At 35.6% G+C, this 72,089-nt stretch overlaps 1 non-coding gene and 3 pseudogenes across 1 annotated transcript; 1 reads left to right on the top strand and 3 right to left on the bottom strand.

Moving 5' to 3' along the window:
• Positions 28,254-29,204, top strand: OR2T118P (olfactory receptor family 2 subfamily T member 118, pseudogene; annotated as a pseudogene).
• OR2L51P (olfactory receptor family 2 subfamily L member 51, pseudogene) lies at positions 32,770-33,669 on the bottom strand (annotated as a pseudogene).
• LOC138921467 (small nucleolar RNA SNORA18) lies at positions 58,297-58,426 on the bottom strand. Its single transcript, XR_011434066.1, has one exon. It is a non-coding gene; the product is annotated as a small nucleolar RNA SNORA18 (small nucleolar RNA).
• Positions 60,606-61,535, bottom strand: OR4C256P (olfactory receptor family 4 subfamily C member 256, pseudogene; annotated as a pseudogene).

Below are 72,089 nucleotides of genomic sequence, written 5' to 3'. Positions count from 1 at the left end.
TAAGGATTGCTAATGGACTAGATGTGGGCTAATGAAATCAAGAGAAGAATCAGGGGCCTGCCCAGTGGTGGAGTGGTTAAGTTCTCATGTTCTGCTTCAGCGGCCCGGGGTTTGCCAGCCATATCCTGGGTGTGGACATGGCACCATTTGGCAAGCCATGCTGTGGTAGGCGTCCCACATATAAAGTATAGGAAGATGGGCATGGATGTTAGCTCAGGGCCAGTCTTCCTTAGAAAAAAGAGGATGATTGACAGATGTTAGCTCAGGGCTAATCTTCCTCAAAAAAAAAAAGAGAGGAATCAACCAGATTTTTGACATGAGTAACTGAATAAATAGAGTTACTATCCATTGAGATGGAGAAGTCTGTGTGTGCACATACTTACGTGTGTGTGTGTGTGTGTGTTGGTTAGCAGAAAGTTAGGGCTAAGTTTAGATATGTTGAGCTTAAAATGTATATTTTGATGTCAAGTGGACAGTTGAATATAGAAGTCTAGCATTCAGGAGAAAAGGTAAGGAAGAAAGTAAAGGGGAAGTCAGAGAATAGGTGTGGATTTGGAGGATTTTGCTGTCAGAGAAACAAAATTCCAGAAAGAATAGTAGACCCTTTTTAAGAATTGGGAAGGGGGAAAAAACAGATCATAATAGGAGGTGCACAAAGTTCTGTGAATCTTGGAATGAAAAGGATGCAGAAATACTCAAGTTGGTTTAATGACCGACTTAAATCATGATAAAATGCACAATAAGATGACTGAATCCAAAGGAGCCAGAGGAGACCAAAATGTTAGCTTTCTACATAGAAAGGAGGCATTCCTTGGACTCCCTGTTCACCTCTTGAGGAGAGTTGAAGGTTTGAGCCTGTGTGGTGGTCTCTTTTCACCAAGTGGGTGTCCTTGTCCTGGTAAAAGGGTTGATCCACCTCGGGATGCATGATCAAGTACCAGTGACTCTGTCCCTCCTGATCTTCATGGAGAAGGGGCTCTGCTGCTCTGAGTGTATGTCCTATGTCATGACTTCTGTCACAGCATGCTGGCCTCGCAGTGACACAAACACTCAGGTGTCACACTGAGTTTCCAGCCCCCACTTAGCCTCTCAGGATAGGGAGTCATGAGCTGAGGTCCACAGCATGAACATCTTCCCTACACAGATCATGCATGGAAGAGTCCTAGAGCCTGACTGTTCTGTAAGACATCAAAAAGAGAGATGGGAGGATACTTTACCATTACTTCTGTTTGTAAGTGAGAGATGGAAGGGGAATTCTTTGCTTATGAGCAAGGATAAATGTATCAAACATGAATATATAGAAATCTTCCTTTAATATCTGGAGTTATCAATAAGATAGATGGACCCATCTGGGAATAGAGTTTGAAATTGTTCCATTTCCAAATTGTTGTATTCCATAATTCTCCTTCTAATGCAAAAAGTCTGGAAAGAAAAATGTTTAAAAATCTAGAAAGAAAGAGACATCAAAAATATTATTGGAAAGTGAGTGAAAGATTTCAGTCAAAGAAATCTCCCTAGAAGAGTAAAATACCTCAAAATTCAAGGTAGAGGTAAAGAAGAAGATTAAAGATATGCCAGTTTATTAGCAGGATGATATTAACTAAATTTGTGGTGAATTAATAATCGTTTAGCATTTAAGCATTTTAGCATTTGGCTACCAATTCCTTATTAGATGAAGATAAAGATTAAGCTGGCAGAAAAATTAGCCTTGAATGACAAGAATTTTATTGGGAAAGTACAGAGTATACTTTAAAAATAAGGCAAATATTATTACTGTTTTGTCATCATCCTCTACATCTTTATGTTGTATTTAAGTAGTAAAGTTGAATTTAAACCAATAATACCAATCAGGACCTTACATATTTACCATATCATTGTAGGAGGATATCATTATTCCATAGATAGTAACCATATTAAGCAGCTGAGAATGACAGAGAGAGAGGCTATCTGTTTAAAGTTTTACAAGTAAATGGCTAGGTCAAAGAATTAGTTGAATCAGAATTCTGAGAAACTTCTACTCTTAAACAAAAATGTATCCAAAGAGAAGGAAAATGTTACAACTCCAGAGGGGTATTGTGTTGGCATCAGTGAATTTCATAACCCTTCTAAATCAGATTGCTCAATTTCTAAAATTATTATACTCCACTATCCTCCTCCAAATGCAAATATTTCTTATTTTCACTTTTTTTACCTATGGGAAAGTTTCCATAGCAAGAAAGATTAAAGTTCTGATTTGTTGAGGCTTCAAACTCTCAGGAAGAGAATATTAAGAATAATTCCTAACATTAGAATCAGAGTCAAGATGATCCATGGATGTCCATTTTCTTGATCCACTTCTGTCTTGGCTGGCAAGATAAAAAGAATCATGTCACAAATGAAGAAATAAGGTCAGAGAAGACCAGAGAACAGTTGGGTGCATGTATAGATTCACTTTTGATGCTATAAAAGATTTCATCTGCTTCATAGTCCAAGAAAATCCCAACACAGCAAGGCCATCCAAGGTGGAGGAGAGCTCCTGATGGGCAGGCAAGGACCATGTACTCCCTCCATTTCCAGAGCCACATGGCCCATACCCCATTCTCGGGAGACAGTATGGTTTCTCCCTTTCTTGATTTAGGTCTTGACAGAGATGTAAACCCTACCCGGCTCTTTCTGCCACCATGACTTCCCAGGAATGCCTCTCTGATAAGACTTTCTAGAAACCCAGGATACAGGGCCATGTATCAAATCACTTGGGGTTGCTGGGGACATTACTTCACAGTTCTCCATCCTGCACATTGTGCAGTTCAGCAGAAATAGGAGGCTATGATGTGCTGTGGCAGGGACCAGCTTTACATCAACTATGGAAAGAATTTTGTGGGACACCTGAAAGCACAGAAAATACTGGTAAAAACTTAGGAAGCCATCATATCGAGGAGAATAGTCACACTGTTCCTCATTTTTCTCTAATAATTCCTGGAGAAAACAAAATAAATATTTCACCTTAAAAGTCATTGAATATATTCTTCACTATTTCTGCGTGTATTTCACTGCTACCTCTGCATAATTCAGGACTCATTATCACGCCAATAAAAACATAACCATTGATGGTATGACAAACTGAGTACGTAACCATTTAGGTTCCTTTCATTTACATTCAGAACACTTGAGTGCTCTTAGGAAGGTGTTTTGCAGTTAAAATAAAATTTACACCTCCCTCGGGATGTAATTTTTCTTCTCAAATTCTATAGGGAAATTTCGTTAATGTGAAATTTACCATTTTCAAAGGTGGGTAACTGTGGTAGACAGAATTCTATGATGGACCCCATGATCTTCAGACTCGAGTTACTCTCATGGTTGTGTAATATTTTATGACAAGAGGGAGGTTGTCTGGGTGGTTCTAACATAATCACATGGGTCCTTTAGAATCAGAAAGTTTTTTCTGGCTATTGGGCTGGTGGCAGAAGGGAAAGTCAGAGAGATTCGGATTTTATGCGTCATTGTTGGCTTTGACGGTGAAGTGGGTCACATGAGGAGAAAGGCGAATGAACTTTAATGGATAGCCAGGAAGGAAATGGGGATTTCAATCCTACAAGCACAAGGATGTGCATTATTCCAGCAAACTGAATAAGTTCGGAATTGGATTCCTCCCCAGACCCTTAAGAGGAGACCAGCCTGGCCAACATCTTGATTGTGATCTTGTGAAACCCTAAGCAGAGAAGCCAGCTGATCCCACCTAGACATATAATCAGCAGAATTATGATTTAATAAGTAGGTGTGGTATTAAGTAGCTAAATATGTGGTAAGTTGCTACACAGCAATAGAAACTTAATACTGATACTGATACAATCTCCCTCCTAGGGAGATTGATGTGAAATTGTACTTGTACACATAATTAATAGATGTCTAAATCTCCCCAGTAAAGAATGGAGGATGTAAAATATTCAGTGTCTTTTCTTCAGTAATATTTAAAAATAGTAAATTTCATTAACATAGTTTTATTGCTAATATTATAAAAACAAATACTACTACTACAATTGTTATTATTTGTCTTTAAAGCACTTCTACTGATGTTTTATTGATATTCAAACCTGGCTGAGTCACATAAGTAGTACATCATCTATGTTAACCTGTGTAGCTACAGTCAAGATGGTCATTATGATTCCCACATACTGGATGAGTAGATTCTGGGTAAAGGAGTTTATGTGATTTCACAAAACTCTAGAAATTTTAAGTAACACGGATTGAAAGGGGTGTCTCCATGGAATAGTCAGGGATATTTAACATATGTTATGTCTTTACACATCATTCTTGCTCCAGCACACTTCTTTATTTCATTTATAAGAAATCTGTGAAGTGGCTTTTAATAAGGTCTATCTCCAGTTCCTCTACTTACACCTTCTCTCTTAAACTCAATTGCTTACCATGATAGAACAATACCTTAACCAAACTGCTCATGCCTATATTCCAAGTGACCTCCACACTGAAGAATGGACAGTCATTTGAGTTCACATTGAAAGGTTTTTCTGTAGCATTTGATGCCACTGAGAACCTCCCTTCTCTTTCCTGAAGAAACCAGTCATCATGTTTTCCCTCCCTGTCTACTTGCCACCCTGTTTGGACTCTTCTGCTGTTTTCTCCTCTTCTCCACCACTCCCATTGGAGAAATCAATGGTCCCAGGACTTGGAACTATTCCCTCTTACTCAGCTCACTTCCAATGTGTTCTTGGGCTGGCTGGCTGATTTCTGTAATTAAATTACATTCCTTTGCTTTGATTCCAAATGCATATCTCTAGCCTCCACTTTTCTCCCGAAACTCCATATTTGTAAATTAATCTATCAAATATCAACATTCTGATATTTAACATTCATCACAACATTGATTTGTCCAGAACCCAACTCATTACATTCTTCCCCACCTGCAGGTTTGCCCCTGAATATAAATTGGAATTTCATTATGCCAATTCTTGAGATTTAAACCTTGGAATCATTTATGACTTCTCTCTTTCTGTGACACCTGATATCTAATCCAACAGCAAATCTTTCCAGGACTACTTTCAAAACGTACTAAGAGCCTGTCCATTTCTCAGCACCTTTAGTACTATCACAATCATCCCTGACTGAATTATTGGAAACTCTCTTATCTGCTCCCTACTTCAAGGCTTGGCCATCTCTAGGTTGTTCTCAATAAAACATACAAATTTTTTTATCCCCACAAAACCTTAATCCAATCATGTTATTCCTCCATTTACAACTTTTTTGTTTTCCCATTTCACTGAGAAGTAAATAATCACACTCACAGTGGCATGCGTGTAGGCTTCTGCACTATTGACTTTCTTCTCACTCTGCTGCAGCTGCACAGTCCTCCTCATAGCTCCTAGAACACATCTTCCATCCTTCCATCTCAGGCCTTGGTACTCATCCTTTCTGTTGCCTAGAATGCAGTCCTCCAGATCAGATATTTGCTGGCTCCTCCTCTACTGTGTGAGCTCTCCCTTGATCATCAATTGAAAATTAGATGCCCTACCATTGAAATTTCTAGTCATGCTTAATGTTCTTTTTTCAATGTTCTGCATCATCTAGTATTCTGTGTATTTTGTATAATTTAATATTTGCCAAATAAAGTTATAGATTTGTAGGAATTTTTTCTTGTTGCTCAGTGACATATTCCAGCACTTAGAAAAGTGACTGGCATAAAATAGAAAATATTTCTTGAATTGATTAATTAACTATTTAATTCAGTGAAATGAAATGGAAATATGAGGACAGTGATTCTTAGAATGAATGACTTGCAACAATTCACGCAGCTGGTATACTTTCATCTGCCCTTCAGAACATGGATTAAATCATTGAACAGGACAGCTAATATGGGTTTGCTCATTATTGGACACAGCTATTTCCCTGTAAGTAGTGAAACCATTATTAGCCACATTCTGTTTTAAGTTCCTGGTATAAATTGCATTAAAGACATTTTAAAAATGTTGAGAATATGCCATCATAAAGAACAATAAAATCAGACCAAAGTAACTTATGACACTACATTAATTCCTGTATAAAAGTAATTGATTCAGTATTTTTGGCTTTAGTGATTCTCCAATTTAAGAAACTCATCAAATTAACATATGATAAAGTAAACCAAACCCATTATAATTTGATGCTCTATAATTCTTTGATATAGATGATTGTTTTCTGTTTTCAAAAATGGTTCAACAATATGTTTTTAAGCATTTTATAAAAAAGGAAATGGAGATTTAATGAAAATAGTGTTATTTGTCTCACAGCTAAGACGAGATGAATTGTACTTTCAAGCCCTCTGTTCTAGCGAAATGTAGCTTATGTGGGTGTCAGTGATTCTGCTATTCTATAAGACTGTTCACAAATATCACAATCCTAAATATCTGCTGAGTTTTATCCCAGGAGTTTTATGGTTTCAGGTCTTACATTCAAGCCTTTAATCCATTTAGTGTTCATTTTTGTGTATGATGTAAGATAATGGTCTACTTTCATTCTTTCGTATGCACTTGTCCATTTTCCCCAAGACTATTTATTGACTAGATTTTCCTTTCTCCATTGCATGTTCTTGGCTCTTTGATGAAAGATGAGCTGTCCAAACACGTGTGTGTGTTTTTTTCTTCTGGACTCTCAATTCTGTTCCATATATCTGTGTGTCTGTTTTTCTGCCAGTACCATGTTGTTTTGACTGCTATAGTTTGCAGTATATTTTGAATTCAGCAAATGTGATACCTCCACCTTTCTTTTTTTTCTCAGGATTGCTTTGTCTATTCCAGGTCTTTTGACATTCCATATACATTTTAACATTTTTTTGTCTATTTCCATGAAGAATATTATTGGGATTCTGACTGGGATTGCATTGAAACTGTAGATTGCTTTAGGTAATATGGACATTTTAACTATATTTATTCTTCCAATTCATGAGCATGGAGTATCTTTTCACTTATTTATGTCTTCTTTGGTTTCTTTCAATAATATCTTATAGAGGCCAGCCCCATGGCTGAGTGGTTAAGTTCATGTGTTCCCCTCTGGGGGCCTAGGTTTTTGCTGGTTGGGAACCTGGGCATGGATATGGCACCAGTTATCAAGCCATGCTGAGTCAGTGTTCCACATAGCACAGAGGCACTCACAGCTAGAATATACAACTATGTACTGGGAGGTTTGGGGGAAAGGAAGAAGGAAAAAGAAAAGATTGGCAACAGATGTTAGCTTAGGTGTCACTCTTTTAAAAAAAATTGATGTCTTATGTCTTTCTTATAGTTTTCAGAGTATAAGTCTTTCACCTCCTTGGTTATATTTATTTGAAGGTATTTTATACTTTGTGGGGGTATTGTATTCCTTGTTTCTCTTTCTTCTAGTTTGTTATTAGTATATAGAAATGAAACCGATTTTTGTATGTTGATTTTGCATGCTGCAAATATATGATATTGATTATTTCTAATAGTTTTTTGATGGATTCTTTAGGATTTTGCGTATATAGAATCATATCATCAGCAAATAATAGCAGTTTTACTTCTTCCTTTCCAAATTGGATCCCTTTTATTTCTTTTTCTTGACTAATTTCTCTGGCTAAAACTTCCAGTACTATGTAGAATAAGAGTTTTGAGAGGGGGGATCCTTGTCTTGTTCCTGTTCTCAGAGCAATAGCTATCAATTTTTCAACATTGAGTATGTTATTGGCTGTGAGTTTCTCCAATATTGTCTTTATTATGTTGATGTACTTTGCTTCTATACTCATTTTAGTGAGAAATTTAATCATAAATTTATGTTGTTTCTTGTCAAATGTTTTCTCTGCATCTACTGAGACCTAAAACCATAAAACTTCTGGAAGAGAATATAGGCAGTAGGCTCTTTGACATCAATCTTAAGAGTATCTTTTTGAAGACTGTGTCTACTCAAGCAAGGAAATAAAAGAAAAAATAAATAAATGGGACTGCATCACAATAAGAAGCTTCTGTATGTCAAAGGAAACCATGAATAAACAGAAAAGACAACCATGACTGACGTCAGTTACATGGCAGAGTGCGCTAACCCAGGACTCTCTCCCCTCCAAATTAAAACTAAGGGGAGCAACTGCATTCCAACCAAAGAAATCCCAATAACACAGACATCATTAAAGACCCACAGCAGCCAAACGATGGAAAGAAGAGAGGCTTGAGCTGCCCTTGGAAGAGCTGGGACAGTGTAAGAAAGAGAGAACTTTGCTCCCTCCCCTAGAGACTGGCATCACTGCTACAGGAGGCTCCATGAGGGAAGGAGCAGGGGAGGGCCCATGCATCCGTAGGATCATCCAGGACTCCCACAGACCCATGCAGTGGAAACCCTCTAATGGGGGAAATCTTTCACGTGGGGGGACCCCATCAAGCCAAGGCCCCAGGAAACCAGAGAGCGAAAGTTGAGCAGAGTCCAGGTCTGCACATGGGAGAAGGTGCCCATCCTCCCCCAACCTGTGCTGTGTGCCGTCATGGCAGCTGAAGACAGAGAGCTCAGAAATCACTGCTCTCAACCCCTTTCTATTGGCAACAGGCTGTAACTGCAACCAAATAATAGAATTATGTTAAAAAACTGCTCCTCTACCATCCAGCAATTTATACAAGCTCCAGACCAAAAGGAAAACAATAAAAACACAGAAGTATGTCCTGAGGACTTGGAAATAGGTAAACTAAGTGAAAATCAATTGAGAACAGCTATCATCAAAAAACTTAATGATGTAAAGGGAAATATAGAGAAACAAATCAATTAGTTCTGGAGTTACTTCACAAAAGAGATCAAAACTATAAAGAAGAATCAATAAGAAATACTAGAGATGAAAAATACCATGGGTGAGGTAAAACAGAATATGGACTCCCTGAATGCCCGCATAGACAACGTAGAGGAGAAAATTAGCATAATCAAAGATAGACAGGTTGACTGGCTCCAGACAGAAGAAGAAAGAGAACTAAGAATTTTAAAAACTGAAGAAAATCTCAAAGAAATACCTGAATCAATGAAAAAATGCAAGTTAAGAATCATCGGAACTCCTGAGGGTGTGGAAAAGGAAAATGGAGCAGAAACTGTGCTCAGTGACATGAGAAATGTGTGTGGAGGAAGCTTTCAGATCTCCTAAATTTGTCAATGTAAAAAGACCTACTCCAAGGCATACACTAGTAAAAATAGCAAAAATGAATGACAAAGAATTTATACTCAGGGCAGCAAGGCAGAAGAAAATAACCTACAATGGAAGCCCTATCAGACTTTCAGCAGATTCCTCTACAGAAACCTTACAAGCCAGGAGAGATTGGAATGACATATTCGAAACTTTAAAGGATAAAAATCTTCAGCCAAGAATACTATATTCAGCAACAATATCCTACGGATATGAGGGAGAAATTAAATCTGTTGCAGACAACAAAAGCCTAGGGACTTCATAGCCACAAGACCACCCATACAAGAAATTCTCAAGAAGGACCTCAGACCTGAAAAAAGAAAAAAAGGGGAAAGGGGTCACAAAATACGGAGTAGGGAGACAAATAGGTAGAGCCAGAATATGATAGCAAATATTCAACTATAGCATTAGGCTAAAGGGTAGGAAATCACCAAAGTAAAGACAATCTTATCACTCTAACCACAGCCTTACAACACAAGTTGGAATAAGTGATGAAAATAATTTAGGAGGGTAGGAAGAAAGGGACTGAATCAGTTTAGGCTAAGAAAGTAACAGGCCACCATAAAATGGACTATGTTATGCAGGATATTCTCAATACAAACTGCAGGGTAGCCACTAAACTAAAAGAAAGAACAGAGACACAAAACATAAATAAGGAAAAAGATAAAAACCCAGCATAAGAAATTGCAGAGGTCAAAACACAATGGAAGAGAAACAAAGGAACCACCAGAAAACCAGAAAATGAGTGACAGAATGACAGCAGTAAGCCCTCATGCATCAATAATCACCCTCAATGTAAACAGATTGAACTCTGCAATGAAAAGAAACAGAGTGGCAAGATGGATTAAAGAACAAGATCCAATAATTTATTGCCTCCAGGAAACACACCTCAGCTCCAAGGACAAACACAGACTCAGAGAAAAGGGGTGGAAGGCAATAGCAAACAAATGAAAGCAGGTGTTGCAATACTTATATCAGACAAAACAGATTTCAATATAAGGCAGAAAAAGAGAGACATAGAGGGCCAATACATAATGATCAAATGGACACTTCATCAAGTAGATATAACGCTTATAAGTATCTATGCACTCAACACCGAGCACCAAATTTCATAAAGCAACTATTAACAAACCTCAAAGTAGATATTAAAAATAACACAATAATAATAGGGGACCTCAACATCCCACTCACATCAATGGACAGACCATCCAGACAGAAAATCAACAAGGAAAGAGTGGAGCTAGACAAAAAGCTAAAACAGTTGAACTTAATAGACGTATATAGAACACTTCACCCAAAAACAGCAGAATACACATTCTTTTCAAGTGCACATGGAACATTCTCAAGGATAGATCATATGTTGGGAAACAAGGCAAGCCACTACAAATTTTAAAAAAATTGAAATAATAACAAGCATCTTCTCCGATCATAATGCTACAAAGCTAGAAATTAAGCACAAGAAAAAAGCTGAGAAAGGCACAAAGATGTGGAGACTAAACAGTATGCTATTGAACAAGCAATGGCTCATTGAAGAAATTAAATAAGACATCAAAAAATATCTGGAGATAACTGCAAATGGTAAATCACCATACCAGCTCATATGGGATACAGCAAAAGCTAATTTAAGAGGGAAATTCATTGCAATACAGGCACATCTTCACAAAAAGGAATAATCCCAAAAAAGCAATCTAAAACCACACCTAACTGTATTAGAGATAGAAGAACAAACAAAGCCCAAAGTGAGCAGAAGGAGAGAAATAATAAAAATCAGAGCAGAAATAAATGAGATTGAAACAAAAAAGGCACTAGAAAGGATCAATGAAAGAAAGATCCGGTTCTTTGAGAAGATAAATAAAATTGACAAACCTCTAGCCAGAATTACAAAGAAAAAACAAGAGAAAGCTCAAATAAACAAAAACAGAAATGAAACAGGAGAAATAAGAACAGACTGCACAGAAATACAATAGAGTTTAAGAGAATACTATGAAAAACTATATGCCAACAAAATGGATAACCTAGAGGAAATGGATAAATTCTTGGATTCCTACAATCTCCCAAAGCTTACTCAAGAATCAGACAATTTGAACAGACCAATCACAAGGAAAGAGATTGAAACAAAAATCAAAAGTATCCCAAAGAATAAAACCCCAGGACCAGATGGCTTTCCTGGGGAATTCTACCAAACTTTCAGAAAGGATTTAATACGTATCCTTTTCAAGCTATTACAAAAATTTAGGGAGGATGGAACACTTCCTAACACATTCTAAGAGGTCAAGATCACTCTGATAGTAAAGCCTGACAAGGACAGCATGAAAAAAGAGATCTACAGGCCAATATCACTGATGAACGTAGATGCAAAAATTCTCAACAAAATTTTGGCAACCAAAATTCAGCAATTCATCAAAAGGATCATACATCATGATCAAGTGGGATTCATACCAGGGACACAGGGATGGTTCAACATCAGCAAATCAATCAACGTGATACACCACATCAAAAAATTGAGGAATAAAACCCACATGATCATCTCAATAGATGCAGAGAAAGCATTTGACAAGATCCAACAGCCATTTATGATACGAACTCTGAACAAAATGGAGATAGAAGGGAACTACCTCAACATAATAAAGGCCATATATGACAAAGTCACAGCCAAAATCATACTCAATGGGCAAAAACTGAGCACCGTCCCACTGAAATCAGGAATGAGAAAAGGATGCCTTCTATCACCACTCTTACTTAACATAGTACTGGAGGTTTTGGCCAGAGCAATCAGGCAAGAAAAAGGAATAAAAGGAATCCAAATAGGGAGGGAAGAAGTGAAACTCTCACTGTTTGCAGATGACATGATCTTATATATAGAAAACCCCAAAGAATCGATTGGAAAACTTTTAAAAATAATCAACAACTACAGCAAAGTTGCAGGGTATAGGATCAATTTGCATAAATCAGTAGCATTTCTATACTCTAATAATGAACTAACAGAAAAAGAACTCAAGAACACAATACCATTCACAATTGCAACAAAAGGTATACAATACCTCAGGGCGAATTTAACTAAGGAAGTTAAAGACTTATATGACAAAAACTACAAGGCTTTTCTGAAACAAATGGGTGAGGACACAAAGATGGAAAGACATTCCATGTACATGGACTGGAAGAATAAACATAGTTAAAATGTCCATTCTACCTAAAGCAATCTACAGATTCAAGGCAATCCCAATCAGAATCCCAATGACATTCTTTACAGAAATAGAGCAAAGAATCCTAAAACTCATATGGGTCAACAAAAGACCCCAAATTGCTAAGGCGATCCTGAGAAAAAAAGAACAAAGCTGGAGGCATCACAATCCCTGACTTCAGAACATACTACAAAGCTACAGTAATAAATACAGCATGGTACTGGTACAAAACAGGTGCACAGATCAATGGAACAGAATTGAAATCCATGAAATAAAAGCACACATCTACAGACAGCTAATCTTTGACAAAGGAGCTGAGGACATACAATGGAGAAAAGAAAGTCTTTTCAACAAATGGTGCTTGGAATACTGGAAAGCCACATGTAAAAGAATGAAAATTGATCATTCTTTTTCACCATTCACAACAATAAATTCTAAATGGATCCAAGACCTAAAGGTAAGACCTGAAACCATAAAGCTTCTAGAGGAAAATGTAGGCAGTACACTCGTTGACATCAGTATTAAATGGATCTTTTTGGACACCATGTCTTCTCAGTCAAGGGAACCAATGGAAAGAATAACCAATTGGGACTTCATCAGACTAAAGAGCTTCTTCAAGGCAAAGGGAAACAAGATTTAAACAAAAAAACAACCCACTAACTTGGAAAATGTATTTGCAAGTCATACATCCAAGAAAGAGCTAATATCCATAATATATAAAGAACTCATACAACTCAACAACCAAAAATCAAACAACCTGATTTAAAAAAATGGGTAGGAGACATGAACAGGCATTTCTCCAAAGAAGATATATGGATGGCCAATAGGCACATGAATACATGCTCATCATCTCTGATCATCAGGGAAATGTAAATCAAAACCCCACTAACATATCTCCTTACACCCATTAGAATGACAAAAATAACCAAAACAAATGGTAACAAATGTTAGAAAGGTTATGGAGAAAAGGGAACCCTCATACACAGTTAGTGGGAATGCAAACTGGTGCAGCCACTATAGAAAACAGTATTGAGATTCCTCAAAAAATTAAAACTAGAACTACCATATGATCCAGCTATCCCACTACAGGGTATCTATACAAAGAGCTTGAAATCAGCAATTCCAAAAGTCCTATGCACCCAAATGTTCATTGCAGCATTATTTACAATAGCCAAGACGTGGAAGCAACCTAATGCCCATCAACTGGTGATTGGGTAAAGAAGATGTGGTGTATATATACACAATGGAATACTACTCAGCCATAAAAAATAACAAAGTGTCCCATTTGCAACAACATGGATGGACATTGAGGGGATTATGTTTAGTGAAATAAGCCAGATATAGAAAGACAATCTCTGCATGACTCCACTCATATGAGGAATTTAAAAATGCAGTCAAAGAGAACAGGTTAGTGGCTACCAGGGGAAACGTGGGGTGGGGACTGGGCACAAATGGTAAAGGGGTCTACCTACAACACGACTGACAAACAATAAGGTACACCTGAAATTTCACAAGATTGTCACCTGTCATTAACTCAATAAAAATTAAATTAAAAAAAAGAAAAGACAAGCCACCAACTGAGAGAAAATATTTACAAATCATATACCCAAGAAGAGGTTAATATCCAAAATATATAAATAACTCATACAACTCAATAACAATAAAAACGAACAACTCAATCAATAGTGGGCAGAGGATACAAACAGACATTTTTCCAAAGAATATATACACATAGACAAGGGGTACATGAAAAGATGTTTAACTTTCCTAATTATTAGGGAAATGGAAATCAAAACTGCCATGAGATATCACCTCACATTTGTCATAATGGCTATATTTAATGAAAAGAAATAATTGTGGGAGACTATGTCGAGAAAAGTAAACTGTCATATACTGTTGATGAGAATACAAAATGGAGCAGCCACTATGGAAAACAGTATGGAGATTTCTCAAAAATTAAAAACATAAATGCTGTATGATCCAGCTATTCCACTACTGGTTATTTATCCAAAGAACATAAAGTCAATAATTCACAAAGACTTCTGCAGCACTATGTTTATTGCAGCATTATTTACAATAGCCAAGACATGGAAACAACCCAAATGTCCAGAAAAGATGAATGAATAAAGGAGATGTAGTATATATATACAATAGAATATTAGTTAGCCATAAAAAAAGATATAATTGTGCCATTCGCAACAACATGGATGAACCTTGAGGGTCTTATCGTAAGTGAAATTTCAGACAGAGAAAGTCAAATACTGTATGAGTTCACTCGTGTGGAAGATAAACAAGTACATAGATGGGAGAAGAGATTAGTGCTTATCAGTGGAGAAGGTAGTGGGGGAGGGCAAAAGTGGTAAGGGGGCACATATGTATGGTGAAGTATAAAAACTAGACTATTGGTGATGAACATGAGGTATTCAATACAGAAACTGAAATATGATAATGTACACCTGAAATTTACACAATGTTATAAGCCAATATGACTTCAATAAAATAATTTTTAAAAAAGGAAAATAAAAATAATCTGCTAAATTTATTTGAAAAACAGTGGAACGTACAGATATAAAATATTACTCTAAATGTCCCTAAGAAAAACCAAACTTCTTCATTCTTTGAGCCAACAGGCCATAGCTCTGGACACATATATGAGTAGGTTACCTAAGTGGATAAACATGAAAGGTATTAATATCTGGCAACATTTTATCTCAGAGTAGATTATTAAATTAATCATCTGTATTATACATCCCCTCTCACTCTAAAAATAGCCACTTGTCAAATTATTTTTTAAAAAGTAGGTAAATGATTAGTTTCAGTTTTTATAGAAATGGCAGGGTTTAGTCTTGGCTATTGTGGGTAAAATGTATCTTATTGGTACTGGGGAAAAAAGGAAAAAGTGGGTATAAAAATTAAAATAAATTTTTTGAGAATATATTCTCCAAAGTATTTGTATTATAACTCATTTTAAAGTTGCTTTTGTGCTAATAAATGCTCATTATTATTATTATTTTTATTGCTTTTGGTGAGGAAGATTGACTTTGAGCTAACATCTGTGCCAATCTTCCTCTATTTTTTCTATGTGGGTCACCACCACAGCATGGCTTGATAAGTGGTGTAGGTCCACACTGGCAATTCAAACTGGTGAACCCTGGGCTGCTGAAGTGGGGTGCACGTACTTAACCACCATGCCACCGAGCCAGCCCCTAAATGCCCACTTTAAATATGCTTTGAGTTATGGTAAGATAAGATGATCACACTTATTACTGAAAGTGCAAAGGTTTTGTGTATTTACTGTGTGAAATTTAGAAAATTAGTTTCTTTCTGACCCTTAGTTTGTTCACAAGCAAATAAGCATAGCAATAATAATAATAATAAATAGTTTATTTTGAAATAGATATAATAAGGACAAAATGGGACAAATTAAACACAAATACTTTGTAAATTCCTTCACTTAGTGACCCCCACTATGTGTCCAGGGCTGTTTAGTCACTCTACTTGTATGAGGCTGTGAATTATTTAGCTCAGAAATCCCTGAATAATTCATTAGGAATGAGATAGATTAAACTGTGCCTAGAAAATTTCTATTGCAATGGGTTCTATTGTGACAACAGAAGCCCATCGATAATGACTTTCCCAATTCACTTGGGATTTAGTATATTCTTGGAGGATTAAAAGCTAATATTTCCTTTTCCCTGTTATTTGTTTGCTCTGTAGTCTCAAGTGGATTGTGAGCATGCTGCATGGAGCCCTTGTAATTCCTTGCCCCTGTGTCTGGAATAGGCAAGTGACATGGGGAAGGAAATTAGCATTTGCCTTAAAATTTAACATGAAAATTCTAAGCTGAACAATTGAAAGCAATATTTATATGATTGGTTATTGAGTCAAATGAGTTACTAATGCTTTTTTTTGATTGGCTGTCACTGAATACACCAATCTAGTCATTTAAAAATTGACTGTGAGGTTTTAAGTGTTTTTCAGCCAGCATAGAGTATGTTGTTCTTTTTCTCTTTAAATTTATGTAAGCCAGCAAATTAACTTTAATTTTTTAAAAAAGTGTTTGTTTTTGCCATTAATGTGACTATTTTTTATGATTCTCTGGTGTCTCTTCTGATTCTAATTCTAGGATTTAAAATTAACAGGCTTCCCATGTAAGTTCTAGGGCACCCTTTTTCCTAGAGAGCATAAATATCAAAGTAGTTTTTCTCTGAAAGCCACTGTCTGTCACTTTGGTCGCATATTCACCACTCCCTTCCCCACGAGGCACCCAGCCTTGCCTCCAGAAGACCCAGGGCTAGGCATAGGCACCTCCCCTTCAGTCCCTAGGGCAGCTCCTTTAGGGCCCTGCTCTGCTGTAATACCCTCATCTCCAGCAGGCTCTTCCCAGTGGTTCACTTGCCCTCCTCCAGCCACCTCAGCTGCAATTGTTCCTTTTGGGTCAGGAAGCCATGATACTTCTCAAATCTAACATAAACTTTCCACTTTCTCCCTGAGTGACACAGTAAATCAAATTATCAATGATGGGGGCACAGTGTCTGGTCTGGCTTCTGCCTTCATGTGTGGGACAGTGAAGATGGAGAAGGCAATGTCCTGAGTGATCTCCACTCTGAAAAGATGGGGTGCATTTTAACAACATGCAGAAATAAGAGGCCACTCATATGAGAAGCAGCCTGGTAGAATTTTCGAACTCAGAGTTTGAGAGAGCCTGGTGGATTTGGGTTCTCATTTTTCCATGGACTTGCAGGCAAGGCATATCAACTTAAAAAGCAAATTCACTAACTATTTTACCGTCAAAATGAGTTTATTCAGGGATAGCTAAAAGAATTGAAATTCAGAATGCACATGCTATGGTTAGCCACAGGCAAATCCAGAAAGCAAAGGAGAGGCACTTACTTTTAAAGAGAAAAATGTGGATCAGGGAGGGCTGTTCTAAACAAAAGTCCATAGGGGGAAAGTAACAGTTCAGGGCAGCAATGGCTTCTCATTGACTGAGCTGAAGCATTTCTCATTGGCTTGGCTGTTGCCTGAAGGGGAGAGAAATCTTCCTTCAAGAATAATGTAGTTTTATTTCCTGTCAAAGATGCAGGTAATATCTCTTCCTGTTTAGTTTAATTGACAATGCATGATAGGGCATGAGAGCTCCCCCTGCAGGCCTTCCAAACTCTAATTTCATTAAGGTTTCTTTTATTAATTGGCATATTTTCCTCTTTTGATCAAGATCTTTCTCCAAAAGCATTGCTGATCAATAGTCAGGTTCTCTGCAGGTAGTGATCTTGTCCCTCAGTTCCAAGAGGGACCTTTCCTGGTTGTCATGTCCAACACTGGAGGGAAAGTGCATAGTATTCAGAAAATATTTAGTTTACATCTGAGTAACAAGGGAGAGGGAGAACTCTCTGGCATTTCCCATATAAAGTCTACATTTCTCCAAGGCTTTGCAGATCATCTCGAAGTGCTGAGCCAGCATCACCTTATTGGACATGTCATTTTTCAGAGGTTCAACAGGCAATAAGTAAAGAACTTTACAATAAGTATACATAGTAAGATTAAGAGCAATACTATAAACCCAATTTACAAGATGGTTCTAAACCAGGGCTCAGACTTAAGTGTAACCAGCTGAATAAATCAAAAGACAATGGGTAATGTGGTGAAATTTGTTGTAGCAAATGTTCTCGCTCTCTAATATTACGTAATTGTGTTTCTACATCCCTGAAGGCATTTACCCATTTGCAACAAGAGGTGTTTGCTACCACACAGATGCCTCTTTGCTCAGCAAGTAGATAATCAAGGGATATATGATTATCTAAATGTACCTTTTCCAATGAGTTAAGTGACCATTGCTGAGATAAAATAGATTTGGCTGTGGAGTCAATAACCACAAGTTAATATTAACTTATGGAGAACTGACATCTTCCTGATGTTGAATTATCCTTCCTGAGAATAAAATAAATTATGTTAACTTGCTATGGATTCCATAACCAAGTACCACTAACTGGGTGACTTAGAACAACATAAATTTCCTGTCTCACAATTCTGGAAGCTGCAAGTCTGAGATCAAGGTGTCAATAGGACCATGCTCCCTGTGAAGGAGCAAGACAAAGTTCCATCCCAGGCCTCTCTCCTACGTGTGGTAATTCCTTGGCTTATGGAGCAACACTCCAATCTTCACATGGTGTTCTCTCTGTGTGTGTCTGTGCCCAAATTTCCCCTCTTTGTAGGGACAATAGCCATATTGGATTAGAAGCCCAGCCTACGCCAGTGTGACTTCATCTTACCTAATTGCATCTGCAACAAACCTACCTCCAAATAAGATCACTTCTGAGACACTGAGGGATAGGATTTTAACACAGCAATTTGGGGGTGATGTAGTTTGGCCCGTAAAATTTTCTCTCTGGTGCCCCCAATTGATGCCCTTCTAATAAGCAAAATATGTTAGTCTCTTCTCAATACCCCTGAAAATCTTAATCCCTTCTAGAATCAACCGTAAGTTCAAAGTCTCATCCAAGTATCCAGCTCTGAGAGAGTTTCCAGGTATAATTCATCCTGGGGAAAAATTCCTCTCTCTCTATGAACCTCTGAAACCAGATAAAACATTATCTACATCTAAAACATAATAATGAGACATATGTAGGATAGGCAGTCCCATTCTAAAAGTAATAAATCAGAAATAAAATAGGAGTCATGAGACTGAAGTTAGTCAGAAACCTCACCATGTAAATTCCATTAGGTTTTCAGACAAGAACAATACTCTTTGACTCAATTTTTTGTCCACCAATATGACGGCTCCACTCCTGAGCCCTGGGCAGGTAACTTTCCATTTCTTCATATCTGTGCTTGTATCTTTCAGGATTATTTTCAACTTTTCCTCATATAAGTCTTACACATTTCTTATTGAGTTTAGTTCCTAAATGTCTTATCATTTTTGTTCTTTTTATAAATGAGATTTTTCTCACCATTATATGTTCTACTGCACTATTTCTTGTGTATGTGAAGATAGTGATTTTAGTATCTTTATTTTATATCCTGTTACCTTATTATATTTTTTGTTGTTTTACATTTTTAAAGACAAAACATGGTAAATCAATACCCTGTATCTTTCTAGAAAGTGAAACATAAAATGATGTAAAACACTAAAAATTGGAACAGAGGGTTGTTCTTTATTGTCAATGTTAAATACGGATTTCACAGTATAGTACATTTCATTAATAATGAGACTGAACTAAAATGTGTAATGAAAATATTCAAATGAAATATTGGAATCAGTAGCAGATTTTAAAAATGCAGAGCCATGCAGTTACATAAAGATCAATAGCTATTCTGTCACTATTAATGCTTATTGAGTATTTACAAATGGGAAAATATTCTTTTCAAACTGCTAATAAAACAAACATCTTGAAATAATCTGGAATAATCTCAACAATTACTATGGAAGAATTTCAGGAAAAAAATTTTAAAAAGTCAGGTTTAGCATCTAGCCATTTGAATAACCTGTGAAGACAACCATATTTCTAGATGAAAATCCTCAACAGTTTAAAAATATTAATCCTTCTTAAGTATTTATTTTAATTAGATTCTAATAAAAGTTCTATTAGATCTTTGGGGTCGGCCCAGTGGTGCAGTCATTAAGTTTGCACGTCCCACTTTGGTGGCCTGGGGTTTGCCTGTTCGGATCCCACGTGTAGACCTATGCATTGCTTATCAGACCATTCTGTGGCAGGCAGCCCACATATAAGATGGAGGCAGAGGACCACAGAAGTTAGCTCAGGGCCAACATTCCCCAGCAGAAAAGAGAAGGATAGGTGGCAGATGTTAGCTCAGGACTAGACTTCCTCAAAAAAAAAAAAGGAAAAAAAATATATTCTATTACATCTTCTGAACTTGACCGAGAGATTTAAAAGATCAACTTAAAGAAGAAACAAACAGGCAAGAAATTGCCAATTTTGAATGTGAATATAGGGATCACTAGGAGAATTGTCCCACTAGATGTTAAAAATTCTCATGAACAGCATCAATGAAACACGATATTTTAAAGGCATTTGGAATGAGGTGATTGGAAAAGAAGAGGTGAGATGGAAATTTAACCTCATCTACACTGGTTTCTGGTGTAAGACACCCATTCTCCCTTCTCATGCAATCCCATTGCTTCTTACACACATTGCTCATCACCTAAACCATGACCCCAGGTCTGTCCTCTCCTTTGAACTCCTGACTCAGGCACCCAGTGGCCTTGCCTCATCACCATGCACATGTCTATTGGGAAATTTGAGTCTCAAACTCAGTTCTAAGTTTCCTCTCCAATCTGCCCAGCCCCAGTGTCCTGAGTGCATCGATGGCACTTCAACCTAACATCACCATCCCCTCACTCAACTACCACGTCTCTCACCAGGACTCACTCAAACCACTCTCTGCATTCTTGCTCCCTGGACTTTTTTCTCCATCAAGCCTCCAGTGACGCTTGTGCACCTAAGTCCTATCATGTCCTTCCTCTCTCTCAATCCTGCAGTCACATCTCAGAGTGGGATTTACCAAGAGGCAGGAGAATCAAAGTTCTGAGGCCCTGTACTCTGTGAGGCTTTGTGAGTGCTGGCAGTTGCTGGGAGTTGTAGCATGTTATGGTGGGGAGGACAAGCCAGGCTGTAGTCAGGACAAAACACAGTGTGAGCATGTCTAGTAAACTGTGCTAAGAGATAATAGAAGAAAGAGACCATTGATTGGTTGTGATTTTCTTTCCTTTTCTAAATGCACATTCACTCTTTTGAGTTTTATACATGTCTTTTTTTAACCATTTCGCTAAACAAATCTTCATCATCTCTGGTCCTTCTGAGGCTCCTCACAATCCTGGAGGACCTGCCTCTTGGCTCCATGTGTAACCTGATTTTCTATGTTTCTCTAACTTTCTCAACATAACCTGTGGTAATGGATCTTCTTGTTGCTCATCACACATGGCAAATGAGATTCTGTGTCAGGGTCTTTATCCTTCCTGTTCCCTCTGCTTAAACATCCCTGCCCAGAATTTTTATGGCTGACTCCGTTGTTTCATTGATGGATCTGATGAAATTTCACATTCTGCATAAAACAAATTCCCTCATGATTCTCACCCTGCTTTTAACTTTATTCATTGTAGTTATTAATTCCTGATGTAATATTATGTATACAGTAGTTTATTGTCTTCTTTTATGACTAGAATATGAGCTGTATGAGGGGAGAATCATTGTTTTCACCATCATGAACCTAGAAGAGTGGTTGGAACATAACTGGTACTAATAAATATTTTTGGAATGAATGAATGAAAAAAAGGATAATTTAGCACTTTAAGTTAGTCTCTGCTTGCAAACAATCATGTTAGAAATCTATTTCATATCACACCCCCAATAAATTATTGCTGCATTAGAAGTTAAATTTTAAAAAATCTGCTCAAGCTCATTCTTAAAAATATGTAAAGGTGAAAATATTAATGATCTAAAAATGTGTGAGGACTTTCTAAACACAAAGTTGCTAAAAGAAATCATTAAAATTAATATATTGAACTAAATATTTTTTAAATTCTTATGGAATAAAATATCAAAATTAAGACTGAAATAAAAATATTATAGTCCATACAACTCACAGAGTCACTATTATTAATGTGTAAACACTTTTATATTTATAAAGAAAAGCTTTCGATAGAAAAAATGTACAAAAGATATAAACGTATTTCACATAAGTAGTTACAAGTGTAAACATATGAAAATCATATAAACATTAGTAATCAAGAAAGGTAGGTTTAACAAGGATTTTCTTTTCATATCGACTGAGACGAAAAGGCACATACGATTTAATGCTAGTGCAGGTGAATTTTGAGGTCAAAGCATAATTTGAAGAAGGTTTTGGAAAAGCAATTCAGTTTTGTGTATGAAAAAACTTGAAACTTTATATACCCTCCGGTAAATTGTCTTAGGAGAAGTTACTTTCAGAGAATGTTTTCTGTATAAGCACTTTTATTTTAGCAAAACTTATAATTTAGAAATCTGAATGTAATGTAATTATTCAATATTAGAGGGGATTGTAACTGAGCTATAATTAATTTCATAGAACATTAACATCATTATTTAGTGTCCAATCATATGCAAACACTTTACGCATTTCAAACTGAAGAGGTTTAATGCAGGAGTTTGGTTGCAGAGGTAGCAAAAGACTGGAGAGAAGGCTGGGGAAGGAGGAAGGGGAGGGTTGTCACCCAAGGACCAGGAGTCCTCACCAACCTTGGAGCCCCACATCCCCCTCACTGCTGAGCTGATGAGACTCCCTCTTCAGGCTACTTCTGGGACCCTCCCCTGCTGCAACCCAGATGCCTGCATCCCACCAATGCCACTGAAACTGCCTTTGGGGTGCTGGATCCCACAGCTGCTGCACAGTCCTCAGCTGCCTACAGCTGTTGCAGCAGCCAGAGACCATCACCAGAAGCAGGAAAAAAGATGCAATTTCTTTCTTCCTCCCACTGTTCAGTGCTCCCAAGGGACTGCACATTCAGAGACTTATGGGAAACCAAGTGATAAAGGAGTCTGGTTGAACCATCTGCAGCTGAAACCCAGGAGGGCACAGCTGGCTCCAGACCGCAAGTGTGGGCCTTAAAAACAGAAGTCACAATCTGGACTAAGGATGTCATGAACAAAGGATGGCGTGGGAAAATTATCAACATAGTTCCACAACACACATACAAAACAGGCTCTGAAATTTGACTCCAAGTTTCCTGAGGGTGGGTTTGCTTCTATCTTGTTACCTGGTTTATCTCCACTGCCTGATGCATGGTATATACTCCATAAATATTTGTAGTTTGAAGGCAAGATATAACATTTAAGGCATGATTTTTGCCTGGGTGATTGCATTATGGTTTAATTTTGAGGGGATAATCTTTTGTGCTTTTATATTTTTCTATAATTAGCATTCAACATTTAAATTAAAAAAAAAGTGCCCTAAAATGCAATGCAATGTTAGGACAACATAGATTGCAACTGAGTGACAGAAGAAAGAGGGCAATAAGTAACCTAATGAAGAGTGATCCAGACAAAGGTGTAAAGCAGACCACCTCAGTTTTAGTCTCAGCCACAGTACTGATTAGTGGTGTTGTCGTTGATACACCAATTAGACTAAGAGTTTTAGAATCTGTATCTGTGAAAGATAAGAAGAGTAATATCAATACTTCACAGAATAATTTTGAAGGTTAAATGAGGACATATACATGCATACAAGCAAACTATGTTGTAAAGTGAAAAAGGCTAAGGCTATATATAAAATAAGACAATTCATAGATAATATTTTATTGGTGAGCTGTGATTTGAGATTATTGCTAATACTGGTTAAGATTTCTAGTGTACAATAAAAGGAGATGAGAAAAAAGACATGAGAAGAAAACCACAAAAGTGCAACAGACATGTTTATTAGCTTTTTGAACTGTCTTAATAGCACTCTTTTTGAAGTCCCATATGGGATTTATCAACAGAAAACTTTCATTCACTCCTTTAATGGGCATAATAAAGCCAGAGATGACATCACTCTACTCTCTCTCTTTATAGAGTTAAGAACAGCCACACTCCAAAAGCCCATCTAGTTGAGGATTGTGGCATCACTTGATGCTGGGTTCAATCAGGTAGGATGACAGAACCACAGGAAGAAAAGGGTAATGATTGTTTTTCACCTGTTCTGCTTCTGACACATTCTGTTAATTCTTGACCATATTTCCCTCATGTTTTCCCTATCATCTATTTTTATGGAGAAAAACAAATATGCATTTTTTACACTTTTATATATCACTTATTTTCTGCAACTTACTCATAAATCAGTTTTTGATTTCCAATTATCTATGAGTAAAAGAATATACATTGCTCTTATATTATTGGACAATAACTTTGTTTTATTGTGACTGAAATTTTACAGGAAAAGAGGGTCTTATTTTATTTTGAGTGGGGATTATTTCTGGGAGTCAGAACACTGAAATAAATGTATCAATCATAATTGTGTTTTCCAGATGAAACAGAGAGTGAGTGGTTAATACCCACAGAGTAGACTGCAGGGAGGACTGTGTTCCTGGAGAGCTAAGGCAGCATTCCCGGCTCTGGGACCCACACTTGAGCTGAGACATGGGTTCTCCATCAGCCTAGTTGTGTGATAGTAGGCAGATACCCTGGAAAACCAATTTTCTTTGCTTTTATCTGTAAAGGCACACAATAAGATGAGGAAGTACCTCATAGGCTCTTGGGGAAGATAAATGGTGCTAAAGCAATAGCACAATTGCTGAGATGCTATCAGCTTCAAATAAAGATTCAATATTCTTCTACCATCACTATTAATATTTCCTCAAGTTAAGTATGCACTAACCTGTTTACATTAAACTCAAGGAATTGGATAGAGCAGATTAAGAATGAGCAGGGAGGCCAGTTGCCTTGTAGACAGTATTCCTTTGTCTGTCTGGTGTCCTACGTGGGCTGTTTGGTGTGGCTTGATCACAGTCACTGCCATTTATGAAAATGCAACAAAGGTTTGCCCAGAACCCCCATCGGCCCTCCCGCTCTCCCTCCATTCACTCGCAAAACAGCTTTGAGGTCTACACATGTGCCAGTCACTGTGCTGTCCCTTGCTTCACTATGACAACAAATATAGACCCAGTCAGCAAGTGTGTTTTGTGTTTATTAGACTGGTTTTAAAATTTGCACAGAGCTCAGCTTTCATCTGCCAGTGGGGTGGAATTTGACAAGCTTATATTTTTTTAATGCTATGTGTCCCAGATTTGTTGGATATTTATATTGATATCAAATTCATTTTTAGTGCTGTCTAATGTTTCAGCACCCCAGAACATGGGACTGTTACTAAGTTGAATATTGTAATTGGTCTTTGGAATTATTGCAAGAGTAGAAAATGTATTTGAAACTTGGAAATTGAAATACGCCTGTATCCTAATCACTTCTAAACTCTTCTCAGAAAGAAATGTCAAATATTCTTCTTGTTCGTAACGACTTTTACAATTTAGCATTTAACACGTCAGAAATTGAAAAATTGCAAAGGTTTAATCTCCATGAGAGAAAAGTTAGAAAAAGCTATTACTGATTTTCTTCAGAAAGGCCAAACATATTTTGCTTCTATTGTTCTTTTTTATTTATTTTTGTAGCTCTTTTAAGACTACTTTAAATCATATTTATATAATATTTCTCCCTGAAAAGACTGACGTGACCTCCTTATCTGTAACTAGGTTTAATTCTTTTCTTTGATTCATCTCCATACACATACATCTAACACATACATAGGCTGTGAGCAGACAAATAGAAGAGGAAACAGTGAACTGGAGTCAGAGACATCTCAGTCTTGTTCAATTTTGCTTTCTACATTTCATTTTCCATTAAAAGTTGATTTCTATAGACAATATAACAGATTATATTTGCAAAAACAGCTGAAGCCCTCTTCTGTAAACGGCAATGACCTTCTAAACACTAGTCCTTCTCCCTGAAATTTAGAACAAATGGTACAAGCTTTAAGGAGATGAAGTTGGAGAAGCGTGTACTAGACAGAACTGAGATGAGATTCTTCATAAACTTCTCCTTAATCAGGGTTAAAATAAGAAATATGTATATATATTTATTTATGTTTCATATTTATATATATTTATACAGATATACATATTTACGTAGAGTTTATATGTATTTATATAAAGTCTTCTGTGCATATATATAGTCTGGGACTACAGAAATTATTAAAATTAAATTCTTTTTTTGAGTTAGGTTTTCTTTTTTTATGCCTTATTCTAAAAATTTGTTTAACATTCATTTAACATATTCAAGCTCGGTGATAGTATTGTGGCTGCAAATATGACTAACAAGGAATTTTAAAAAATGAATGTATATATTTTTATTAGTGTAACTGAAACAGCTAGCCTTAAAATGAGGAAATTTCACATCAAATTTGCAACTTCCAAATACACAATATAGTGTTACTAACTATTATTAACAATAGTGGCGATGCTGTATATTACATCCCCATGACTTATTTATTTTATAACTGTAAGTTTGTACTTTTTTGACTCCCTTCACCCATTTTTCCCACCTCCACCCTTTGCCTCTAGTAACCACCAATCTATTCTCTGTATCTATGAGCTTGCTTTTCTTTTTTAAGATTCCACACATAAATGAGATCATGTGGTATTTGCCTTTTTCTATCCTACTTATTTCACTTACATAATGCCCTTAGGTTCTATCCATGTTGTCACAAATATAAAGATTTCATTATTTTTATGCTTGAATAATATTGTATTGTATATATAGGTGTGTGTGTTATATGGATATATACACACACATAAATATATATGTGTACCACATTTTGTTCATCCATTCATCCATCAATGGACATTTAATTTGTTTTCATATATTGACTATTGAAAATAATGCTTCAATGAACAAGGGGGTGCATATGCATTTTTTCAAGTTACTGTTTCTGTTTTCTTCTGATAAATTACCTAAAAGCAGAATTGCTGGAATCTATGATGGTTCTGCTTTGAATTTTTTTTGAGAAACCTCCATACTGTTTTCAATAATGGCTGAACTAATTTACATCATCACCAATAGTGCACAGGGGTTCTCTTTCTCCACATCCTCACCAGCATTTGTTATCTCTTGTCTTTTTGGTGATGGCCATTCTAACAGGTGTGAAGTGATATCTCATTGTGGGTTTTATTTGCATTTCCTTGATGATTAGTGATGTTGAGCATCTTTTCACCTACCTGTTGGCCATCTGTATGTCTTCTTTAGAAAAATATCTATTCATATCTTTTGCCCATCTTTTAATCAGAATAGTTATTTTTTTTATATTGAGTTGTATGACTTTTTTATATATTTTGGCTATTAATGCCTTATCAGATATATGATGTGCAGATATTTTCTCCCATTCAGTTGATTTCTTTTTCATTTTCCAAATTCTTATATGTATAAATAGATACTAAGATTGGTGAACCAGAGTAACAATCTCATAAGTCAATAATAGTAACAGCCATCTGTTACATAGATTCTGCTCAGTAAGTACTGTAGATATCAATTCTTTAAGCTTATGGTATATACACTTATTCATCTGCGACTAGTAATGTTCCTAGCACTTTCATCATTTTACCTCATTTAACCCTCTCCATATCTGAGGTCAAACATTATTATCTTCTTTTTTCATTGAGTAGACAGAGAGATGTCGGGTAGAGGATGAAGTGGACCCACAGCCACAGTCCAGCCTCAGAGTTTGGGCTCCTTACTTGGTGCCCCTAGAATATCTAAGAGGTTGGCTATTGGTGAGAAGCCAGATTTGTTCCTGTGATTTCACACAACCACAGTCCCTCACAGCATAGTTTGATCCTACAGGCAAAGGGTGTTTAAACATTCAGAATGGTATTTCCCCACATTATGTTTCAGTTACTTTCTAAATCTTTCTTATATGGAACATACCTTCCCAAGTTTTTAGGATCCCAGTTGGATCCTTAAACCAGAGATGTTGATTCTACTCTGACTTCTACAACAAAATTTTCTAGAAATAAGAGGTGTGATTTATCTTTTTTTAATGATTTACTTTTTGTTTTTGCATGAGGAAGTGATTTTGCAAATTTCCATACTTGATAATAAACAATGTTATCTATCATCAGAAAATCTCATGACCTTGAACTATGGCAATCTTGCTATGAGTGAAGGATTCTTTTCACCTACAGTTGCAAATTCTTAATTTTCTGGTAATACTGTTGAGTTACAGGTACCTTACAATTGCCAAATATACAGACCCCTGGACCCACCTCCTGTTAGCACAATTGGGTTGGCATGTACTCTCACCCACACACACAGACACAGAAACACAAGCTCACAAATCATTAATTTCTGTTGATCATAACCCATGGACAATCTATTAATCCCAAAGCTCTCCTTGGTGATCTAGGTGAAATCTCATGGACAACAACACGTTGGTGGCCAATAACACCAAATCGTCAGATTTCATTCTGATGGGATTCTTCAGTGAATCCAAGCACCCAGTTCTGCTTTGTGTGGTCATTTTTGTGGTTTTCCTGGTGACCTTGTTTGGAAACACCATCCTGATCCTTCTGGTACACTCTCAAGCCCACCTCCACACCCCCATGTACTTTTTCGTCAGTCAACTGTCTCTCATGGTCGTGATGTACATTTCTGTCACCATGCCCAAGATGCTGATGGACCAGGTCATGGGTGTGAATAAGATCTCAGCCCCTGAATGTGGGATACAAATGTTTCTCTATCTGTCACTAGTAGGGTCAGAATGTTTCCTTCTAGCTGCCATGGCCTATGATCGCTATGTGGCCATCTGCCATCCACTCCATTATCCTATTCTCATGAACCACAGGGTATGACTCCTCTTGGTGTCTGGCTGCTGGTTCCTAGGGGCAGTGGATGGCTTCATGCTCACACCTGTCACCATGACCTTCCCCTTCTGCAGATCCCGGGAGATCCATCATTTCTTCTGTGAGGTCCCTGGTTTAATGAAGCTCTCCTGCTCAGATACCTCTCTCTCTGAGATGCTCATGTACCTGTGCTGTGTACTCATACTCCTCATCCCAGTGATAGTCATTTCAAGCTCCTATACTTTTATCCTCCTCACCATCCACAGGATGAACTCAGCAGAGGGGTGGAAGAAGGCCTTAACCACTTGTCCTTCACATATGATGGTGGTCACCCTCTTTTATGGGGCTTCCATCTACACCTACATGTTCCCCAGCTCCTACCACACACCTGAGAAGGATATGGTTGTATCTGTATTTCACACCATAATCACTGATGTTCTAAATCCTTTAATCTATAGTATTAGGAATAAGGATGTCACAGGGGCTCTAAAGATAATGTTGAATGTGGGATCTGTCTTTCAAGAAACTATCGAGTAGGAAATTTTGGTACTAATGGTTTATTTTCCTTCTCTTTACACATCAGAAGTTTAGGACCTTATGCCAACTTTGTTCCTCAGATTCTCACACAATGATGTGTTGTCCTATATTCATCCCTTTTGAAGGTGTTTTCTTGTACTGGAAAGCTCTTCATTTTTATACTCCTGCATTGAAAATATTTATACAATCACATCAATATTACATTTTCTGAAGTTGATAACTGCACTGCGACTCTATGGGAGAATATTCATATTCTTAGGAAATATATAATGAAAATATTTAGAGAAAAAATCGTAAGGTGTGCAACTGATGAGTTAAAGGGAGAAAAAGTGATGAAGTCAAAGGGTTATGATGTTAATAGGCGAATATAGCTAAAGGGTATATGAATGTTAATTGCACCATTATTATTCATGTTACTTTTCTGTAAATTTGAAATTACTGAAAAATAAAGAGTAACGAACAGACTTTCTCAGTTTCTTTGAGTTCCTACTTTCTTCTTGGTGGCAATTTAAATGATGTATCCTAGAAATTATGCTCATTTTAATGTGGTTGATCATTACTGTGACAATCCTGTCATCTGCCTACATTTACTGAAGGCTGTGTTGTTCTTCATGGTCCAATCTTGAAGGCCTCTAGTGAGTGTTTTACCTCTCTGAGATTGTTAGTAACTTGTGGTAGACTGAGTATCTAAGATCATATAAGGTACTGTGGGAAAAATATTAACATTTATTCATTTAGCTGGATTTAGGGATGTTTCCCTTCATGAGGTGGTATCTGAGATGATATTTCAAACATGTAACTTATTAAACAAATAAGCAGAGGAAGAACATCAAACATTCAATTCTTTATTTCTTCAGCCAACGTTTCTTATGCTATGTTATAATAAAAATAATAGCTCCTAGCTAAATGAGTTTAAACTCATAATAAAGCATGGCTACTGTCCCTAAGGAACTTGAATTGTAGGCATAGTTTGTACAAATTGTTGTAGTAAAATACATAGATTGTTTTGATGCTCATGTGGAAAGGGCACAGCTCATTAGGACACATCACCTCTACCTTTGACATGCAAATTCAGCCAAACAAGGGGGCTGAGAGAAGACTCTGGAGATGAGTTTTGAATGGTGACAAATGTTGTTGTCAGATGAGTACACTAAGCTGGGCAGGGGGGTTGTGCTCAGAGAAATGATGCCATGGAAAAGGTAGAGTATGAGCAAAGGTGAGATGTTTGACAAGCAAGAGATGTAAGTGTTCCAATAGCACTTATATCCTGCTTCAACTTATAGCCTAGTTTCCTGTCCTTTTGTGACCCAAGGTTTTACAAACAATAGTAAAATGTTCAGACTTGCATTTGAGAAATGTTAAATTGTGGTAATCAATTGGAAAAGTCCAATACTGGAGATAAGGAGACCAGGTGAGTGAGGACAATAAACTGAAAGGTGTTGATCTAAGTGGAAAGGACCATGGCTTAACACCAGGAGGGACATGTGGTGGTACTTGTGGTCAGCAGTGCCTTGTTGAACCTGTTACATAAAACCACATGCTTCTGCACGTCTACAAATCTCCAATTGGCTCTGTCAAGTTATGAATTATCAGGTGGTTTCAACAGTACAAATTCCCTTTACCTCTTGACATACTCAATTACTTCATGACTGTAAAATAAGGATTTTTCAGTATTTGGGGAAACAATTTTGGAAAACCAGTTTACATTAATTTTGTTGCAATCAGAATGAATAAAATTTGCACTCTCTAACGTTTAAAAGAAATGAGAAGTATCCATCGATTTGCTGAACTATGATGATACACACATTTGATGATTCCACTTACAACACCCTAGACATGGGGAACAAAACAACAAAATGTGATCTGGAACGATATTCTTCCAAAGATGACATTTTTGCTCTCTCAAGCAAAGAAAAAAAAAAAAGATAAAAATGTTTTCAGAAGGATGACTTTTTTAAATAAAGTGTTCAAAATACAATTTATTGAGACTTACATTTTTTTCCAACGTACAGAGTATCTTCCATAACCTCTACTAATAAGAATTTAAAAAACTGTGCAGCTTGGAAATTCTTATTGAAATTATATATAGTATATAATACTCAGAATTCCTAGACATGGAAGTACAGCTTCCCAGTTGCACAAAGAAAAGAATAAGAGGAAGTATTTCTGGAACTCAAGTGTGCTTGCTGACAGTGCCAAACAAGGAGCTGTGCACTGAAGTAGTTTACAATTTTCACATTTCAGAATGTGTTCATGTTTGTGCTCATAATGCCACCAATATTTGGCCAGAGATCACTTACACCTCATAAAAAGAGGCTCTCAGGGTTTTTAGATTCTCTAAAGGACATTAAGAACTGTGATTGGACTTCTTCCCAATTTTAGAAGTAAAGCAGCAAAGATTAGGTAGAGAAGCTTGCACTGTTTTTCACAAACATTCTGCTTTTTAAAATTTGTTCAAATGTTTGAAAAAATAGGAGACTCAAATTAATTTTTCTATGCATGACTCAGGAAATGAGGCTTAATAAAATTAGATGCATGTAAAATCACATTTAACATAATTTTGATTGCCTGTTTTTCTTCTTTCCACACTCTGTCAGAATATTTAAATTGACAACAACTGACACAAACAGCAGATATTGTCATCATTTTCCTGGTTTGCATGACACTATTCCCTTCCTACTCATTTACTTTACTCTTCTCAGGGCTGACCTCATGGGCATGTGGCCTGTGTGCTTGCATGGGGCCTCACACTCAGAAAGACACTTTGCTTGGTTTAATACTCTGTTGTTGAAATCTCAAAATTCTCAATAATTTTATCTCTGAGTATGCATGTGAGCAGGGGATCTAGACTAGATGGCAGCATTAGAATGCAATTTTGGCCCAGCAATAGCATCTGCACTTGTGGGCTCAGGAAGCATGTACATGGAGCAATTGACCTGGCCTCCCATTGTGCACACACACATCTGTGTTCAAAGCATGAAAGGATCCAAAGGGATTGTCTGGGTTGGGACATGGAACTAAATGGGTGGTAGTGATGTCAACAGCAGCTGCAGTTGAAGCATCAATGGTAGAAGTGGCCACTGCACAGAAGGGAGGAGGATCTCTGCCTGCTAGGAACAATGACCCATGATGGGAGCAAGGTCTGACTTGTCCATCCATCCCAGAGACCATCCTTATGTCATTAGCAAAATTATTAAAACCGTTTCCTGTTTCTTATACAAAGTCCACAAATTACCATAAATTTGAGAGGAATCATTAAAATGCCATATATTAAATTTACATTTAAAATTAAACTCAGATTTGCAAGAAATTGATTTATATTGAAATTGATAGGTTGAAATCTACTCATAATAGAAATCTTTTCAGAAAAAACTTCTCCTTGAATTATCAGTTTTACATATATTTACAAGGTAGTTTTGTCCAGATATGAGTGGTTTTCCTCTGGTCTAGATTAATTTTACTACTTGAACACTATGCATAACATATTTTTACTTACTATATATGATTAGTGAACTTATAACCAGGTCCTGGGTACATAAGCAAAAAATCCTGTCTACATTTTCACAGTGCATATTCTTTGAATCACTCTTCTTTGGGCCTCCATCTCCTCTTTGTTTCTCAGGCTGTAGATGATGGGGTTGAGCATTGGGGTCACGATGGTATAGAAGACAGCCAGAATCTTGTCCTCCGTTGGAGATTGGAGGGACCTTGGGCATAGATAATTGTAAACAAAGGGAGCATAATAGAAAGTCACCACAGTCATGTGGGTGTTTCAGGTGGAATAGACATTCTTCCTCCTTTCTGCTGAGTGCATGAGGTGGACAACAAGGAGAACGTGGCCATAGGAACATGCAATGCCAATAAAAGGAAACACAAGAAAGTGGGTGGTGCTCATAAACACTGTGTACTCATAAATCCAGGCATCCATGCATAGCAGAGTCAACATGGCTGGGACATCACAGAAGAAATGGTCAATGGCCCTGAATAGACAATAGGGGATATGGAAGACATATGCGGTGTGTGCACAGGCGTTGATAGAGCCCATTATCCAAGATTCTGTTATCATCATCACACACACTCTTTAGCTTATATGAATGGAATAGTGGAGAGGAAAGCAAATAGCCACATAATGGTTATAGGCCATAGATGTCAAGAGCAGTGCTTCTGCAATTGCTAAAGTCAAGAAGAGGAAGCTATGAATCCCACATCCAATGAAGGAGATAGACTTGTTTCCAAACAGAAAATTGGAAGCCACTTTGGGGACAATGGTGGAGATGTAGTTCAGGTCCATGAGGGAGAGCTGACTAATTAGGAAATACATAGGAGTGTGGAGATGACTGTCTAGGAGGATGAGAAGGATCACAGACAAGTTGCCAAGCAGAACCATTAGGAAAATGAGAACAATGAGAATGAAGAGGACCAGGCCAATTCTTGTTGGTGGAAACAACCCCAATGAGTGAAATCAGTGGATGTTTGATTATAATTTTCCATGGGGCATTGACATGTTTTTTCCTAGAGGGAAACACAAGAGTAAGTTATGAGTAAAACTATAAGCTATTAACTTTCTAAGCTTAAAAAAGTATAATTTTTAACTTATTATTGTAGTCAGACAGTGTATTATTTAAAATTTTACATCTCTTAAATGAAGAATAGAACTTATCTATTTTGGAAGAAAGAATACTTGTTTTCTAACCCAGAGATTAAAATTTGAATATGCAAACATTTGTTGCCAAAGAGTTTTCCAAGAAATCTTTAAAATTATTTCAAAAACATTTCAATTATTACTTTATTAGGATAAGTATGTTTTAGTGCCCTACACAGACTCACATACAGCAAAATCAGACGTTGTATTCAAAACATAAGCATAGAAAATCTATGTAAATGTATACATTGTAGAGTTCTAGTATCAGTAATTTTTTATGACCCTTAAAGGATGATTTTTCTATCATATTTAAGCCCTAAAATTTACCTCTAAAACTACAGTAGCCTATCAGTTCATGTTGAGGAGTTATATTTCTTTCTTAAGTCTACTTGGCAAAGTAAAGGCAAATCAAATTTTCCTGAAGTCAGGTATTATCATTTGTTTCATTTGTTCTGAAATGTAGCACGAATCCTTATTGTCCAGTTCCACTTACACAAAGTCATCCTCTTCTCCCTCCTCATTTAGGTTCTAAATGCTGCAGTTAAAGAAGACCCTTTACTGGAACATCTATACACACATTCATTGTAGCTCTCACGACTCTGCTCAGGCTCTTCCAAATAGCATGTTCTCTGTTTCTCTGCTTCTCTAACATGCATATAAGATTACACATTGCTTTATTAAACTTTGTCTTACTCATTCATTTTTCCCATTTGTTTACTTGTATTTAATATTGTTTCCAAGTCTAGATAAGTGTGTGAATTTAAGACCATATATTTGCCATCTCTCCCTCTTAAAACTCAATTCTTATGATACTAAAGAAATAGATATGTTATAAATTAAAAGACAGTAAGTGAGCAAAAGACAGTGATAGATGAAATAATTCAGGACGATTGAAATAAGGAATTTGGATAGAGAAATGGTCAGTTACTTAAATGGAAAACAGGAAATGGCACCTTGAGAGTCTTCTTCATGGAAGTGGGAGGAGGAATTATCAAGAGACATTATAAGTGAAGAAGGTCCACACAGTATGTGATGTTGTAGTCTTAAACATTATTTTAAAGCCCAATGTTACCAGACTTTTAAGGAAGTTCCCAACATGAAAGAGGAAGATGCACAAAAGTGCATCCATACACACACAAACCCACATACCTATTCACACACAATCTGCATAAACATAAAGTGAGTTGTATATAGTTGGGAAGATGCAGAAAGAGAGTGCATTTTTAGGAAATAAGATTGCTAAATTCAAAGAAGTATGAGACATTATTCATCCACCATATAAATATTATTAGATATATAAAAAGGAGTGCCATGGAACAAGAAAGTCTTTTGCTAATTAAAAAACATAATAATTGATTTTAAAAATTAAGTGAAACTTTCAAAGGCAAAGTGAAAAAAAATCTACCAGAAGTAAAAGAAAACAACAACAGCAGCATAAAAAATTGCCATTTTGAAAGCTTAAGAGAACTAGAGAATTAATATAGGGAAACAAATCTATGCTTATTGTCATTCCTAGAAATGCATGTAACAAAATAATAATGGAGTTAATATTATCAAAGGAAAAAATTCTTTGGAATTGATATATATATATATGATCTGTCATATTCAACAGCATGTACAGAATATAGAAAAGTAAATAAGAAATATTTTACTGAAAGATATTTTCTTGAAAGTTATAAATATCTTTGTGGAAACATTTTCTGAAAATTGTCGATATTGCCAATACATTTGTGGCCCTAAAAGCACCTTGACAGAGAAAATAGAAATAATAATGAAACGAACTATATATGGAGTAGTAACCAAAATATTATAAGGTTTTAAAATAATTTATACTTTTATATTTTAGAAATATATACTAGAAGATGGGACAATGCTCTCAACTTTGCCACCCCAGGTAGAAAATGAGATGGAACTATGTTGAAAGGATGAGAAAAGGGATAAAGAACTGGAGGTGGTGGTATGTGGAGAAGGAAAGTCTCCATCCACAGTGGTTGAGGTGATGAGTCAAAAGATGATATACGATGTTTATTAATTATTAGAAGATAAGTGTATTGGCAGAAAATACATGGAAATAGAGGATAAAAGTGGTAAAGCAATATGAATTATTTGCCTTGGGGATCTGGAGTAGTGGGTTACGGGAACATAGTTTTACTCTGTGGCTGCTGAAATCATATTCTTGCATTACTTGAAAAAGATACTAAAGTGATGTAAAATTGATGTCACAGTTCCAAATTTACCTCACAACTAAAGTTATACTCAATTGTGAAAGACTGAAAGCTTTTCCTCTAAGATCAAGAACAAGTAAAGATGCCCACTTTTGTCACTTCTAATCAACATAGTACCGATGGATTAAATAGAACAATTAGGCAAGAAATCAAACAAAAAGACATGCAAATTGGTAGAAAGAAGTAAAATTATCCTGGTTCAAAAACAACAGAATCTTATATGGATAAAATTCTAAAAAGTCCACAAAAATGTCTGTTGAAATAATAAATTCAGCAAAGTTGCAAGGCACAAAATCAGTTCTGTTTCTATACACTAATAATGTAAGATCTTAAGAAGAATTTAAGAAAACAATTGCATTTACAATGTCATCAAAAAGAACAAAATACTTAGGAATAAACTTAACAAGGGAGGCAAAAAATTTGTGCACTGAAACTCACAAAACATTGCTTAAAGAAATTGAAGAAGAGATAAATAAATAGAAAAACATCCTCTGTTAATGGATTGGAAAACTTAATACTATTAAGATGACAATACTACCATAAACAAACTTCAGATTCAAGGAAATGCCTATCATAATCCCAATCCGTTTTTTTGCAGAAATGGACAAATACATCCTAAAATACATATGGAAGCTCAAGGTACCCAAATAGCCAAACAGTCTTATAAAAGAATTGGAAAACTCACTCTTTCCGATTCAAAACTTACTACAAAACTACGTTAACAAAAAGAGTGTAGTATTGGCATAAAGACAAATAAACCAATAAAATAGAGATACCAGAAGAAACACTTTCACATATGTGGTCAAATAACTTTTGACAAGGGTCTGAAAACCATCCAATGCGGGTGTCTTTTCAACAAACATTGGTGAGAAAACTTAATATCTACATGCAAATAATGAAATTATACCATTACTTGACATCATACACATAAAGTCACTTAAATGGTTCCAAGAGCAAAATATAGAGTTAAACTCTAGAAAATGTTAATATAAAACCTAGGGGAAACATTTCATGACATTGAGTTTAGTTATGCTTTACTAGATATGACACAAAAACATGTGTAACAATAAAAATAAGGATAATTGGACTTCATCAAAATTATACTTTATATCAGAAGAGATTAGTAAACACTTAATTATAACAAGTCTGGAGAGAAAGACAGCATCAAATATAACTGTAACCATCTTAACTTGGTAAGAAACCTACAACACAAAAAGAGATAACTTATGACAAGAAAAACAGAAGGAGAAGAAAAAAGGACAGAACCTACAAAGGTCAATGCAGAAAAAATGCTATAAGCATGAAAAACTGTCTCATTTATAACATCTTTTATGAAAACGTTATGGTAACTATAAAATAAAAAATTAGAGCAGAGTCACAAAACATAAAAAAGAGGAACCTGAGAAACACATCACATACAACCACCAAAGTGAAATTGTAGACAGAAATACAAGGAAAATGAATGAATAGAAATATATAAAAGCCAGAAAATAAAAGATAAATGACACTATTAAGCCCACATATATCCATAATCACTCTAAATGTAAATGGATTAAATTTACCAATCAAAAGACAGAGAGGATTGGATGGACTAAAATATAAGAGCCAACAATATGCCACCTCCAGGAAACGTATCTCAGCTAGACAGGCAAATACAAGTTCACAGTGAAGGGATAAAAGATGATACCCCAGGAAATGGCAACCAAAAGAAAGCAAGTGTAGCCATACTTGTATCAGACAAAATAGACTTCAAGACAAAAGATAGAAAGAAATTAAAATGGACATTAAACAATGATAAAAAAGACATTCCACAAAAATGACATAACATTTATTAATATATGTGCACCTAACATAGGAGCAGAAAATATATAAAGCAACTAAACAGAACTAAAGGGAAAAATTCACAGCAACACTATAATAGTAGGGGACATTAGCATCCCAGTTACATCAATGGATAGATTGTCTAGATAGAAAGTCAACTAGAAAACACTGGCCTTACATGAAACACTAGACTGGATCGATGTAATAAATACCTATGGAATATTCCATCCAAAAGCAACAGATACATATTCTTCTCAAGCAGACATGGAACATTCTCAAAGATACACTGTATGTTGGGAAAAACAGCAAGTCTCAATAAATTCAAGAAGATTGATATTGTAAGATTGTTTACTGATCACAATGATATGAAACAAGAAATCAACTACAAGAAGAAAGATAGAAAAGTTACAAATATGTGGAGATTAAAAATACAATACTGAACAACCATTGGATGAATGAAGAAATCAGAGGAGAAGTTACAAAATACTTGGAGACAAAAAAATGAAAATATAGCATATCAAAACTTATGGGATGCAGCAAAAGCAGTACTAAAAGGGAAGTACAGAGAAATGCAGGACTACCTGAAGAAACAAGAAAAATCTCCAATAACAATCTAACATAGCTAATTACCTAAAATAACTAGAAAAGAAGAACAAACGAAGCCAAAAGTCAGTAGAAGGAAGAAAATAATAAAAATCAGATCAGAAATTAATGAAATATACACTAAAAAGACCATAGAAGTGATTAATCAAACTAAAAGCTCATTCATTGAAAAGGGAAACAAAACTGACAAACCTTCATCTACACTCACAAAGTAAAAGAGAAAGAAGGCTGAAATAAAATCAGAAATAAAACAGGAGAAATTACCATAAATACCACAATACTGCAAAGGAATATAAGAGAATATTATGAAAAACTATCCACCAACAAAGTGAATAACCTGTAAGAAGTAAGTAAATACTTAGGATCATACAAACTCCCAAAACTGAATCAAGAAGAAATAGAGAATATGAATAGGCCAATCACAAGTGAACATATTGAAACTATAATAAAAAACCTCCCAAAGTATAAAACTCCAGGATGGGGTGAATTCTACCATATATTCAAAGAAGATTTAATAGTCATCCTTCTCAAAATATTGCAACAATTGAACACGATGGAACACTTTCAAACTCATTTTATGAGGCCAACATTATCCTGATACCAAAACCAGACAAGGATAACACAAAACAGGAAAATTACAGGCCAATATCACTGATGAACATAGATGCAAAAATCCTAAACAAAATATTAGCAAATCCAATACTATCATACATTAAAAGGATCTTACACCACGATCAAATAGGATTTATTCCAGGGACACAGGGATAGTTCAACATCTACAAGTTAATCGATGTGATACATCTCATTAATAAAATGATAATAGAAATCACATGATCATCTCAATAGACAGAAAGAACATTTGACAGAATTCAGTATTCACTTAAGATAAAAACTGTGAATGACATGGCTATACAAGGAAAATAATTTAACATAATTAAGGCCATATATGACAAACAAACCCACTGCCCATATACTCAATGGTGAAAAAAATAAAGGCCATATCTTTAAGAACAGTAAAAAGTCAAGGATGCCCTCCCTTGTCACTCTTATTCAATATAGAATTTGAAGTCCTAGCCATAGCAATTAAACAAGAAAAGGACATAAAATGGATCCAAGCTGGAAAGAAAGAAATAAAACAGTCACTATTGAAGATAACATGATTCTATATAGAAAATCATAAGCAATATACAAAAAAAAGATTAGAAATAATTAACAAATAAAGTAAAGTTGCAAGGTAAAAAATCAACCTGTAAATATCAGTCGTGTTTCTATACACTGATAAGAAACTAGCAGGAAGAGAGATCAAGAATACAATCTCATTTACATTTATAACAAAATGAATAAAATAACTCAGAATAAATTCAGCCAAGGAGATGAAAGACCTATGCACTGAAAAACATAAGACATTATGGAAAGAAATCAAAGAAGATATATAGAAATGGAAAGATATTCCCTGCTCTTGGATTGGAACAATTAACAAGGTTAAAATGCCCATATTTCTTAAAGCAATCTACATATTGACTTCAATCCCAATCAGAACCCAACGACATTTTTCACAGTAGAGCAAAGAATCCTAAAATTCATATGAAACAGCAAAAAAAATCTTGAATATCTGAAACGATCCTGAGGGAAAAGAACCAAGCTAGAGGTAACACACTCCCTGAATTCAAAATATACTTCCAAGCTATAGTCATCAAAACAGCACGATTTTGTGGGGGGAACAAGCATGTAGATTGATGGAACAGAATTCAAAGCTCAGAAATAAAACCAAACAGCTATGAACAACTAATCCTTGACAAAGGAGCCAAGAACATACCATGGATAACAGACAGTCACTTCAATAAATGATGTTTGGAAAGTTGGACAGCCACATGAAAAAGAATGAATGTACACTATTATCTTAGAATATACATGAAAATTATCTCAAAATGGATTAAAGCCTTTAATGTAAGACATGAAACCATAAAACCCCTAGAAGAAAACATAGGCAATATGCTGTTTGACGTTGGTCTTTTTGTGTGTGTGTATAACGAAGTGTGGCCCTGATCTAACATCTGTTGCCAATCTTCCTTTACTTTATGTGGGGTGCCCAGAGAGCATGGCTTGATGAGTGGTGCTAGGTCCACACCCAGGATCCGAACCTGCTAACCCCCAGGCTGCGGAAGTGCAGTATGTGAAGTTAGCCACTACGCCACAGGACTGGCCCCTGACATTGGTCTCAGCAGAGTCTTTTTGAATACAACAACTGGTGCAGCCACTATGGGAAGCAGTATGGAGTATCCTCAGAAAATTAAGAATAGATCTACCATACGATCCAGCTATCCCACTGCTGGGTATTTATCCAGAGAACTTGAACACGCAAAGGCCTAAAGATACTTGCACCCCTATGTTGATTGCAGCATTATACACAATAGCCAAGACATAGAAGCAACCTAGGTGCCCATCAAGGGTCAAATGGATAAAGAAGATGTGGTATTTATACACGGTGGAATACTACTCACCCATAAGAAATGACGAAATCCAGCCATTTGTGACAACATGGATGGCCCTCGAGGGTATTATGCTGAATGAAATAAGTCAGAGGGAGAAAGTCAAATACCGTATGATCTCACTCATAAGTAGAAGATAAAAACAACTACAAACAAACACATAGCATTGGAGATTGGATTGGTGGTTACCATAGGGAGAGGGGGAGGAGGGCAAAAGGGGTTATTAGGCTCACATGTGAAGGGATGAACTATAATTAGTTATTGGGTGGTGAACATGATGTAATCTACACAGAATTCAAAATATATTATGATGTACATCCGAAAACAAATTTTTAAAAAGATGATTGGTATTATTAAGATATTGAATTTATTGATATTGCTTTCATTTTAATATGTGGTCCATCCTGGAGAATTTTCTCTTTGCATTTGAAAAGAATGTGCATTCTGTGATTTTTTGAATGGAATGTTCTGTACATATCTAAGTCCATCTATCTAATGTGTTGTTTAAGCCCAATGTTTCCTTATAGATCTTCTGTTCAGATGATCTATCCATTGATTTAAGTGGAATGTTAAAGTCCCTCACTATTATTCTTACTATTTCTCCTTTTATGTCTGTTAATAATTACTTTATATATTTAGGTGCTGCTATGTTGGGTGCATATGTGTTTATAAGTGTTATATCTTCTTGTTGGATTTTTTCCTTTATCATTATGTATTGCCCTTCTTTGTCTGTTGTTATATCTTTTGTTTTAAAGTCTCTTTAGTCTGCTATAATTATTGCCACCTCAGTTTTCTTTTCATTAGCATTTTCATGATGTTTCTTTTGCCATTTCTTCACTTTCTGTTTGAGAGTGTTTTTAGGTTTGAAGTGTGTCTTTTATATGCAGCATATACATGGGTCTTGATTTTTTATCCATTCAGTCACCTTATGTCTTTTTTGGGAGTATTTATCCCATTTACATTTAAAATAGTTATTGTTAAGTGTATACTTCTTGTCATTTTATTACATTTTTTTTCTGAGTGTTGTAGTAGTTCTCTGTTCCTTTCTTCTCCTCTTGCTCTCTTCCCTTGTGATTTGATGGATGCCTTTCATATTACATTTGGGTTCTTTCTCAATGTTTTAGTATTGATCATAAGTTTCTGGATTGTGACTATGATGAGGTTCATACAAAATAACCTATGAAAATAGCAATCTATATTGATAGTCTCTTAAGATAGGCCTATTATGAAAAACTCTGCATTCTTACTCCCCTCCCCCAACATTTTATGTTTTTGATGTCGTATTTAACCCCTTTTGTTTGTGTATTTATTCCTTACACTCTTATCATGGAAATAGATAATTTTAGTACTTTTTTCCTTTTGATCTTCATATTAGCTTTATAGGTGGTTGAACTACTACCTTTAGTGTGTCTTTGCCTTTACCAGTGATTTTTTTTTCCTTTGATAATTTTCTTATTCCTATTTGTCATCTTTTGTTTTTCACTTGAATAAATTCCTTTAGCATTTCGTGTAAAGGTGGTTTAGTGGTGACAAACTCCTGTAGGTTTTCCTTCTCTGGAAAACTCTTTATGTCTACTTCAGTTTTGAAAGATAAATTTATTCGGTATAGTGTTCTTGGTTGTAGGTTTTCTCCTTTCAGCACTTTCAATATACCGTGCCAGTCCCTTCTAGCCTCTAAATTTACTACTGAGAAGTCAGCTTATAGACTTATGGGGATGCCTTTGTATGTATAGTTTTTACTTTCTCTTGCAGCTTTTAGGAGTCTCTAGCTTTAATTCTGGACATTTTAATTGTAATTCGTCTTGATGTGGACCTTTCTGGATTCATATTTTTTGATCTTCTCTGCACTTCCTGTTCCTGGATATCTGTTTCCTTCCTTAGGCTAGGGAATTTTTCAGCTATTATTTCTTCATGTAGGTTCTCTGCCCCCTTTGTCTCTCTCTTCTCCTTCTGGGTCACGTATAATACAGATATTAGTGTGCTTGATGCTGTCCCAGAGGTCCCTTAGACTGTTTTTCAATCTTTTTAATTCTTTTTTTTACTTTCTTTTCAGCTTGGGTGAGTTCCTCCACTCTTTAGTCAGCTCACTGACCCATTCTTTTGTGTCATCTGCTCTGCTATTGACTTCTTCTAATGAATTTTTTCAATTATGATATTCTTCAGTTCTGATTTGTTGTTTTTATATTTTCCAGTTCTTTGTTGAAGTTCTCACTGTTTTCACCCATTCTTCTCCCAAGATCATTTAGCATCCTTATGAGTATTAGTTTGTACTCTTTATCAGGTAGATTGTTTATCTCTGTTTCATTTATTTCTTTTTCTGAGGATTTTCCTGTTTATTTTTTGGAATATATTAATTTGTATTCTCACTTTGCCTAATTCTCTGTGCTTATATATATGTATTAGAGGGATCAGCTGCCAATGTGTCCTTATATAAGAGACACATTATGGAGCCCAGTAATTTGATTCCGTCTTGTCACCAGTTCCTAATGTTGCAGGGGTTTCCCCTGTAAAGGCTACATGTGTCTTTCTGTTGTGGCAGGGTTACTCTTGCTGTGGATTCTGGCCCCCAGGATGGCTGGTTGTAACTCTAAGCTGTGTGCAGCTCCTATGGTCACTTTATTCACATCATTGGGTGGGGAAAGCCCCAGCACAGCTGCCTTCAAGATCTAATAGCACCTAACTGCTGCTGTTTTGCTATTGAGTCAGACACTCAGCATGGTTGGTTGCTAGACTCAGGGGCTCACAATTGCTGTAGGCCTCTGGTCTCAGAGGCTGTTGTCAGGTTTGTCAGGTGTGCACCTGGGTGGAGCTGTTCCTAGGCATGGCATCACAAAATCATTTCAGGTGTTGGAGTGTGGGGCAGATATCCTGTGTGGCTGTTTGAGATGGCCAATGGCACAAGTCTGCTGCCACCGACAACCCCCACCACCTATGGGTCCACACATCCAACCAATGCAGTCCTGTCTTACGTGCATTTCCTGCCATGCCAATACTGATTCACTCAACTCACTGTGGAAGTCCCGTACACCCCACCTACGTGGGCCCATCAGTTCCCTGCAGGCCTCCTGGTGAGCAGGACCAGTCCTCCAGGTGGTCTGCCTGCCCTGGCTGAACTGGATTAAATTGGTGCTCTATTGGCTGCAGCAAATCCCTGCACAAACAGGAGATGAAGGAATCCAATGGCATCTGCCAGTGTCTGTGTCAGCACGCTTGTATTACATCACAATAATAGCTGCTGCCAATGTCTCCGTCCCTGTGTAGGTGGGCCCAGCTGTAGCCTGCCTCTTGGAGATGTGCTCAGAGGTTATCAAGTCTCTTTTACCAAAAGACTATGCACCTTTCTTTCTGGTGATTTGTGTTGGTATCAGGAATGGGTCAACCTGTGCATAGCCCCTCTAAGTGCAGACTTTATTTTCTCTTATGTTCAATAGCTTTTCTGGGTATCCTGCTTGGTTTTAATAGCCAGTGAAGCCATGTATTGTGGCATTCATCTCAGTTGTGCTTAAGTCAAAGGCTGCTTATTGTGGCAGAGCACTCCTGCTCAGTTCCACCACTCCTCCAGGAAAGGCTTTGTATCTTAGGTTTGCTCCTGGCCATGAGTACCGTGGCTAGAATATGGTTTATTCCTCAGCAGAGGGATATTTTTGTCTCTTGCACGTCTGTCAGTATTGCTCCTTGTTGGGAAGATTCTTTTTATCCAGTTTCTGGTTCTCTCTGAAAAGTAATTGTTCCATTGGTAGTTGTAGATTTGTTATATCCCCAGGATGAGGTGAATTCAGAGGCCTCCTACGCCACTATCTTTCCAACAATCTCCTATTTGTTAGAAAATTTTTGATTCAATCATCTTGTTTGTTATTGGTCTATTCAGGGTTTCTATTTCTTATTTAATTAGTCATGGTAGGTTATATGCTTCTAGGAATTTATCTATTTCTTCTAAGTTATCCAGTTTGCTGGTGCATAATTCTTTATAATAGTCTCTAATGATTCTTTATATTTTTGTCATCCCATGAATTTCTCCTCCTTCATTTCTGTTTTCATTTATTTGAGCCTTCTTTTATTCTTACTCTAGCTAAGACTTTATTGATTTTGTTTAACTTTAAAAAATATTATTTTCATTGATTCTTCTATTGTTTTTCTGTTCTCTGTTTTATTTATTTCTTCTCTAGTCTTTACTATTTCCTTTATTCTGCTATTTTTGGGGTTTATTTAGTTAATGTGTATTCCACTCCTTTTGAGTGAAAAGTTCTGTATATGTCTGTTAGTTCAATTTCATCTTTTGGGTTGTCTAACTCAGCTGTTTCTTTATTGTTTTTCTGCCTGGATGTTCTATCCGGTATTGAAATGCGAGTATTGAAGTATCCTAATATTACTATATTTTGCTCTCTTTTTCCCTCAGTTGTATTATTTCTTTATTTATTTATGAGCTTTGCTGTTGGGTGCATATATATTTATAATTGTTATGTTCACTTGATGAATTGATCCTTTCATCATTACATCATGTTCTTCTCTGTCTCCTTTAACAATTTTGACATAAAGACTCTGTTGTCAAATATAAAGTATAGCCACAGCTCTTCCTTCTTATTTATTATTAGCATTGGGGATTTTTTTTGTGCCTTCATTTTCAGACTTTTCACTTCCTTACATCTAAAGTTGATTTTCTTATAGAAAGCATATAGTAGAGTCTTACTCTTTTAAGAAGTCCATTCAGCTGCATTATATCTTTTGATTGGAGATTTTAATCCAAATACACAAAGAAGTCATTGATAGGCAATGACTTATTATTGCCATTTTGTTATTTATTGTGAAAGTGTCTTGCATGTGTTACTCTATTCCTCTCTTGTTGTTTTCCTTTCCATCTTGTTAATTTTTGTACTCATATTCTTTGATTCCTTTCCATTTTTCTCTTTTGTATCATATATAGGTGTTTTTATGTGTGGTTACTGTGAGACTTACATAAAGTATCTTAATATTATAGTAGTATATTTTAATGGTTACATAACATCAATCACATCTACACTTTTACTCCACCCCTCACATTTTATAATAATTTTATGTTCTTGATGTCACAATTTATATATATTTATGCTATCTCTATTAAGCAACTTTCATAGTGATATTTATTCTTAAAATTTTTGTCTTTTAATGTTTACACTAAAATTAAGAGAAATTTATATACTGTGATTAAATTAATTTATACATTGTGATTTACTACTTTAGTAAAGTATTCTGCATTTGTATTCATATGTAACTACGTAAAATGTGTTATAATTTCATATGTGTTCATGTTGTTGTTCATTGTCTTTTCCTTTAAATGTGAAGCCCCTTTAGCATTTGTTGTAAGTCAGGTCAGGTGGTGACAAACTCTCTCAGGTTTTGTTTGTGTAGAAATGTGTTTATATCATCTTTGTTTTAAAAAGATACTTTTTATGGGTATTGAATTCTTCATTTGTGATTTTTTCATTCAGCATTTTGAATATATCATCTCACACCCTTCTATTCTGCAAAGTTTCCACTGAGAAATGCAAGGAGGAGTAACTTAGGGCTCTGGTTTGGAGCAGATTTGTTTCTGGATGACCTACTTCCTTTTTTGTATGTCACACTATTTTTCTTCTTTCTGTTCTTTGTCATCCTCTCCACCATTTTATTTGTTTTATTCTTCTTTTTCCCTAGTAGTTTTGGTCAGTTTGAAGCATCTAACAATTCTGAATCTTTGTATGTGGTTAACAAGCGTGAGGCAGATTAATTTGCTATTCTTGTAGGCTGAACAGACAAATCAAAAGTTAAGTTTATTACATGTGGGATGTTTATGACTAACAAAGTAGGGAAAACTTTAGACAATAATACTTTCCAGGAGGATAACAACTTATATCATTATTGATGGGACCCGTGGCTACATCATTTGATCAGCTGCTTGACAGGGTCCAGTCGATTAACACGAGGGGTGCAGGGTTGACCCTTGGTGAAGAATAACCGGCTGGCCCCTCACACAGGTTTGAAACCTGTGCTGCTTCTAATTGCCCCTCATTCCTTTTCCTTTCTTAATCTCCAGGTTTCACTCCTTTGGGTGGCTGCTTGGGAGGCACTACCTCCCGGGAGAATTAAATATAGTAAGAGAACGTGACCACCTACAGGTAACTTTCAAGATATTTTTTCTGAGAGCTAATTTTGTTTGATGCAGTTAATTAATGGAGGAGCACACAGTCCCTTTTGAGACCAGCAGAAAGGAATCATGCCCAGATAAGATGTCAAATTAGGTTTGTAGCCTCCATTTGGTTAATGTTTCCTTCTCCCTCCAGTTCTTTGTCTAAATATATATGCATCGCCCTTTCAAGTTTGCTGGTTAATTGGATGATCAAGAAGTATCTATATATTATTCTAGACCTTCTGCTTTCTGTTAAAATGTTATAGAAGTTTTCTCCTAAAAGCAATAAATTATGCCAGGAGCTGTGTTACCGACGCCTATACAGCCATCTGACAGGGTCTGGGCTGAGAAGGGCCGAGCGGCACAGGGACGCCCCTCAGTGAAGAATGGCCGGCGGACACGCCTGATATTTTCTGAATTATATGCATGTTTTCTATCAAGGTTGTGACTATACTTGTTTCTGCTTTTTATTCTTGAAGATGTACAGTTTAGCTTAGCTTTTCAGCCCTTTACCTTACCAGTAAAATTATATTTTCTCCAGGCAGTATGCTCAAGGGACTGTTAGCCCTGCCTCCTAAAAGACAAAGGAATGCTTTCACCCCCTAAGGTGCACAGGAATGTAAAGATGTTTAACTGCCCTCTGAGAACACAAATAGCCCTGGGGATAAGATACCCCTGACTTGCCTTTTGTTCCCATTAACCATCTACACTAATGGCATAAATGATTGAGGGAGGCTCCCCCAGGATGTAAAGAGCCAGAATGCTGTCCTGTCCAGAGGTCTGGACGTTCTCTCTTTGATTCAACTTTACCATGAATTACAACAGATGTCAAGGTACCTATCTCTTCTAGCTTAGAGACAACAAACAATAGTTAATTGCGGAGAAGATGATTATTAACCTTATGCTCTATAGAATAGAATGCTAATAAATATTCTTGTGCTCATTTTTTACTTCATTATCTCTCTGAGAATATTTGTAGAGCTATTTCTGTACTAATCCTGAAAAATATAAAAACGACACTTGTGCACAGTAAAGTTGGACTTGATTGCACTGACTCAAGTCTCACGTCCCATTCATTTCCCCCTGCGCCTACTCGCTGACTCCATTTCTCCCTCAGGAACCTGCACTCAGCTGGAGTGGGACCCAGGCACATTATTTTTTAAAATATTCCCCCTGGAATGCAGACAACATTTTTTCAGTGTTCTATGAGAATGCCACTATCAAAAAAGAATGGTCAGACTTGACACTAATTCAGAGAGTCTTCTGACAGATAATTTACACATATTTCCACCTTTTTACACACAGATGCATCATTATAAAATAATCTAAAATAATTTTCTAATATATTTTTATATTTTTTTTGACTATACTCTTTCCACATACAGTGAGAAAGGAACAGAAAAAAAAAGCTTAGTTTTTTTGAGATTTGATGCTAATATAAGAAATAGAATAAATATAACTCTTGAGGAAAAATGATCATTTTAACTCAATAAATCTTGTATGAGCACCACTTCTGTGAAAAGGTATCACGTAAAACGCAGTATAGGGATAGAGTAAGATATTTCCTGAGTTAAGGTTTATTACAGTTTCTAGAGATGACAGAATGCAGAAAATTTAACACATGATTTTGATGTAAGGTAGTTTGACAAGATGAATCCTCACTAAAGAGCTTTGGATTCCAGAAAGTTAGAAATGACGTGCCTGGTTAGAAAGTCTAGGAAAGGTTAATGGAGGTAGTGACCTACAGGTAACTTCTGGAGAATGCCGACTTTTCCATCTCCAAAGACAACTTTTAATAGAGTTTCTGTATCAGGATATAAGATTACTACTCCCTGTATGCTTCCAATATGATACCATAAGAATATAATTTGCAATTTACACATTACTGAGATTTGATTTAAAAGCTGACTACTTCTCAGAGAAAGCTCAGAAATTATGACAATGAGGAGGCTAAAAACTGAAAGATAACTTGCCAATATGTGAGAGGGGAGTTACTGAACATATTTTGGGTAAAAATCTTCCCTTTTCATCAATATTTGTCCTTGTCCAATGTTCTTTCACATGTGATATTATCTACTTCCCTCTCCACAAGACTCCTGCTCTCTTTAGAAGATTTGAAAAGAGGAACAAATAAATATTAATTTCATGTAATTTGGGGCAAACAGATATAGGAAATGTAAGTATTGGGTATAGAGATTCATGATGAATTTTTGGTTCTCAGTTAAAGCTGTTTCCAGGCCATCTCATGAACAGATAAGCAGAAATTATGTAAGTCAGTACCCAGAGTGAGGAACTCAGAAGAATAAATTACATTACTCTTTTCTTTGGGCATTTAAGGGGTAAAGAATCTCAGGGCAACTTGCTAACATTCTCACAGAATACAGTAAATTCTGTGCAGAAATAAAGTAAGTATAGGGATTCTCCTAAAGATAGGAGGCTAGTGTAGCTCAGCTAGGCTGGAACGTGACTCATGTGTGGCTCAAAGGTCATTCAGGTGTGTGTGGCATGTGCTTCAGTTGTGGCTGACACTTGACTCAGGTGTGGTTGACATGTGACTCAGCTGTGGCTGACACATGACTCAGGCAAGTAGTGGATGGTTGAAGAGACAGTGCCTAAGTGCTTCCCACTGTAGCATCTGCAGTAAAACAGAAACACAGAAGGAGCCACCTAACAACTTGCATTTCACCATCATCAATTCTCCACCTTTTCCCACCTGCTTTTTTAAATACTTTTTTGCCATGCACCTATTCCTAAACCAACACATTCTCTTATCCTTGTTTTGACAAATTTAGCCACTTCAAACTTGCCTTATCTTGTTTGAAGAGTTGAGGTGACTACAGTAGTTATTGGAAGATATGCTAGGTTACTGATGCCATTTTGTCTTTGGATCGTTGTAACCTGTTGTATCAGATTCCATTGAGAACCTGATGAAAGGTGTTAACACACCTTTGGAAAAAAATTTGACGTGATTATACATATATCACACATAAAAACAAGAATAAATATTAGGAATATATGAAAAATGGATCTTCCTTCACCCCTAAGGACTTAGGATTCATTATAAAATGCTTTAATATGATCATTTTATGGGTATCAGAGTTTCAATGTCTTACATGCCATGTGGTAGTGTTCAGAGTATGACATCCTCTACTCCAGTTGTACAATTATTCAAAAGTTATTTAAAATTGATCTCAGGTTTTTTTTCCTTTTCCTGGCTGTATAAATTAGAAGCATATTTCTCTCTCTAACCTACACAGTAGACAGAAAGCCACAGCAAATTTATGTTGTGAATGTGTTTTGTAATCAGTATGGTGCAACAAAAATGAGGTAAATACGATCACATTTTAAGGGGTAGTAGAAAATATTCAATTTAAAAGCTCTTCCTGAGCACCCCCAAAGTACAAGGCATTGAGTTGCAACAATGCAGAATAAAATCCTGAGAACACATAGTTTTCAATATTCTAACTCCAGGAAGGAAACTAAAATAAGCACATTCATTTTTTTGTGCTAAGGCAATAGTATCTAATAATATAAGAAAAGCTATAAAGCAAGTGTTTAGAGAACAGGGGAATGAATTTTCCTTCTCACAGGAAATCACTGAAAGCCCTTTAAAGGATGTTTCTCAGCATTTTGATCCTAAAGTTCACAGAAGGTTGAAGCAGCTAGAAATAGAAAGATATTACAGTGAGAAAGGAGAGGACAAGAGGAGTTTGCATACTGTACAACTATTTAATTTTTTATTTTTATTTATGTTTTTTCCTGAGGAAGATTTGCCATGAGCTAACATCTTTGCCAATTTTCCTCTATATTATATGCGAGTTGCTGCTACAACTAGCTATTTTAAATCAATCCTTGGCTACTACATTACTTTTATTACAGAGATCACACCTGTTATATTTACTAATCTTAGTATAGCCCCATTACATGGTGAACATACCCTGTTTATACACAGAATTCAATAAATATTTGTTGATTTGAGAACAATATTGTCCTTTTTCTAGATCAGAGGGTATTATAGATTACTAAATAGATTAAAATTCCTTTGTATAAAACAGGAGGAGATTCCTGAAGTATGCTTGAGGCCACAGAGAATATTTCTCAGAGAAATTAATAAATATATGACTAAAGTAGTCTAAATTGTTTGGAACATGAAAGGGTAGACTTGAGCATTGTGGATGCAGATTTGGGTCTAGACTTTTAATGTCATCATGAAACTATTGATTAAATATTTGACAAAGACCCACATTTATTGTTAAACAAATTAAATATACTTATTATTTATAACTATAGTATAAATAAATAAAATAATTTATAATTATTGTATGTATTGTTATATATAAAATATAACTATATTATAAATATAATTATATATAAATATAAATTATAAATGAATAAAATATTATAAAAATATTATATAAGTCATTTTAAGTACATATGTCAAAATGTAAGAAAGAATTAAATTTATCCTGGAAACAGACAGGTTAATAGAATTGATAATATCCATACCAAAAACTACACTCTCTAGTGTGTGGCCAAAATCACTGACTGAATAGAGCATGAGAGAATTTCAAATCATCTTGCTTCCAATGCCTACCACAGTTTCAAATGCTAATATTATACGACACATCACTCATTTAAGTGAACAAAGGAAATGATAAACTCATTGTAATGGTCATGATGCCAAGACTTATTTCTCTTATAGTTTCAGATGTTTGTCCTGGATCACAAAGTCCAAAAAGACTTTTCTTTTTTTTTTCATCATTGACACTCCAAAGTGAATAACCTCATCAGGATTTTCCCAAGAGGTGTTTTTGATTTTGAGGAAGATGAGAGAAATTTCAGGTCTATTGAGAAGAAAATGTACTAAAAGAGGGAAAAAATATATAACTAAGATTGTGTTAGTCTATCACAGGCTGAGCATTGGTCAACTCACAACTTACAAGGCAATATATTGAAGTTTTGGGTGAGATTGGGGAGAGAGACAATAGGATAATTAAGTCTTCCAGATTATATTTAAATATACTTTATTTCAGTTTATATTTTTACTTTCATACAGTGCCTCATCCAATATCAACTTGGCCGGAAATATCTGGAGAAAGACTTTGGTCTTCGGAAATAAGGGCGATTATAATATTTGTTTTCAATTTGAAAGAAAAAGAAATCTTCATTGAAAGAAGTGACACTTCAACAGTTAATAATCGTTGACTTTGCTAAGACAGAAATAAAAAATAAATAAATCAGTTACTGACGATCTAATATCCCTCTTTCTAAAGCCACGTCTCCCTGCCCTTTCTTCTTCTCTACTCCGTTTCATTGTTTCATGAAGGTGGGGCTTGGGTGATTACAGTCAAGATTTGGTCCTAAACCATTTGCTTGGTTACACCCAAAAGCACAACCACTCTAGGTCTACAATGCTTAAGCTAAAAACATGAACTGTGAAAACAAACGATTAAGTAATATCCTTTCTTTAATTTAGGAGTGTCACTTCAGGAGCTCTAAGGGGTGCTTTTCAGAAACTGATGAAAGACAGATAAAAATGGGGATATTTGATATATTAACAATTAAAGAGCGCTCATTTCTGTCTATTAGTATTTGCAAAGAACTAATATCATAATAGTGCTTAAAGTTTGCAGTAGATTATTCAAAGACTATAAGTGTTTCCTGTTTCTGAATTCTAGTGGAATATCTGGGATATAATGTGCAGAGAAGTGGAGAACATTATGTATTTCTAGAAAATATATTATTTGTATAAATGTTTGTAACAATGTTGTATAAAGGACTATATAAAGAACACATTCTTTATCTTGTTGGGAGTGGTATGTGCATTGTTTATTAATGTTGTTGAACATACAAGGGCAGTCATGTATATCCTAAATGCCAAGTGATGCACCATGCAAAACATGGGATCCAAGACTGGCTAAAATAGAAAACTGAAGGGTCCGGCCCAGTGGCATAGCAGTTAAGTGCACACATTCTGCTTTGGTGGCCTGGCATTCGCTGGCTTGGATCCTGGGTGCGGACATGGCACCACTTTGCAAGCCATGCTGAGGTAGGCATCTCACATGTAAAGTAGAGGAATATGGACACAAATGTTAGCTCAAGGCCAGTCTTCCTCAGCAAAAAGAGGAGGATTGGCAGCAGTTTAAAAAAAAGGAAAAACTGAAGAAAATAATAAAATGAGGGTTAGCTCTTAATTTTGTATGTATTAAATTGGCAAAATTAGTCAACATAATGTCAAAGCTAGAAAAGGGTTGTATTTGAAGAGCACTGTAGGAAAAGTATCACATCCACAAGTTTATTTGAGACTCAATGTGCCCACTGAACTGGTCATTAAAAATTTAGGAACAAAGTATGGAAGTGACGTTGAGAAATCTGTCAGAATGTACTTCATGAAGAGTATTTACTTTTGCTTAAAATATTCCATGATTTCCCATAGTACCAAGAATTAACTTGCTTTAACTATCCCATAATATCTCATGGCACAACTTACATTAATTCCTTTATTTTTTTTCACACAATTTAGTTCACATTCATCCCTTCTTCTCATTCATGAAATCATTCAGTTGAACAATAATGTGATTGAATTCATTCTGCTTGGGTAAACTAAGGATCCTGTAAGGAAGAAAATAGTTTGTCCCTTTCTTGATTTTCTATTTGGGCACATTGTTAGATAACTTGCTGAATATTAGACCAGCTAGGCACATGGAAGTCCAGTGTACTTCTTCCTTTTCCACTTATCCTTATCTGGCACCTGCTTCTCTACGTCCATATCCTCTAGAATGATTGTGGCTGAAATTTTGAAGAAGACCACTATCTCTTTCAGTGAGTGCATGATCCATGTCTTTTTAATGTATTACTTTGGTAGCCTAGAGATATTTATCCTAATTCTCATGGCTTTTTAACCCTCTGTAGCCACCTGTAAGTCCCTGTGCTACACAACTAAGATGAGTTATCAAGTCTGTGGTTCACTAGGGTGTGTGGCCTGGGTGGGGTCCTGTGTACATTCTTCAGCTCAGATTTTTATGACCTTGAGTTTACATTTTTCTGGTCTCAATGTGATTGATCACTATTTCTGTGACTTGCAGCCTTTGTTGAAACTTACCTGTACAGACACCTACGTGGTAAATCTACTCTTAGTGTCCAATAGTGAGACCATCTGTATGGTGAGTTTTCTCATGGTGATGTTCCCCTATGTTCTCATCTTGCGTTCTCTGAGAAACCACAGCGCTGAAGGAATAAGAAAAGCCTTCTCCACCTGTATCTCCCACATCATAGTGATCATCGTGTTCTTTGGTCCTTATATATTTATATAAACATACCCTGCAACCACTTTCCGCATGAACAAGAAGACAACTGTCAATTGGAAAACCTTTGTTCAACCTTCTGATTTGTACATGGAGAAATGGAGAATTGGAAAATGCAATGAGAAAGTTGTGGAACAAGAAGTTCGTCTCAGATGCCAAAAGAAGAATGGCAGTTTTAAATTTTTCTTAATAGTTTGGATTGACCTAAAAGTTCATAGAGAATATGATATTCTTATTGTGGAATTTTATAATCCTAACTTGGGTCATGAGAGTTACTTCCTTCAGGAAAATAAAGAATGTGAACACATAAGCTGGTTAGTATCGAGTAAAATTTATGAAGGGGAAGTGACAGCACCAGGTATAGTCTGGTATGGAAGGCCCATTGCTTTAGTGGTTCACTGCTGTTTCTCTGACTTTTGCCTTCCTGTTGTCACCTATGGTTTTTATCTAGTGTTTTAGCTGTTCTTCATAATGGTGAGTACTGATGCTTTCTGCTTCTAGATTAACCTCCTCCCCATGCTTATCTCTACAGCCTAGCTACTTTTACCTCTTCCAAAGGGTTTCACTTATTAGACGCTTCTGTCTCGACACATTTGATCATCAACCTTCAACTTAATTGTTCTTCCTGATTCAGCAGAAAGTATCAGATTCAAATAACTGTAAAAAGTCCATGCAGTAAGGAACAAGATAAAATCTAGTAATCCTCTTTCCAATTCTTGAGCATTTACTGCAAATTCTAAGCTTGTGTTTATTTAGATCTTTCTCGAACTGTGAGAAAATTCACCGTCCTGAGGTAGGTCTTGGATCTTAGGAAGGCTGTGACTGTTGGTTTTGTACTCAGAATAGCATTCTTTTGGTAAAATCTACTTTATACTCCCAACTTGATTCTTTCTTCAGGACAGGGGGTGGTATTAGTGTTCTTTTGAATCATGCGAATTAATTGTAGCATAGCTGGCCCAAATTAAGGGTGATATATTAATGTGGTCTACAAGTAGAGAGAGTAATCAATTGATGTTATTGAATTTTAAAATATTAATAGAATAAAACAATGAATGAGATAATCTTAAGAAGGATATTTATGTTTCAAAATGGCAATATTTACATGACAGTTATGAATTATAAATTTCCTTTCTGAAAAAGGCAAAACTGTGGGAACTGTAAAAACCCAGTCATTGCTAGGGATACAATGACAGAGGAGAAGAGATGAATAGATGGAGCACAAGTCATTTTTAGTGAAGGAGAACAAATAATTATGATACTGCAATGATGGAAACATGACATAATATATAACCCAAACCCCATAAAACTGTACAATACAAAGTGTAAGCCCTAATGTAAACTATGAACTTTAGTACAAGTGTAACAATATTGGTTTACCAATGTAACAAATATACCAAACTGATGCAATATGTCAGTAAATGGGGAAACTGAGGGGGGCAGAGAAGATATGTGGGAACTCTCAGTACTTTTTGTGAAACTTTTCTGTAAGCCTAAAACTGCACTATAAAATAAATTCTATTTTAAAAAGTTACGTTCACAAGGGAAAATTTGACATATCACCATGTTTTAAAATATTTTATTTGAATTATTTATACTAATTTATTATGTAATAGAAGTATATATTATTAAGCCACATATTTATATACACAAGATTTTTACAATTTACTCTTCTATGCTATATAAATACCATTAATGAATATATATAAGATTGTGTTTTCTGTATGAAAACAATCCTTAATTGAAATATTATTATATAATTGCAAGCATTAACTTAAATGATGTTACTGATCATGGATAATTTGCATATATATGTGTATATTTGCATATGTGTGTATATATATGCCACATCGTCTTTATCCATTCAACCACTTAGGTTGTTTCCATATCTTGGTTATTGTAAATAATGCTGCAATGAGCATGCAGGTGCATATATCTTTTTGAATTAGCATTTTTGCTTTTTTTGGATAAATATCAAGAAGTGAAATTGCTGGATCATATGGTAGTTCTACTTTTAATGTTTTGAGGAAGCCCCACAATGTTAAAAAATTTTTTTAAAAATCTAACTATATGCTATCTACAGTAGACCTATTTTAAATTTAAGAACACACATAGACTGAAAATGAAATGATACAGTAAGATATTCCCTGTAATTGGTAACCAGTAGAGGGCAGGATGACTAAAGCATTATCAAATATAAAATAGGCAAAAGACACAAAGTCATTACAAACGACGAGTCATTTCCATAGGAAATTATAAAAATATAAATATATATGCATCCAAAATCAGAGGATCAAAATACATAAAGTGAATATTGATGGATCTAAAGGGATAAATACACAGGAATACAATAACAATAGAATGTATTGATATCCCACTTACTAAAATGGACAGAATACTTAAACAGAAAATCAATAAGGAAACAACAGACTAGAACACTATTGGTGAGATGTACCTAACAGACACATCCAGAACATTTCACCAACAGTAGCAATACACATATTCTTTTAAAGAGCACACAGAATTTTCTTCAGGATAGACCATATTTTAGGGCACGAAATAAGTCTTAACAAACTTAAGAAGATTGAAATCATTCCGAATATCTTTTCTGAGCACAGCAGAGTGAAACAAGAAATCAATAACAAGGGAAAATAGAAAAATTCACAAATTCATTGAAATTAAAATAAAACACTCTTGAATAACCATTGAACAAAATGGAAATCAAACGGAAATTGGAAAATGTCTAAGACAAATTAAAATGAAAGCATAACAAACCAGGAATTATGGGATGTCCCAAAAGTATTGGTAAGAGGGAAGTTTATAGTGATTAACACCTATTTTTTTCTTATTTATTTATTTGTGGATGTACATCATAATATATTTCAAATTCTGTGTAGATTACATCATGTTCACCACCTGAAAAGTAATCATATTCCATCCCCTCACATGTGAGCCTAATTACCCCTTTTGTCCTCCCCATCTTTCCCCCATGGTAACCCCCAATCGAATCTCCAATGCTATGTGTTTGTTTGTCATTGTTTTTATCTTCTACTTATGAGTGGGATCATATGGAATTTTACTTTCTCCCTCTGACTTATTTCACTCAGCATAATACCCTCAAGGTCCATCCATGTTGTCACAAATGGCCGAATTTCATCATTTCTTCTGGCTGGTTAAAGTCAATACATTTTTATTTAGGGAATTTTACATATGATTCCTTCCACAGCCCATCAAGCTTACTTTAGTTCCTCCAAAATTTGAGTCAAGATTCATCTACACGACTGCCCTTTTACAAAGAGCCTGTGCTTTTTTTTTAGATGAAATATATCTGATATATAACGTGGTGTTAATTTAAGGTGCATATGTTAAGTTGGTGTATTTATATATTATAATATGATTCCTTTAGAAAAGAAAGAATTTAAAAAATGCACTGAGAACAGTGTTATATCAGCGAATGGAAGTTTTACCATTCCGTAATGGATGTAGAGAAGTCTTTAAGAATACTTGTAATAAACATTTCAAAGAATGGTAAAAAGACAAAAATAAATAAACAAATAAATATAACCCATGTTTAATCCACAGGTGTCATGTTAGTCAGCCCACAATTTTTTAGTTGAGTTTATTTTATCTCCACTTGAATATGGATATACTGATGACACACTTCAAAAATGTCCCACCTAGAAACTTTGGGAATTAATTTCTTCAAGAAATTTACTTTAGGGTCTTCTAAATATGAATTAAGTTCAAATCATATTCACTCCTAAGCTTCCACACCAAAGAATAGTACAGATATTTAAGATACTGTCAATACCTAAGATTAAAAAAAGTAAACTATTGGGTCTTTTATATTTTTAGGAACTCTGTATTGTAGTTCTTTCCCACAGATCTAACAGATAGTTCTGTGAGTAAAGCAAACCACATAGTTACTTGACGAGACATTTCCAATAATGTGAGTCTACAGAAAAAGCCCCATTGGATAGACCTCAATCCAAGATTTATATTTTGCCATTCTGTGTTAACATCTCCCATAATGAAGTGCTCCCATGGTTCACACTTGTACTTAGCAGCAAAGTCCTGCAATTTTCTCATGCATTTCATTTTATCCTAGAGCAAGAATCTACATTGGTGCTTAGACTTTCTTGAAGCTTTCCCCTCGTTAGCTGGTTGGAAGCAATAAGGGGTGTAGGAGGAAGCCCACGAGGAAAGCAAATACCATTGCATGACAACTTCTTCAAATAAGGTAATGGCGTGGTGTCTAGGCTAAGTAAAACTGTTCCTTCCTTTCTTTCAAGGGAGAGGAGGCTACTTACGATAATCAGGAGAATGCAAGATAATTTGTGATTTCATGGTTTTCACCCTGCCCTGCACAATTATGTCTGTCTAGATCTCAGACTCCCACTCTTTTCTTATCAGAATACTGACTTCAACAAAAAATTCCTGGTGAGGTTGCATATTCAGTCATCTTTACAGTTCTATCATTTTTATTATAAAACCCTGGACAAAAATTAGACCATAATCTCTGTGGGCAGGAGATGTGGAAACAGTGGGCATGAAAGCTCTGTGTTAAAAGTATGTCCATAAGATATAATACATAGAGTGTATCTGGGGAGGCACCTAAATTGGATCCAATATACGCCCCTTTTCATAATTACTATGCCTTGAAATAGAAGAAGACATCAACTAAAACTATGCCAACTGGAATTGACTATTTTGCAAAGCTTACAAGATCAGAATCAAACTCCAGCAGCTGTGATCAATAATACATCCTTGAGATGAAGTAGCCTTGAAATTCATAGAATCTGAAAATCTGTCACTAGAGTTTATTGTGGAATTCACAGTTTTACTTTCCCACATGGAGAAGTAGATGATCATTTTCTCAAGCTAAAGAAATTCTAAAGCTCCTGGTACAAGAAAATTAATATAAAACTAGTAATCTTAATATAGTTAAGTAATTTATAAATAGAGATACCAGTTCCAAATAAACAACAATACTCATTGAATTTTCTCTATGGATAAAAATACAAATAAGAAGAGAAATTGAAATCAGAAGATTCTTACTGTTCATACAATTAGTCTGTGGTGTTGATGGATGGTGACAAATGGTGATATCCATCTCCATTGCATAAACATAATTTTCATTCAAATATCACAGTCTCATTCAAATTACTCTCTTTTCTGGATTATATCAATCTAACTAAAATAATTCATATCAGTGATGTAACTCTTCTGCTCCAAAGCCTAAAAAATCCTCCTCTGGGTTGCAATATTCTTTCTTTAATCAATTCTTATTTTCAAGTTCCCTACTATCAACTGCATATACTCTTTTAGGCCATATAAATATATCCATATTAATTTGGGTTATCTATGCCATAATCATAAGAACCTAATCTTATGAACAAATTATTATAATTGGGATGATTCAAGAGAAAACTTAAAACTTCCTCAAAATTAGAATGGATCATTTTAGGAGCAAAAAGTAATTTTTACAAACAGAATAATATTGAGTATAACCTAAATAATCAGAACCTTAGTAAGATAAAAAAGACTCCTTCAGAAGGGTGAATGTTCTCACAGTGTTCTGTCATTCTTCTAGAAGGATCTTATTAAACATATGATAATAATTCAAAGTATAACCGCAGGACATAGAAGAGAGATTATCTACATTACGTGTCTTGTCCTTTACAACATGAAGCTTCTGTTATTTAAATCTGGTGCTTTCTTTGAGTCAGGAAGAACAACCAAGTTGAAGGTTCATGGTCAGACATTATGATCCCAAAGTACTTAATAAACGAACAGTTTGGAGGAAACCTTGCCAGGCTGTGGATATAAGCATATAGAAGTGTAAGTATAAATAGAGAACACAAAGAATCATTATGAGGAAGGGCAGAGATAATACTAGATCAAAACACAGTGCTATTAGGCAGGCAAGAGAGGCAGAGTAAAGTATATGTCTTACATGACTGTTTCTACCTTGTGCTGTCTCCTTTTCTATAGAAAATTGAATCAATGTTAATCAGTATATGTGTTCATATTGCCTATCTTCTTGAAGAAACTATTTCTTATGCCCCACTTTAGGATTATGTTAACTATACAATAAGAGGAAGATATTCCCTATGGACTTTTTTGATCAATCCTAATGATAAAGAAAATTTGAAACTTCTAATCATCATTTGTCACCTGAGATCAACTTCGTGTTCCATATTTTCCTCATGACGTTTTTCACTTCTGCATTTCTCAGTGTATAAATCAGAGGAGTGAACAAAGGTGTTCCAATTGTATAAAACACAGCTATCATCTTGTCCATGGAGAAGGTGGTTGCAGGCTGTGTGTATATAAATATGAAAGTACCGAAGAACAAGATGACCACGATGACATGAGAAATGCAGGTTGAGAGGGCTTTTTTCCTCCCTTCAGAACTGTGGTTTCTCAGAGAACGCAAGATGATAACATACGAGAACATCACCATGACAAAACTCACTGTACAAATGGCCCCACTGTTGGACACCAAGAGTAGATTGACCATGTAGGTGTCTGCACAGGCAAGTTTCAACAAAGGCTACAAGTCACAGAAATAGTGATCAATCACATTGGGACCACAGAAGGGTAAACTCAAGGCCATAGAAATCTGAGCTGAAGAATGTACGTAGGACCCCACCCAGGCAACAGTCACCAATGCACCACAGACTTGATGGCTCATGATGATCGTGTAGCATAGAGGCTTCCAGATGGCCACATAGCAGTCAACAGCCATGATAATTAGGATGAAGATCTCTAGGCAGCCAAAGAAATGTGATGAAAAGACTTGCATCATGCACTCATTGAAAGAAATAGTGGTCTTCCTCAAAAGGGCATCCACAATCATTCTAGGGCCTATGGATGTAGAGAGGAAGGTATGAGATAAAGATAAGTGGAAAAGGAAGAAGTATATTGGACTTCCAAGTGCCCAGCTGGTCTTGATGGTAGCAATAATCAGAAAGTTATCCAGCAAAGTCCCCAAATAGATAACTAAGAAAGTGACAAACACTATTTTCTTCCTAACAGGTTCCTGGGTTAACCCAAGCAGAATGAACTCAGTCACATTATTATTCAGCTGCATGATTTCTTGAATGAGAAGAAGGAGTGTGAAATGGTTCATCTGCAAAAAATAAGGGAATTAATTCAGGGTTGTATGTGTAACGTATAGTGTGATATATGATGTTATGGAATATTTTAACAAAAATAAATGTTCCTTATCATGGGCATTTTAGCTATTGCTTCTTAGTAACTCACCTCAACACTTTGTTCCACAGTTTGTAATGTGGCTCCATTTTATTATTAATTTCATGATTTTTCCATATTTAATAAATTGGCATCCATATTCAGATGGTGTATCAATTGGGATTTTGGATATATCTGACTACTTTTGGAAGTTCATAATATAAATGGAAAATTATACCCCAGACCCTACCCATAAAGAATATCTTCTTTACACATATATTTATCATTGTATATTTGTTACACATAATTCTAGACATGTCTATTTTTTAATATATATTATGCTTCCCTTCACTGGATGCCAATTTCCAGATATTAGAGCTTGAAAAGAGAAACAGGAAGTACTTATATTCTCTAAAAATATGATGTTACCTTGTGGTGCTCTTATGATATTTAGTATTTGATATATACTAATGTAGAGAAGTGAATATTCCTTAATAGTTGGCAATATCTCAAATATCCTTATTTCTACATTTTTCTTTTTCCCATTTCTGAAAGACACCACTTAGAGGACCCAAAGTTCCTAAGGTTGCATATAAATGAAAGAGAGGTGTTATAACTCAACAGTTCTTGTTTTCATAATTCAAGTGTTTAACTTAAACATTTTACATCTGAAGTGATTTTGGGAGGACACCACGCAGTTCATGTAGGATCAGATGATGGTTGCAATCTCCAGTAGAGTTTGTATTATCCAAGCACCTGAAAATTCCTTTGTTCTTGTAACAAACCAGAGATTCAGAGGAGGGAACGAGATATAATTTTAGACAACAAGAGTAGTGGACGGTCAGTGACTGACTTCATTCAATTTATTTCTGTCCTGGCTAAGTCAATGATGATTTAACTTTGAAATTTAATTTATTTCAATGCATATTTCTCTTTTTTCAAACTTAGAAAGGAATACTATCACTGCCTTCACTTCTAAGAAGAAAACTTTTTACCTACATCTTTCTTTTCAAGATAATTTTGAAAGGGACTATATGCACGTGAAAAATTTGGAAGGCTTACGTATCTCATTGTGTTCCTCTTCAAACCTTCAATACACTGTCTTGAAAGTTGTAAGTGGCCAAAGCACAGACTATGATAGAGTAAACAGATGCAAATTTCCCTTGTACATCTTTTCCTCTCACTTGGTAAACTTTCTTCTCCTGAGACCACTTGAAATATACCTTATGTTCCTCCAAACCAAAAACCACTCTCAGGAAAGTGCCTGGTGAAGTAATTTATATTAGGATACCAGATTTTTAAAAAACTCTCTTTGCACTATGAAACTTTTGACAAAGATCTTCAACTATGAGGAAACTGATCCTTAGTATCTTAATCAAAACAATAAGCTCATTCTTTCCTTCTTAATTTGAAAGAGTGATCCATCATGAAATATTTGTACTTGAAATTAAGTCCCATAATTGTGGCCACCCCTTTGACTGTATGACTTTTCATTTGTGCTATCAACCCCATTAGAATGTTCATTTATAGAACAAGTTTATTTTATTTTATTGTTTTGCTAAGTAATATTTGCCCTGAGCTAACATCTGTTGCCAATGGTAGAGGTATCATTTTTTGTTTGGGGAAGATTGGCCTTGAGCTAACATGTGTGCCAGTGTTCCTCTATTTTTGTATATGCAATGCTTCCACAGCATGGCTGATGAGTAGAATAGGTCCACGTCCAGGATCCAAACCCACAAACTCAGGCCACTGAAGTGGAGTACATGGAACTTTAACCACTTGGTCATGGGGCTGGCCGTAGGAACAAGTTTATTTATACATCTGGACATATATTGTTTAAGATAGATTAAGAATTATAAACACATATATTTTCATTAACTTAGTAATAATTATGAGATCTCATAAATATTTAGTCAGCAGTTCAATCAATAGTTTTCTTCCTTCTTAGAATGTCGCTTCATTTCTAACTACATCAACTGTCCCAAAACTCCAGGACCCAGCTGCTAAGAAACCTTCTCTGGTGGCCTTCAGCGACGTCTTTATGATGAATGAAATTCTCTCTCCTGTTCCCTAAAGGCTTCTTTGATAGCTTTTCTTATAATATTAGTTAAATTCACTTATATGTGCTTTCTCTTTAGCTTCCTTTTTGGAATAAAAATCTTTGAAAATTACGTATTCTCAGATTTTTATTATCCACAGTTCAAAACTCAATGCTTTGAACAATGTAGGTACTGAGTAAATGTTTTTACATCGAACCTTCTCAATTACTTCTTAATATATTTATCTGATTGGTTTATTGCTATTCTGATTACAAAATGCATTCACATCGCTAATCTTCTGTGGCCTTCTATCTATTATGCATGTTAGACAGACAAACATACTCCCAATTTATAAATTCAGAAAAAAAAACTGAGATGAATTTTAAATAACTTAGTAAATCATCTCGACAATCTGGAGTAGAATATGGTGTAGTCTGAACAGCACCACATGGCCATGCAAGATTTGAGACCCTGACACCCATAAAAATGATCATCTTAGCATTTAATTATTTTTTATCATGAATCCTTGGCCCTTACAGAATATGAGGAGAGCCTTGACATTTGTCATATCCTCCTGATATTGGTTATGTTTTTGTGGATGATCATATGCAGATTTTTTTCCAGAGGTGTTTTAACACCTTTCATCAGGTTCTCAAAGGAATCTGACACAAAAAATGGGTAACAATGATCTGAAGACAACACAAATAAAACAGCACATCTTAATAACTATTGTACTTACCTGAAACAAGTTTAGCCAACCTTAGAATGGCTTAATTTTTCAAAACAATAATAAACAAACAATGTGTTGGATGGGGAGGTAACAGAAAAGAGCTGAAAGAAAAGCAGAGAGATAAAGGCGGAAAATAGATGAGAGTGGACTAGAGTGTTAGGTGAATCTTTCTAACCCATCCTATCTGTTTTATTGCAGCGGCCACAGTAAGAATCTTTACTCTCCTTAACAACTCTTTCTTAAACTACTCAACCCTCTGTGACTTGGTTACACTAGAATTCTATCTTTAGGAGAATCTCATTTTATGTATACACAAAATTTACCATTTTCTGCGGGAAGGTTAACAGGTTGACCCAAGATTCTTTATCCCTCAAAAGCCCAAATTAAAGAATGATGAAAAAACTCCCCCCACACACATATGGGACATTACCTTTCTTATTCATTACATAGTTTTTAGCCTCCACATTGTCATTTCTGAATTTTCCATGAGTAGTGGTTATTCAGTTTTTCAAACTAAATCTGAGATGCATGTAAACTGCAAATTCTATTCTTATGATATAATTTTAGAAACACGCAGAGATTAGTAATTCTATACTGTAACAAACAGCATTATATTTAAAGTTGTCACTTGGAGATGACATTCTGCAGAAGCTATGTGAAGGTCACTACCTCTATTAACCTTTTCTCTAAGCTCTAATCAGGCATAATCTTTTCTAACTTTTAATGCCCCTAGTGAGGACTTATCTTGCTCAGCTACCTTACATGAAAAGCTTTTGTGAGCTTTTTTACTCTGCCATGTCAAGAATCTGTGGTAAACCTTAGGGCATGGAATTCCTCCTTGTATCCACACACAACAATGATGGCTTTTCACATACTTTGTGCTCATAACATATTTGTTGAGTTCAAAAGACCTTTTTATTCTAAAGCTTATATTTCATTCTATTTATTTTACTATATTAAGAGTAAACTTTTTAAAAACATTATTCTTTTATCTGTTCCTTTATCAGAAGAAGTAGGAGCAATATAAACACACATAAAATATATTTAAAAACTAATTTGCATTATCCTGTAATGATACCTCTCTGGGTACAAAGATGTAAATAACCTGTCACTTACCTGTTAGAACACTCTATAGTAGTGTCAAGTCTTTCCATCCCTTTTTGAAAGCAACCATCCCACAGAATACTGGGAAAAAAATTCCCCGTCTTAATTCCTGAGGGAATATTTTGACATAATGATGTAAAATATAAGCATCCTAGAGGGTAGTATGTGCTAAAGTTTCCTTTTCTTTGCTAATCAGAAGCATCCAAAATGCTGTAATAAATTTAACTTTTAATTTGTCTATTTAAGAGAAAGTGAACCCTCCTCATACTCGATATCCAAATAGAAACAAGGGTTTAGAGGTATTATGTGTGTTATGCTGAGCAAAGATATCAGGGGAAGAAGAGGAAAACATAAATGGATGGCAGAGAGGGTGATAGAGAAGAGGAAGAAGAAAAAACAGTGTCTTTGGTGGGAGAGGAAGTAGATCAGCAGGAAACTACTCTGCTCCCACCTGGTTTCCTAAATTACGCCTCTGTGCATTAGGAGAGATGCTTTCCTAGCTCTTGTAATTTATTTGCAAGTACAATCCAGGGAAGGCAGTATGGTGTCCCGCAATGAGAAGTTCTATTCTGTGTGCTATAGCCATCCTTCATTGGGAAATCATTACTGGTAAATGATGGTTTAAATCATGAGATTGGGTGAGGTCACCCAAAGAAAATAGGCAGTTTGGAGAAGTGGGCAAACAACAAAATGTAGAGTTTCATGAACATTTAAAAGAATTTTTGAACACTCTTAAGAAGCATGCTTAAAGGATGATGAGTAAAATCATGAAAGCACAGTGATTTGAAATCCAAAGGATTAGACTGTTAGGAAGAAGTGAGTGAATCTTCTTCATAAGAAGGCCACATGAGTACTAGTATCTAAAACTCAGATAGATGAACATCCTGATTGAAATGATGAATCATTGAGAAATTAAAAATAAGAAAATGTTGCATAAAGACCAGAAACCAGAAAAAAAAATCCTATTTTATTCTTCAAACTCTTATTGAGTTCTGGAATTTGTAGATAGTCATTGAGGGTAGGGTTTGTGACTATCTTGTTCTCCAGCATATCTACAATAGTAAATATTTATAAACAACAGTACACATTATGCTTCAAATTATCAATTGTTTACTAGGTGAGTGAATGATTAAAACAATTCAAGCCTAATTGAAAATAATTTGAGTAACAATTTGTAATTACCTTTTCTGACAAATTACCTATGTAATGGTTAAACAAATAGGTTGAGATTCTCTCTGAACTACACTAAAATCACTAATTTAGGACAGAGGTAGATGTGAGGTCAGGTCTTGGGACACAACTATTCCTTTAGGAATCCCATTCATTTATGTGTCTCAAGAGCATTTAGAATCAACAGCCCTGGGAGACATCAGCTGGGACACTGGAAATGTCAGGTTGTTCTTATAATAGAGTATATTTCTCATGCTGTGGTGTGGCATATAGCCTGCAAAGAAGGATGTATTCAACCTTTGGTGTATATTTGTTTTGCTATAAAAATATCTAAATAGTTCTGTAGATTTCTCCTGCCTTCATCATAAGGATGCTAAAGATGAGTTATAAAAAAACTATCTCATAGGCCCTGAATTGATTGTTTTTGCTGGACACAAGTCCATTTTCCTTCTTGGAGTAACTGAAACTTGATTCTATTATGAGAAACCACAATTTCTCCCTTTTCATTACATAAGGTATGAGCAGTGCTATCTCCCAAAGATGGGTATCATTCCTGTGTGGTCAATCAGAAAGCATTCCCCCAGGTTGTAATGATTGGGTCATGTATCTATTAGCAAATAAGATGCAGTCTCAGTGCTTTTCTTGAACTATTGAGAAAAGTCTTTTTTTTTTCCTAATAGAGTTTCTGAGAGTACAGATGTGGAACTCCTCATAATCTTACCATGAGTGGAGAAAGCCTGATTGAAAAGGGAACCAACACAAAATGAAGCAGAGGCAACTGACAAGCAGAAGAAAGGGATTCTCATAATAGAATTCCAACTGTAGAATTCACCCATTTCCAAACTTTCTTACTGTGTTTTATTTGATGCATTTTATATTATTGCCTTTTACATTTATTTAAATAATATAATGAATATTTGTAAGCTTACTACTATCCCAAGATGGTATCTACATACCATTGCCAATAATTGAATCAATTTTTAACCTTCTCCATCTCCTGCCCCCTGCCTCACCCTAAAGATAATCAATACCCTGATTTTTTAATTGTACAATTATCTTGCTTCCTAAAAACATATCTTTATCACATACGTATTTTTTTAGTTTTTCCTGGTTCTGAACTTAGCGTACTATCTGCAGACTTCTAGGAATTGTTTTTATTTTTTCATCCACATTAATGTTACTAACTTTTATATCAGTTGTTGAATATAGTTGTAGATTCATGTTCACTTGTATAATACTCTATTGTGTGATAATTTCAAAATTTTTTCATCCATTATCCTCTCAATTAGTATTTCCCTACTATGGATAGTAATTATGAACATTTTTAAACACGTCCTCTAGAAATGTAATTGATATGTTCCAGGATGTGGCAATATTCAACTTTACAAGATAATGTAATATATTTCCACAAGGAGTCCAGAAATTGCAGTCTAAACCAAAAAAGGAGAGGACTGGAATATTTATAAACAGATCAAAAAACTATACATGATGAGTGAAGGATTAAGTAGATGAATGTTCTGTACTGTTGTTACTGTTTTAATTAAGAACATGAATAAATTTGTAATACACAAAACAACCTGGGTTTATATTTTTTAGCATAAATTTAAAAATGTCAATTCTCAGCCACTTTATCTGTATCACACTGGGAATAAAATTTTTGTACGCTAAAATAGACTCATGTCCTGTGAAAGGAAGAGAGTTTCTTTGAGGCAGGAAGACGTCCCTTTATTTATCAATTATCACTAACATATGTGGTCTAGAAAGTTAGATATGAGGTTTATGATTATGCTTATATTAATGAGAAGCATATTTATAAAAAGATTTCCGTCTACTCATACATACCTACATTAATTGAAGATAAGTTTCAGGGGTCAAGAGTGGCATGGCAATGAAGAAGTTAAGAGTATTGCATTACATTATAAAATTCCCTGTTCCCTAGAATATAGCCTTGGCTCAAAAATCTAGCCAAGTAGAATAAGACCTTCTGTTTTTAAAATGATAATGAGATGTATCATGTTTGTTCTCTTATTGATTTGTTAAAGAGCTCTAAAAATAGATGAACTTTCAGGACCTAGTGTCCCAAGTGGACCCAGTTCCTTCTAATGGCATACTCTGCAGATAACTTAGCCTATAAGAAATTTCTTAAAAGAAAAGAATTTAAGAAGATGGCCTAACTTAAGATAGATTTATCTCCATCTTATTTCATAATTTAAAAATACAATATGAAGAGGTGGGGGGAAGATGAATGTGTGAGGCACAGAAGATTTTTAGGGCAGTGAAACTCTGCATGATACTATAAGGATGGATACCTGACATTACACATTTGTCCAAACACATAGAATGTACACCAAGAGAGAACCCTAAAGTAAACTAGGGAGTTTGGGTGCTTATGGTGTGTCAATGTAAGTTCATCAGTTGTAACAAATGTATCACTCTGGTGGGTGATGTTGATAACAGGGGAACATAAGCAAGTGTTGGGGCAGGGGGTATATGGGAAGTCTCTATATCTTCCTCTCAATTTTGCTGTGAGCCGAAAACTGCTCTGAAAAATAAAAAGTGATTAATAAAAAAATCCAATATGATTTATTAGCTAATGTAGACTTTTATAGACATATACCAAGTGTTTCTCCAAAGTGTAATTTTTGGAGGACATAAGCTATATTGAGGCAATGACAATGAAGTAGTCTTCAGATTAACCTTACTTATAGAGATTCCTTGGAATCACAGTACTTGCCTTTGGCTCATGAAGGAGGGAAGGATAAAAGTGCATTCCTTGAGGTACATGCCAATTGTGGTCAATATCTCCTGCCAAAATGGACACTTGGTCTCCAAGGCTGATGCTATGCTTTAATTACTCAGAGTGCTTGGTGCCAAAATCACTTCCACACTAATAGGCACTGTCGTTTATCAACTCGCCAGTGATAACTTCTTCTAGCAACAGTTTCTTTTCAAGAGGCTTCAGAGCTGAATCCTACTACTGAGCTACTGAAAATGGCTCTTACTAGCAGGCCCCAATGTCCACAACATAATAAAAGATCCTCTGAAGATATTACAACTTGAAAGGTGTCTCTGTCTCCAGTGCCCTGCCCAGTCAAGAACTGTGACTGAGACCTCTTTCCTTTATCTCCAATCCACAAGTTCATGACAACTCTCTGTCTTTACACAGAAGCTCTTCCTGAGATCATACTTCTCTCTCTTCTTGTCATTCAGAACATGGGCACAGCACCAATTTCACATCCACCATTTTCACATGTGTCTCTTAGAACTAAATTTCCATTGTTTATATACATGGTACCTAAGTGTACCTTTTTACTGTGTAGACCGTTTCTCAAATTTGAGTATCTTGCAGAAGACTTGTAAATAAGGACGCTCTGAAGTTCAGCTTCAGCCCTGGTATTCAGCCCAAATCATTCATCAGCTTAGACTTCAGAATTTGAAAGGCTGAAGAGCTAACTGCCTACATCAGTGTCATTTCTGACATCTCTGCCCTTTATAGATACAACTGATGGGTCACCACCATGTCCAACCTGCAGGATGGTACTATTGCAAACTAATCATGATATGCAGATTCATTTTCAATATGTGAATATTTACTCTCAAATATTGGTGAACATTCTAGATATGCCTTGGAGACAATATCTCATATCTCCTTATTTGTTTTATTTTTCAATTTGATTTTCTTTTGGGTGTGAAACATTAAGCAGAGTGACATTCTTACAATATTAATAATTATAATATTAAACACTTTTCCAAAATGTGAACATAGACATGACAACCACTGCTGCAACTAACAGTAAATCACTTCAGCAGCAAGCAAATAGGATCACAAAGAAAAATAAAATTGCACAAAATTTTTCTTCCTTTATTTTTCTTAATCTAACATCTTGCTGATAAAGAATGGAATCCTATTTTTTCATCTTGCTTCAAATTAATAAAATTATCTGATAAGGCTAGAACAGTTATGAAATATTTAAATTGTGATATTTAATTCTTTAGTATTTAAATTGATTAAATATATGAAATTTATCTTTGAAAATATTTTTACTTTTTATTTGGTTTGGACATTTGTAGAGAATGATGACTATTGGAAAGGGTCTTGGAAATTCCTCCATTGAGATGTTGAAGAAATTTTCCAGGATAGGGCAGAAAAAAGAGGAAGAGGAGAAATGAAAGTTAAGAAACAGGACACTTAGTCAAGTAAAACATGCACAGTCTTTGGAGGGAAGGAAAATAAACTCTTCATGAAACTACCTGGGGATTGTGCATGCTGTAGGTACCTCTTCTGGTACCCACAAAGATTTGCAAAATGATCCCTTGAGTATGCTTCTCAGAAGGGCATACTACAACAGAAATTAACCTATGGCTCCCAGCTACTGGAGTAAGACTGAGAACTATCAATTGCCAAGATTTCTCTCCTTGCTGTGTGGCATCAGAGAAGGATGCTAGCACACCTGATTATATAGGGAGGTCTCTGTGATATCAGTGGTCTTTAGTAAAATTAACTCATCATGGTGATATCTGGTATCATCTCTGTGGGACACATCGTGTGGGGACCTAAGCCGGTGAGAACATGGGATCAGAACTCCCCACATTATGTCCTAAGAATCCATAATGAAATGTGTCTCAGATTGGAGTGCACTTTAGTGGAATTTATACTCATCATTTGTTTGCTTTTGGTCATCTTTGGTATTGGTGTTAACAAATTCTAACCTCAGGGCACAAGGGTTCTTGGAATGGAAAAAACATTACATTCAAACCTCTAATGGCCATTTCTGCTACCATCCTAGTTGTCAAAACCAACCAGCTGCCTGGGTGTAAGCTTGGACAATGACCTGATCTAACACTTTTTGTAACATCCTTTTATTTTTACTCTTTGTATTATTTATTATGTCTGATTTTTCTGTTGTAATATGCTGTTGTACATTTTGGGAATTTTCCTCTTGCTGACATTGTAAGATGGCACTCTATTTCTTTATTTTAATTTGTCATTACCTAGTGTGAAGAATTTCCAAAGAGTGCTTTTTCTTGAAAGATCCCTGACCTAAATGAATTAAATATTTTAGAATAAAATAAAGTTCATAAAAGTAATTTTTGCTAGTGTTATAAATGCTAAAACTCAAACTTTTATATGAAGGTTAGAATTTTGACATATTCTGGCTATTATTAATCTCCTTGATTGAATTTTTTTAAATATTTGGAAATATTTCTTAGCTACAACAGGCTATAGAATTCTTCCCAAAATTATATGTAGCCAACATATTCTCTTAACACTTACATTAACTGTCTATCTATTTTCCTATTTAATTATTTGAAATCTCTTAATTGTCTTTGAACTATTTAATACTACAGCTGTTATGACCATTGCTAACATTGGAGCATTGTACTCTTGCAAAAATACATATATATACCTC

Source organism: Equus caballus, chromosome 29 (genome assembly GCF_041296265.1).
Source record: "Equus caballus isolate H_3958 breed thoroughbred chromosome 29, TB-T2T, whole genome shotgun sequence".
NCBI lineage: Eukaryota > Metazoa > Chordata > Mammalia > Perissodactyla > Equidae > Equus > Equus caballus.
The sequence above is the reverse complement of the archived record's forward strand: the minus strand, read 5'-3'. Positions and strand labels throughout refer to the sequence as shown.